This window comes from Lathyrus oleraceus, chromosome 1 (genome assembly GCF_024323335.1).
Source record: "Lathyrus oleraceus cultivar Zhongwan6 chromosome 1, CAAS_Psat_ZW6_1.0, whole genome shotgun sequence".
In the NCBI taxonomy this organism is placed as follows: domain Eukaryota; kingdom Viridiplantae; phylum Streptophyta; class Magnoliopsida; order Fabales; family Fabaceae; genus Lathyrus; species Lathyrus oleraceus.
This window is the reverse complement of record NC_066579.1, coordinates 185343545-185415633: the sequence shown is the minus strand read 5'-3', so window position 1 is coordinate 185415633 and position 72089 is coordinate 185343545. Positions and strand designations below refer to the sequence as shown.

The 72089-nt window shown below is 38.8% G+C and overlaps 2 protein-coding genes and 1 long non-coding RNA gene across 6 annotated transcripts; 2 read left to right on the top strand and 1 right to left on the bottom strand.

Moving 5' to 3' along the window:
* Positions 1–26844: 26844 nt before the first annotated feature.
* LOC127098491 (uncharacterized) lies at positions 26845–28608 on the top strand. The gene is made up of 4 exons (XM_051037101.1): positions 26845–26871; positions 27031–27157; positions 27629–27876; positions 28048–28608. The coding sequence occupies exons 1-4, from the start codon at positions 26845–26847 to the stop codon at positions 28606–28608; spliced, it is 963 nt and encodes a 320-aa protein (XP_050893058.1).
* Positions 28609–30011: 1403 nt separating this feature from the next.
* LOC127126571 (uncharacterized) lies at positions 30012–32016 on the top strand. The gene is made up of 5 exons (XR_007805024.1): positions 30012–30405; positions 30482–30591; positions 30735–30837; positions 30995–31103; positions 31222–32016. It is a non-coding gene; the product is annotated as an uncharacterized LOC127126571 (long non-coding RNA).
* Positions 32017–32060: 44 nt separating this feature from the next.
* On the bottom strand, positions 32061–42457 carry LOC127126546 (uncharacterized). 4 transcript variants are annotated; one of them, XM_051055511.1, is made up of 6 exons: positions 42261–42457; positions 41893–42175; positions 38843–39700; positions 38333–38598; positions 37459–38086; positions 32061–34994 (listed from the first exon to the last, which is right to left on the bottom strand). In XM_051055511.1, the coding sequence occupies exons 2-6, from the start codon at positions 42041–42043 to the stop codon at positions 32272–32274; spliced, it is 4626 nt and encodes a 1541-aa protein (XP_050911468.1). In that variant the 5' UTR covers positions 42044–42175; positions 42261–42457; the 3' UTR covers positions 32061–32271. The 4 variants fall into 4 exon arrangements, with proteins under 4 accessions (XP_050911468.1, XP_050911447.1, XP_050911460.1 ...); XM_051055490.1 differs by having other exon boundaries at positions 37459–38598; XM_051055503.1 differs by having other exon boundaries at positions 32061–34991; positions 37459–38598.
* Positions 42458–72089: the final 29632 nt, after the last annotated feature.

The window sequence follows — 72089 nt, the reverse complement described above, 5'->3', positions numbered from 1 at the left end:
CTTGCTAAGTGGGATTCGGCTCGCTTATCGAGGACCAAAAACCGTAAAATAGCACATTTTGTCACAACTTGATAAGCGAGCTCCTTCCTCGCTAAGCGAGGGTTCGCTAAGTGATGTCCATCCTCGCTAAGCAAAGTCGCCCATAACTGCAAAAAGTAGAAACGGTATTCCACCATTGGAGCCCTATCAAAGCTCTGATTTCAACCCCAATCGATCCCAAACGCATGAAATTAAATCATACATGTTAAGCTAGTATTAAAACACTCAGTTAAGCATAGATTAACATATATTACATCGATTTGATTCAAAACCGTCATCACCTTCACCAATTGCAACATAACTCATAAGAACACCACTTTTATGAATTAAAACACCTAATTTTCATGGTAATTCAGCACACAAAATTCAGGATAATTACATCAATCACATCATGTTATCATAATAGTTTCATCCATGTCATCAACATTCAACAATGGAAGAAAATAGGGAAAAATCTAATGGAGATCAAGGACTTCCCCCTACAAATCATGCAATTAACACACCCTTCTACCCGAACGACATATTTAAATATATTATCAGAGTACAACATGTAGAAGAGTTTACATTTCTTTCAACATAACAATTATAACATCACAACATAAAATATATTATTTAATATTTAAAACTTCGCAGCGGACAACAACACAATTATTATAATTCATCATATAACAATTCATAATAATGTTTCAACATTATCTCAACAAAACATCTCAACATTAGTCATCATAAACAACGTAAATAATAATATATTATCTATCGAATCCCATAATCCCGGTGTCACATGACCAGAGCATTTGACTCGACTCTGTAGAATAACTCTACACTTATTCCTGGAACCTCAACAATATCTACTCCGCTTTATCTGCACATTGCTCATCATAGATGAACATAAACACATGCAGAAGGGGTGAGAATTACATTATTAAATAATAATATAACGACAGAAATATAAACATAAATATATTTCACATATACCAACACAGCTCATCATAATCATCATAATCAACATACTCATGAACATCAACAAAACAACATATCAAATGCAATGCACACACCCATGCATGACTCAACACGACTCGGTATACCCATTTTGTGACCAACTACAGGATCACCACTCCCAGATTCATCACCATAGAATCCGAGTTCCCCGTAAGGAACCAAGCCTCTCAACAAGCCCGGAGTCAACAACATCATTGGAACTCAGTCCGTTCATCACTAGGCATCGGCCTTTCATGAATGCATGCACACCAAGCATGCATCATAATCAACATAGCAACAACAGCATCATATAGTCATGTTATCATCATCATTAACACATTCTATCACAAAAGCATATCACATCATGCACATAATCAAACACAGTATTATCACACTCTACTATTATCTATACCACTCAAAGCAACGGGAAATGATCCCTCGTATACTATGCATCAGCTAAGTTACCTCGCTCAGCCTAAAAACCAAAAACTGCACAACAACAGCCAGAAAAGACCACAAGTCTGCCCATACGCGTATTGCCTATGCTCATACGCGTATTGCCCACGCCTGACCAAATCCATACGCGTATCGCCCATGTCCATACGCGTATGCTACGCGTATCACATCCTCATACGCGTACCAACAGAGACCAAAACACGTTCAAAACATCATCTTCCTCGTCCATACGCGTATTGCCTAGTGCCATACGCGTACCATCAGTCTCATACGCGTATTGCCTAGTGCCATACGCGTATGACCAGAGACCAAGTTTCCAGATCTGCAATGGCTTTCTCTGCTACGAGATCTATCCAAATTCATCCTTAAACAGTCCAAATTTCACATAAACTCACTCATATCACCTAATCCAAATAGTCCCCTATTCGATTTCACAAATCCTAACATCATTGCATACAATTTCTACGAGTTCCTTCGATTAAAATCCCAATTTCGTTCACCCAATATTTCACCCATTTCAGCATATTATTGTTTAATAAGGTTCAGACCCCTTACCTCTTTGGATTGAAGGAAGCTCTGAGCAATCTTTGGCCTTTTCCTCTTCCTTCTCTTTCTCTTCAGCGGTTCTCCCCCTTTCTCCGATTCTGAGGCAAAACACGTGAAAAACAACCTGAGTTTTCACTTTGGCCTCTTTTATCCAATTTCCACTTTTACCCTTCCACTCTTCATATTCCAATTATTTTATTTATTTAATTATTATTAAAATAAATAACATCTATAGTAATAATAAAAAATAATCCAATAATTCAACTTTATTTAATTAAATTAATAAAATAATATTAACTCAATTAAATAATTCTCTTATTTTAATCGGGGTGTTACAACTCTCCCCCACTAAAAGAGTTTTCGTCCTCGAAAACATACCTCAAGCAAATAGAGCCGGATACGACTCCTTCATCTGATCTTCACGCTCCCAAGTCAAGCTCTCACCAGTTGGACCTCTCCAAACAACTTTCACTAGATCAATCTTCTTACCTCTCAGGGTCTTCTCTTCTCGGTCATCTATCCGAATTGGCAACACCTCAACGGTCAAATTATCTCTCACCTGGATATCATCCAACTGAACAACATGCGAAGGATCCGCAATATATTTTCTCAACTGAGATACATGAAACACATCATGCAGATTAGAAAGCGACGGCGGTAAAGCTATCCGATACGCCACTTCCCCAACCCTCTTCAAAATCTGATACGGACCCACAAACCTCGGAGTAAGCTTTTTAGACTTCAAAGCTCTACCCACACCCGTCGTCGGAGTAACTCTCAAGAACACATGATCTCCCTCTTGGAACTCAAGTGCCTTTCTCCTCTTATCATGATAACTCTTCTGACGACTCTGAGCAATTCTCATCTTCTCCTGAATCATCTTAACCCTTTCAGTCGTCTGCTGCACAATCTCAGGTCCGAGTACAACACTCTCACCTGATTCATACCAACACAATGGAGTTCTACACCTCCTACCATACAATGCTTCATATGGAGCCATACCGATACTAACATGAAAACTATTATTATAAGTAAACTCCACCAACGGCAAATAACTATCCCAAGAACCACTCTGCTCCAACACACAAGCCCTCAACAAATCCTCCAAGGATTGGATAGTTCTTTCGGTCTGACCATCAGTCTGAGGATGATAAGCTGAACTCAACCTCAGCTTAGTCCCCAACGCTTTCTGTAAACTTTCCCAAAATCTAGAAGTAAATCTGGGATCTCTATCAGATACAATACTGGATGGAATACCATGCAGCCTCACTATCTCCTCAATATACAACTCTGCCAACTTCTCTAAAGAGTGATTAATCTTCATCGGCAAGAAATGTGCCGACTTAGTCAATCGATCCACAATCACCCAAATAGAATCATTACCTTTCACTGTCCTCGGCAATCCCGTCACAAAATCCATGGAAATGCTATCCCACTTCCATTCAGGAATCTTCAAAGGTTGCATCATACCTGCCGGTTTCTGATGTTCAATCTTTGACTTCTGACAAGTCAAACAGGCATACACAAACTTAGCAACATCTCTTTTCATACTGTCGCATCCTGCGAAAAACCGGCGAGCTAAAAATAAAAAAACACAGAGCCGCCACTAAACGTTATTTATCCCAAGATAGGGAAAGGAAACGCTCAGAGAAACCTGGAAAGACATGGTCTCGCGACCAGAGAGAAAAGGTTCGGGAGTCGGTTACGCGAGGGGAAGGTATTAGCACCCCTTACGTCCTAGGTACTCCTAGGGATCCACGTTCTAGAATAAAGAAAAGGTTGCTAAACATCACACACACACACGGGGAACGCAGGTGGGGTTAAGAGGAACGAGCTCGATAAGGTATCGCACCTTATGCCTACATATCTTGTCTGGAACAAGAATCAGAGCCACTGTAGTTCGGCTTACGCACACCAAACAACACAAAACACACAAACAAGCAAGGGTGGCAAACATGGAGCCCGACAACCACTTGATGGAATTACGTCAGCATCCGAACCAAAACACACTCAAAAGGGCAAACGTGGAGCCCAACTGCCAATCACTGGGCTTACGTCGGCATCCGAACCAAAACACCAAACAGCACAGTCAGATAACAAGTAAACGCACGCAAAAAAGAAAAAGGTTGCCCGGAGTGGTCTCGCACGACCACCTGCCTACATACCTCGTCTGGCACGAGGATCAGGGCGATGTAGTTCCCCTGAAAGGGACTAAATTGCTAACCAGAAACCGGGGAAAGATACACAACTAGGGAGCTGAGACTCGAGCCTAATGTTGTCATGCATCGTTAACCCTAAGTTCGGTTTTCTATCCTACTTGCATAAGCAAACTAACCTAACCAGGAAAGAAGCTAGCACACAAGCATACAATCATATCATACATCAAATGAGAACAGGCATCTCAAACAAGCATGTCAATCAGATATTCACAGAGCACACGCTATAACCAAACAAGGGGCTCAATCAATCAGGTTTGACTGCCTAAGCAAGTCGTCTGTACGGGCTGTGTTTGCTCTTAACCTTGCCATTACGAGGCTAAGGTGAAGCAGATGAAAGGATGAAGTGAGGATGAGACCTCACAGCTCTTATCCCTAACCAGGGAGGGCTGACAAATGAGCATGGGTCCAGAATAGGGGAACCCTTTTATACTCGATGACTCAGACACAATGTGCACTGCACAGGATCTTGGGCTTTTGATCTCAATGCTACAACCATGTAATGGGAGCAAGGAGAAGACTCAACTGAATAGTGGGGGACAGGTTGCTTGTCCCTACCTTCCACCAATTGCCTTACTTGAAGGGCTTTTCCTGCTTGGCTTAAAAATAAACATACACAAGCATTGCCTCTTAAGGAGGACTTCAGACAATTTGCCCGGCCCGGTAACAGCCGGGTCTCCAGACTACATGAAGTAAGAAGGTATACCTCTATGCAAGTTGCTTAAGCAAAGCAAAGCAATAGTTCACAAGGAACTGAGCAACTAAAGTACCTGGAAACAATCAAACTCAATCAGTATTCAATCAGACAAATTGTACAGCAACCAATCAAACAGTTTAAACAATACAACACAAAGCAAGCTCAAGGCTTAAGCCCAAGCTCCAACACCTACAAAACAATGTTATGTTAGTGTACAAACATCAATAACATCAATCAAAATTGATTTGGACCATTATCCACAAGCATTGCTTTTTGATCCTGAAAAATCAAGCAAATATTAGTAACTAGACCACTAGGCCAAGCCTAGGGTCCAAAAGCAAGAAAAAAGTTAAAACAGCAAGGTATCCACCATCCAACATCAAATTAACATCAAACAAGATCAAACATCATTGGTCTCATGTTTATATCATCCATCAAGTTCATGTTATGCACAAAATAAGGCAAACTAGTTCAAATGAAGCATCAAACATACAAACAGAACTATTGCATTCAAAGCCATGCCAAAACACATCAAAAAAATCTCAAATTAAATACACCTAAACAGGGTCAATAAAGGTCTACCATGTCAAATTTGAGCTTAATTGGGCAAATGAAACCATGTCAATGAAAATCCACAAAAACAGACACAATTACATGCTTCAATTCACACCATCAATGCATACATCTACTTCAAAAATTAATATCTCATTGAAAACAGCAAATAAATGAGTGGGACCAAAACAGGGAGGTCCTAACATGTGTCTACTACAAGCATATCAAATTTCATGGCTATCCAATACCATATGAGCATTTCACAATGATTCTACCAACCTATGTCACATGAGCTTGCAAATCCAACCACCAGAAATTAAAAATCATGATCAATTAGAAAATGCAACATAAAATTCCACAAAAATTCACATAGCATCTTGACATGTTAATCAACCATCATGCAAAATTTCACTTTATTTCAACAAGTACAGGTCACTCAAAAAAATCCTGCAAGTTGACATAATGAGGTGTGACACAAATTGTCACACCTAAGTTCCAGAATTTGCTGCTCATTGACCAGGTATCAAAAATGCATGAAATTTACATATAAATGAACATCAATCAGTCAAGAATCATCACAAAAATTTTCTGTCATTTATTTTAAAGCATGAGGATTTCACATCAAAAATGGCAAAAGGTATCAAAAATACACCTAAGTCAAACATCTCTAAGTCAAACCTATTTTTTTACCAAGCACAACTTGCAAATTCATGTCCATAAAAATCTACAGGGAATTTGGAATCCATAGAAAAAATCCTCACATTTTTTGGATTATTTTTGAATTAGTTATGAATTTTTTAATATGGAAGAAAAATAAAAATGTGAAAAAGTAGTGCGCTACAGTACCACAAACATCAACAGCATGTCAAAAACACGAAATGAAGATCAAAAAGCCAATTCTGGAAAATTATTTCAACATTCATCAATGTTTTTCGCATATTCATCATCAAAATCCAGCATGAACAAATCATCATCAAATTCAACAATCCATACACCGTTGGAAAGATCTCTCACCACACATCATGAATATCAACCTAATTTTTCCTAATTCTAAACTACACAGCATGAACCGATCAAAACATCATTTAAACATCAAACCTCAATTCCAGATCTCTTCCTTAATACTCAACCAAAACACACGATTCAAGCTTCATTCTACCCTACACTAGGAGATCTATCAAAGCCATGTGTTAATTTCAAGAATTGGAAAATTCGAGATCTCACCTTACGAATGTGTAGAAGTTGCAATCGCGTGTTTCAAGATCCACAAGATGAAAACAGAAGTTGATTGAAGCTTAGGAAGATGATTGAAAGAGGTTTTGCAGCTCAAAACAGCTCCAGCTTGAAGAATCATGAAATCGCCATTGATGACCTTGAATGCAACAGTCCAAATTCAGCAAGCTTTGGCCACGAGTTTGTTGAAACAGTTATGCACAATCACTTGTAGAGTGTAGATCCAAGAAGAATGATCAAAAATGATGAAGAATTGGATGAGAATTGATGAAAAATGTGTGATGAAGTTTGGAGAATTTGAGAGGTTTTGGGAGGGAAATTCTGTTATGATTCTTGGAGAATGAAAAAATGTCCTTTCAATTTCTGTTACAGTTAAGGTTATATACCACATCCTGATCCACTTCTTAATCACAATTAACAAAATGAAGTGAAATTAGTGAAAAATGAGTTGTGTGAACAAAATCTGGAAAATAACTAACTCAACAACCAAAAAACAGCTTCACACAGTGAAAAACACTCAAAAAACTGCATTTTCGCGCGAGCGGTCGACTCATAGCCTGCTATGCGTCGACCATAGCCTGCTATGCGTCGACCATAGCCTGCTATGCGTCGACCATAGCCTGCTATGCGTCGACCATAGGTCGGCTCAAACATGCTATGCGCTGACCCGTGGTCTATGCGCTGACCCCTATGGTCGACTCATAGCAAAAATTTTTTTTTTTTTTTTTTTTTTTTTTTTTTTTTAAAAGAGGAGGGCAAATTTTGAGGTGTTACAGCTGCCCCTATTCAATCCACTGTGAACCTGTCGATACGAAATAGCCTCGGCTTTCGGATGATCAGGATGAAGAGTGATTGAATACCAAGAACAGACGAACAATTTGCACTCTGATGGGAAAATAATTAACAACGCCTGTCAGCATCGGCGAAGAAACAATCTCTGAACAACGTCGACCTGGATACCAAAATAAATGGTAACACAGGGATAACCATGGTCTGATCACCACACCTCCACGCGGGATTATCAACTCCTCTTTTTATGCTTTTCTTGAACCCCGAAATTTTCTCTTCTCTTTTTTCATTTTCTTGAACCCCGAAAATTTTCTCTTGTGCAAACGATCCTCGGATCTCTGCATTTGAACCCCGGAAAATGCCTCAGCACTCCTTTTTGCCAACATAATGAACCCCGATCTCCAGTTTGAACCCCAGTCGCCTGACAATAACTCTCGATCGCCAGAATGAACCCCGTTCTCCAGAAAATGTATCCACATTTCCTTTTCTCCATTTGAACCCCGTCTCCAGAAAATGTATCCACATTTCCTTTTCTCCATTTGAACCCCGTCTCCAGAAAATGTATCCACATTTCCTTTTCTCCATTTGAACCCCAGATCTCCAATCTCTCGTGATAATTCCGCTGGCAACGTCGGAAATAACACCAAACACCACTCTGAGGGCGACATGTCAGAGGGTATACCTTCACAAAAGGAAGGTAGCATGTGCATCTCTTCCTCAGAAGACACCTATAACGACCTCCACTGGCATCCGCCAAAGCCTAAGGTGACACATGAACAGAAGACGATCCTAAGGACCTCATCCCGGATGTAATCTTCAACTCCATCTTCATTTGAACCCCAGAAAATGCCGCAACACTTCCTTTTCTCCAGTTGAACCCCGAAATTGCGCTGACCGCAAAACGTCCTTTGATTTCATCTCCATCTCTGCTCGACGGAAACATTTCCTCCAATATCGCACTATTGGGAAACCCTGCTGCTCTGCCGTTCTGATGCTAGACTCCTCAGAGTAACATCTCCCACCGGGCACTGGCTGATGACCGGGAGAAAACTCGACGTTTACTGAACATCGAATCAATGATGTTTACCGACACCAAAGAAAACTCGACCAGACGCTTACTGATGACTGGGAGAAAACCCGACGTTTACTGAACATCGGATCAATGATGTTTACCGACACCAAAGAAAACTCGACCAGACGCTTACTGATGACTGGGAGAAAACCCGACGTTTACTGAACATCGGATCAATGATGTTTACTGACACCAAAGAAAACTCGACTAGACACTTACTGATGACTGGGAGAAAACCCGACGTTTACTGAACATCGGACGATGATGTTTACTGACACCAAAGAAAACTCGACCAGACACTTACTGATGACTGGGAGAAAACCCGACGTTTACTGAACATCGGACGATGATGTTTACTGACACCAAACAATGACGTTGACAAGACATCAGACAATGATGTTTACAGAACATCAAACAAGACTCGACCAGACATTAACCAATGACCGGAAGAAAACTCGATGTTTACTGGACATCGGACGATGATGTTGACAGACACCAAACAAAGCTTGACCAGACACTTACTGATGACTGGGAAATACTGCTGTCTGAAACTCACAATGCTGAACTCCTCGGAGTATCGTCTTCACTGACCGGCAAAACCAATCCTCAAGCGGTAACCACGGCTCGAATCGCGCTGATCGCGTAACGTCCTCTGACTTTATTTCCATCTCCGTCCGACGGAAACATTTCCTCCAATATCGCACTACTGGGGAACATTGCTGAACTGACGTTGTGATGCCAACCTCCTCAGAGTACCATCTTCACCATCTGATGAAACCAAACCTTCAAGCGGCAACCACGGCTTGGGTTGCGTTGAATGCACCCTCTTTCCATCTCTGTCCGACGGAGGAATTCTTCTCCAGTGTCGTGCCACTGGGACAATACCTTTGATCAAATCATGAGGCTATACTACTCGGAGTAACACCTTCACTTTCTGGCAAAACACCTCTCAAACGGTAACCACGGCTTGAATCGCGCTGATCGCGTAACGTCCTTTGATGTTATTTCCATCTCTGTCCGACGGAAACATTTCCTCCAATATCGCACTACTGGGGAACATTTTTGATCAAATCATGAGGCTATACTACTCGGAGTAACATCTTCACCTCTGGGCAAAACCACCTCTCAAACGGTAACCACGGCTTGAGACTAGCTCTATGCTTGCAACAATAATGCATGATCTTTTTCTGCGTAATGCTCCATAATTATGGAAATGCTACGCGATTTATTATTTTTTCTATGCAATATGCTATGCTTACTCTACATGATGAATGCATGAAAAATATCCCCCTCAAGGGACTCTTCTGAGAAGCACGAGACACTCTGCTGAGGCACTCGCCATTGCTCCAACTCCACCCTGCTGGGGAATACCACTGCTGCTAGGAAAAGGTAACCCTTGCTGGGGAAACACCTCCCTTGCACCCAATCCGCCTGGGAAACTGCTGGGGATAAACACCACCAACACTCTGTGGGGATACAACAGTCTTGACTTGCTGAGGATATCAATCCCGACTCGGCTTCGGGAAAACCCTCACAGATACCTGTCGACTTCACTGGGGAAATACTCACAGATACTCCGCTGGGGAATAGCAACCTCCAGACTCATCTGGGGAAACATCACTCTATCACCTGCTGGAGATAATCATCTTGACCCTGCTAGGGAACTGCATACTACTCTGCTGGGGACAACCCATGCAATCCATAGGTAGAATCAGCTCAGCTGGGGATGCAGAAGTCCGCCCGCTACGGGAACCTGTCCAATCCACAGGTAGGATGAACCCTGCTGGAGATATATTTCATTGAAAAGAACCCGCTCCACTCGGGGAACTGCAACCTTCTGGCCTGGCTGCTGAGGAAACACCATTGTAAACCTGCCGGAGATAACCACCATGACTCGGCTGGGGAAATCACAGACCTTGGATCTGCTGGGGAGCTGGTCCTATAACTCTGCTTGGGGACTTAGCTGGGAAATGAGAAAAATAGGTACAGAACACCTGTCGACTCGTCGAATCACGGTATCCACCTCCCAATCTCGTATCAGCTTTCCACCTCTGAGAACTCCCAGACTCGTCTGGACCTTTTCTGCTCCATCATCTTGTATTCCAAGCCGCTCCGCGCTCGACGAGAGACGTACTTCTGGGATTTATACAGAAATTTCAATTTTCCGACTTTGAAGAGTCTTCTTGATTAATTCCAAAGTCGTCGGACGTGTCTCGCCGTCTCTTCGTGCTCCCTTCGTGCACTCGTCCCTGATCGGACTCTGCGGGGAATCTCTACAGACTTTCAAACCCTCCGATTTTGAAGAGTCTTCTTGATTATCATCAAGGATCGTCGTACACCGCAACGTCTTCGTCATTTCTCACATATTAGTTCCCGAGCGAACTCTCTGGGGATCCATTACAAAGCTTCCACATCACAACCTGCAAGTGAGTGAAGAATATCCAACAGTTCCTGCAAAACAGATCGTTAGATAAAACCGTGCCCCAGGCGTGTCAAGATTTCAACACTTGGGTCACTCAACCTTCCGAATAAGTTTTCAAGCTTCAATCTTATATACATGCATTGGAAGGAACCTGTATGTCTTAAAATGCAAAGATTCTTTATCAAAAATATCTGGATGTTTTTGCAATCAAAACGGTAATGAAAAACAAAAACAAAACTATTTGACTGAATATGCATTTTATTGATTGGAAAAGCGTGTGGCTCAAATTGAGCAATACAAAAGGAAGCAATTCCTGAAAAGAGGTAATTGCGCTCAAAAGGAAAAATCTATCCTAATGGCAATGTGAAACCCGTGATCTCATCGAGTTCCAACTCGGTTACACCCTATATGTCCTCAGACTCTCCATGCTTTCTGCTTTCTGAACAAGACGATTCCAACTGATCCCTACCGGGTATTATCCATGATGCTTTAACCAAAGCGCAAACGATCATGCTAGACGCAGTTGTTCGTTTCAATCCCTCTTTTGCCTGGACCCCCCTTTCGGGTTTTCAGTCCACCGGGATACCCATTTTTGCCCAAGTCGCCTTCTCAGGTTTTCGACTTGCCGGGTGTACATTTTCATTTTTATCCCTAATTTTTGCCCGAACCTCTTTTCTGTTTTTGGTTCGCCGGGATGCCCATTTTTGCCTGGACTATTTTATTCTTTTCGTCCAGCGGGTCAATTATACGAAGTATTTTTTAACTGCGTCCGCATTCACAGGGGATAGAAAATCTTCGCCATCCATGGTCGTCAACAACAAGGCTCCGCCAGAGAAAACCTTCTTGACCACGAATGGACCTTCATAATTCGGTGTCCACTTGCCCCTACGATCGTCTTGAGGAGGAAGGATCCTTTTCAGCACCATATCACCCACGTGATATACCCGAGGTCGTACTTTCTTGTCAAGAGCACGCTTCATCCGCTGCTGGTACAACTGCCCATGACAGATGGCTGCTAGCCTCTTTTCCTCAATCAGGTTCTCCGAGCGAGATAGGCGTTTGCCCCAGTAGATATACGCATTGAGGTTCGGCACCCAGGATACAAGCTTCAGACTCAGTCACCATCGTTGCCTTCAAATGTTATCCGGGTAACAAAAGCTTATTCTCCTTAACCTCCCCATCAGACATCAGAATCCGTTCGGATTTGGGGTCAGGCCCCTCCTCCGGGATCGGTCACTCTCAATCTTTCGATTTGAGTACCTCGAGATGTCCTCATCAGGGAACTCAAACTTCATCGGTTGATAACCTCAACGGGTTGCAGAGAGGTGTAATCAGACAATACACCCTTTGATTGCTTTCTGAGAGCACTACAAATCAGTCAAGATTCTTTTGCATTCTCTCAACCCGTCCGGTCAATGCTGGATTCTCAAACCTATACTTGATCGGATCCGTCTCGGAAATCCACAAAGTGGTATGAATCAGCATATACTGTCTCAGTCGGCGAGCAGCCTATGCCAAAGTACAGCAAGTTTTCTCGAACAGTGAATGTACTGTTTCACAGTCGGTAAACTTTTTGCTAAGGTAAATTGCATGCTCTTTTCGACAAGACGCGTCATGCTGACCCAATACACCTCGTAGACCCCTCGAAGGCCGTCAAGTACAGAACTAACGGTCTCTCTCCACAGGGAGGTATCAGAATCAGAGGTTCCTGCAACTTTCTCTTTTATTTTTCAATGCCCCTTGGCAATCATTATTTCACCTGAACGTTTGATCTCTTTTTTTTCAACATCTTGAACATGGGTTCCTACGTGACTGTTAGATGAGATGTGAACCACGACAGATAGTTCAATCTTTCTAGGAGACCACGAACCTCTTTTTTCATTCTCGGTTCAGGCATTTTTTTTTTTGCAGGATGAACCTCGATTCCTCCCTTACGATGAACCCCAACATCTTACCGAATCGCACTCTGATATTGCACTGACTTGAATTCAACCTCAGTTTGAATTGTCTTAACTGGTTAACCGACTTGCCCCGGTCTGCCAGATGCCCCTCTCCTGTTTGGGACTTTGCTATCATGTCAATAGCATAGCATTTGATTTCATGATGAATCATATCATGAAACGAAGTCACCATGGCTCTCTGATATAGGCACTGGCGTTCTGCTTCTCTAGAGGACAGTCTTCTCTCTATGGTAGCTTGTGAGCAACGACATCGGTGTTTGACCTTGGCGTATCCTGACGTGACCAAGTAGAAACATTCATATGCTCTTTCAACAAGCCTACCATTCTGCTCTCGGCTTGCCTCTGAAGCGGCTCTAATTTCCTTCCCGACCTCGACGGTACCTGGAATAACAATCTCAACTCGCCCTCGAGCGGCTGAATCACCTTCTCCTCTTGTTTCAGCAATCTGGCTAATTCCAGCAGATCACAATCTTCTTCGCTTTCTTCTTCAGCCTGATCGCTCAGATTGTCGAAGTCATATGAGGGGTAACCAAATTGTTATCAACGAGATCCGGAGAATTATTTTTGAAGTCGGAACGAGACAAAACAAAAGATGGAAAAAAATGAAAATAAACATTGCCATTTTTATTTGTTTTTAAACTGCGAAAATAAATGAAAAACAGGGAACACCGCTTTTTGACTGAAAAACATCCATTTATTAATGATGCAGAAAATGCAAATTTAAACATGAGGTGGCCCTTACAATGAACCATTACGTGTCGGGCAACACGCAAGGCTTTCATGCAAATAAAACTGAAAGCAAGAAATTATTACTCTTCCAGATGAGTAACAATGTTGATCTTTCAAACCCTCCAGTTCAGGATTTGCTGCCCTGGTGCACACGGTTTTACCCAACCATCCAGCTTGCAGTCACTGTTGGTCTCTCCACCCACTGCACAGGTGTAATCTGCATCTTCAGCAATTGCACTCACCGTCGCTTGACCATGTACCGGCATGGGATTAGCATTAACATTCGGTGATGGCGCAAAATTGATAGCTTTGGAGTCTACCAGGTCCTGGACGACATTCTTGAATGCTCTACAGCCCTCAATGTTATGCCCCCGCGTACCAGAATGAAATTCACACTTGGCATTCTCATCGTAATCAGGAGGCCACTGATCTGTTCTTATCGGAACCATCGCCCTCGGCTGGACCAACCCCATATCTTTCAGCTTTTTGAACAGAACCGCATATGTCACGGGTGGCTTGTCGAAGTGACGATCAACTCCTTTCCCTTTCACCTGGTACCCGACTCTCGATTGCGGTGGCTGACGTTGCTGTCTGGCTGACTGATTACCAGCAGGGATGTTTACCGCAGCAGCATGCTGATAATAATGACCCCCACTATATCCTCTTTGCTCATACACAGCACTCGAGTCACCCTCATTCTTGCGCTGACCGTTCCCGAATGGTTTCTTTGATCCCGCTGACGAAGCGCTATCACCCTGGATCTTCCCCATTTTCAGCCAACTTTCAATTCTTTCCCCTGCCACCACAATATCAGCAAAGTTGGTGACGGGACAACCCACCATTCTCTCGGCAAAGACCCCTTGCAGGGTACCCATGAATAAATCGGACATCTCCCGATCCACCAAAGGAGGTTGAACTCTGGCCGCCAACTCCCTCCACCTCTGAGCATACTCTTTAAACCCCTCATTATTCTTCTGAGACATACCCTGCAGCTGGGTACGACTCGGAGCCATATCAGCATTGAACTGATACTGTTTAAAGAATGCGTCACCAAGATCCTGCCAGCTCTTGATATCGGACGACTTAAGCTTGGTGTACCACTCCAAGGATCCTCCAGACAGACTGTCTTGGAAGAAGTACATCCACAGTTTTTGATCAGTCGTATACGCAGAGATCTTGCGGACGAAAGCTTGGAGGTGAGTCTCAGGGCAAGAACTCCCATTGTACTTGTCAAATGCGGGCGCCTTGAATTTTTGTGGGATCACAATCCCCTCAACCAGCCCCATGTTGGACATGTTGACAAATCCCGGAGTGGCGTGGCTTTCCAGCACTTTAATCTTCTCAGCCAGCAACTGGATCTCCTTGTTCTGAGGCGGGACCCCGTATTGACCCCAGGGCTCATTGTGCATGGAAAACTGATCTGCTTCTCGGTCTTCCTCTCGGTCCTCATCAAAACCGAAGAATGGAGATAACAGGCCGTCTTTCAGATTTTGCCCCTGACCGGGCCCAGGTTGACCAGCAGCACCGCCAAAACCACCAGCATCATTCACAAGACCAACGGTTGTCCTCTTTCCACCATCTCGAGACCCCTGCCCCTGGTTGGAGACTCCATCCAGGTTAACCCCGCTGTTTGCTGCAGAAGCCCGCTCGAGCTTCTCAACTTTGTCGGCCAGAGCCTTCTGACCAACTGCAAAACCTTGCATGATGTTGATCAGTTCGTTCATCTTATCTTTCAGCTCGAGAATGTCAGCGTTGGACGGATCCATCAGTTTGGATTTGTGCCGGGTGAAGTATCTGTGAGGACGGGTCGAGTGCAAAGGTACAGTTCTGCGAGCACGAGCAATGATTCCTGCAAAACAGCAAACAGGTTAATATGCATGAATGCAACGTCTATCCATACGAGGAAGATTCTGTCCTTTGATTCTGGTTTCATCGAGACAGATAATATTTCACCAATAACATTCTGACATTCAGATGTCTCTCAACCAGATTCTCAATCCATAATACTCCCCATATGGCTAGACGTAAGTTTGGTGCAGATGAATGCAAAATGAGAATGATGCAGATGTATGCAATGCATTGTGCCATCCTCCAAGTCATCTGATCCTCTGTACTGAATCTGGCCTCTGGACTGATCATTACCATCTGAGGAGAAATGTAACCACAAATCCATCTCAAGGGTTCCGAAATAAACGGAAGATAGATACATCATCATCATCACCAGTCTCTGAGCAGACACCCTCAACCATCTGAATCGGCCCGGGGAATCCTGAAATAAACGGATCCCCACTGATAAATATCACGGACAGCACTCCGGCGTCTCAAAAATAAACGGCCATAAATCCGACTTATAAATATGACTCGGATCCACGGAACCATTAGTCACCATCTGAGTCACCATCAATCACCAACAGTCACCATCCGTACCTGTTAAAATGATCATTCCCTCCCCACTCACGGGTGTCATCTAGGCCAGGGTAAAGTCGAAAGAAACGCAGCATAAATAACCTTTCGCAGAATACCATCATATACACACCCGAAGTATGTAACGATAATATCCCACCAGGGTCTGAACTGCTCGTGATATCAATGTTCCGCTAAGTGGCGCCATACCACCCGCTTCCCATGAATCACTCTATTCCTAGGTTTCCTAGATTTCACTCATAGCCTGGGTATTGGGCCTTTTACCTCGAGTAACTCCCACCCCAAAACAGAGGAACCACCTGTACAGAGGACGGCAACAATATGATAGTATGATGCATGCAGACATTAAATGCAAATATATACACAATCAGAATAATAAATGCAATAAATAACACACACAAGCAACCTAAACTAATCCTAGAACGCTAGGAAGGACTCGCTTAGGGACGATGGACCAGCATAGGTCTACATCGTTATTCCCCAGCAGAGTCGCCAGCTGTCGCATCCTGCGAAAAACCGGCGAGCTAAAAATAAAAAAACACAGAGCCGCCACTAAACGTTATTTATCCCAAGATAGGGAAAGGAAACGCTCAGAGAAACCTGGAAAGACATGGTCTCGCGACCAGAGAGAAAAGGTTCGGGAGTCGGTTACGCGAGGGGAAGGTATTAGCACCCCTTACGTCCTAGGTACTCCTAGGGATCCACGTTCTAGAATAAAGAAAAGGTTGCTAAACATCACACACACACACGGGGAACGCAGGTGGGGTTAAGAGGAACGAGCTCGATAAGGTATCGCACCTTATGCCTACATATCTTGTCTGGAACAAGAATCAGAGCCACTGTAGTTCGGCTTACGCACACCAAACAACACAAAACACACAAACAAGCAAGGGTGGCAAACATGGAGCCCGACAACCACTTGATGGAATTACGTCAGCATCCGAACCAAAACACACTCAAAAGGGCAAACGTGGAGCCCAACTGCCAATCACTGGGCTTACGTCGGCATCCGAACCAAAACACCAAACAGCACAGTCAGATAACAAGTAAACGCACGCAAAAAAGAAAAAGGTTGCCCGGAGTGGTCTCGCACGACCACCTGCCTACATACCTCGTCTGGCACGAGGATCAGGGCGATGTAGTTCCCCTGAAAGGGACTAAATTGCTAACCAGAAACCGGGGAAAGATACACAACTAGGGAGCTGAGACTCGAGCCTAATGTTGTCATGCATCGTTAACCCTAAGTTCGGTTTTCTATCCTACTTGCATAAGCAAACTAACCTAACCAGGAAAGAAGCTAGCACACAAGCATACAATCATATCATACATCAAATGAGAACAGGCATCTCAAACAAGCATGTCAATCAGATATTCACAGAGCACACGCTATAACCAAACAAGGGGCTCAATCAATCAGGTTTGACTGCCTAAGCAAGTCGTCTGTACGGGCTGTGTTTGCTCTTAACCTTGCCATTACGAGGCTAAGGTGAAGCAGATGAAAGGATGAAGTGAGGATGAGACCTCACAGCTCTTATCCCTAACCAGGGAGGGCTGACAAATGAGCATGGGTCCAGAATAGGGGAACCCTTTTATACTCGATGACTCAGACACAATGTGCACTGCACAGGATCTTGGGCTTTTGATCTCAATGCTACAACCATGTAATGGGAGCAAGGAGAAGACTCAACTGAATAGTGGGGGACAGGTTGCTTGTCCCTACCTTCCACCAATTGCCTTACTTGAAGGGCTTTTCCTGCTTGGCTTAAAAATAAACATACACAAGCATTGCCTCTTAAGGAGGACTTCAGACAATTTGCCCGGCCCGGTAACAGCCGGGTCTCCAGACTACATGAAGTAAGAAGGTATACCTCTATGCAAGTTGCTTAAGCAAAGCAAAGCAATAGTTCACAAGGAACTGAGCAACTAAAGTACCTGGAAACAATCAAACTCAATCAGTATTCAATCAGACAAATTGTACAGCAACCAATCAAACAGTTTAAACAATACAACACAAAGCAAGCTCAAGGCTTAAGCCCAAGCTCCAACACCTACAAAACAATGTTATGTTAGTGTACAAACATCAATAACATCAATCAAAATTGATTTGGACCATTATCCACAAGCATTGCTTTTTGATCCTGAAAAATCAAGCAAATATTAGTAACTAGACCACTAGGCCAAGCCTAGGGTCCAAAAGCAAGAAAAAAGTTAAAACAGCAAGGTATCCACCATCCAACATCAAATTAACATCAAACAAGATCAAACATCATTGGTCTCATGTTTATATCATCCATCAAGTTCATGTTATGCACAAAATAAGGCAAACTAGTTCAAATGAAGCATCAAACATACAAACAGAACTATTGCATTCAAAGCCATGCCAAAACACATCAAAAAAATCTCAAATTAAATACACCTAAACAGGGGTCAATCAAGGTCTACCATGTCAAATTTGAGCTTAATTGGGCAAATGAAACCATGTCAATGAAAATCCACAAAAACAGACACAATTACATGCTTCAATTCACACCATCAATGCATACATCTACTTCAAAAATTAATATCTCATTGAAAACAGCAAATAAATGAGTGGGACCAAAACAGGGAGGTCCTAACATGTGTCTACTACAAGCATATCAAATTTCATGGCTATCCAATACCATATGAGCATTTCACAATGATTCTACCAACCTATGTCACATGAGCTTGCAAATCCAACCACCAGAAATTAAAAATCATGATCAATTAGAAAATGCAACATAAAATTCCACAAAAATTCACATAGCATCTTGACATGTTAATCAACCATCATGCAAAATTTCACTTTATTTCAACAAGTACAGGTCACTCAAAAAAATCCTGCAAGTTGACATAATGAGGTGTGACACAAATTGTCACACCTAAGTTCCAGAATTTGCTGCTCATTGACCAGGTATCAAAAATGCATGAAATTTACATATAAATGAACATCAATCAGTCAAGAATCATCACAAAAATTTTCTGTCATTTATTTTAAAGCATGAGGATTTCACATCAAAAATGGCAAAAGGTATCAAAAATACACCTAAGTCAAACATCTCTAAGTCAAACCTATTTTTTTACCAAGCACAACTTGCAAATTCATGTCCATAAAAATCTACAGGGAATTTGGAATCCATAGAAAAAATCCTCACATTTTTTGGATTATTTTTGAATTAGTTATGAATTTTTTAATATGGAAGAAAAATAAAAATGTGAAAAAGTAGTGCGCTACAGTACCACAAACATCAACAGCATGTCAAAAACACGAAATGAAGATCAAAAAGCCAATTCTGGAAAATTATTTCAACATTCATCAATGTTTTTCGCATATTCATCATCAAAATCCAGCATGAACAAATCATCATCAAATTCAACAATCCATACACCGTTGGAAAGATCTCTCACCACACATCATGAATATCAACCTAATTTTTCCTAATTCTAAACTACACAGCATGAACCGATCAAAACATCATTTAAACATCAAACCTCAATTCCAGATCTCTTCCTTAATACTCAACCAAAACACACGATTCAAGCTTCATTCTACCCTACACTAGGAGATCTATCAAAGCCATGTGTTAATTTCAAGAATTGGAAAATTCGAGATCTCACCTTACGAATGTGTAGAAGTTGCAATCGCGTGTTTCAAGATCCACAAGATGAAAACAGAAGTTGATTGAAGCTTAGGAAGATGATTGAAAGAGGTTTTGCAGCTCAAAACAGCTCCAGCTTGAAGAATCATGAAATCGCCATTGATGACCTTGAATGCAACAGTCCAAATTCAGCAAGCTTTGGCCACGAGTTTGTTGAAACAGTTATGCACAATCACTTGTAGAGTGTAGATCCAAGAAGAATGATCAAAAATGATGAAGAATTGGATGAGAATTGATGAAAAATGTGTGATGAAGTTTGGAGAATTTGAGAGGTTTTGGGAGGGAAATTCTGTTATGATTCTTGGAGAATGAAAAAATGTCCTTTCAATTTCTGTTACAGTTAAGGTTATATACCACATCCTGATCCACTTCTTAATCACAATTAACAAAATGAAGTGAAATTAGTGAAAAATGAGTTGTGTGAACAAAATCTGGAAAATAACTAACTCAACAACCAAAAAACAGCTTCACACAGTGAAAAACACTCAAAAAACTGCATTTTCGCGCGAGCGGTCGACTCATAGCCTGCTATGCGTCGACCATAGCCTGCTATGCGTCGACCATAGCCTGCTATGCGTCGACCATAGGTCGGCTCAAACATGCTATGCGCTGACCCGTGGTCTATGCGCTGACCCCTATGGTCGACTCATAGCAAAAATTTTTTTTTTTTTTTTTTTTTTTTTTTTTTTTTTTTAAAAGAGGAGGGCAAATTTTGAGGTGTTACACATACCAGTCCACCAAAACAACTTCTTCAAGTCTTGATACATTTTAGTTGCACCTGGATGGATGCTCAATCCACTCCTATGGCCCTCTTCAAGAATACTCTTTTTCAATTCAGACACCTCAGGAACACAAACTCTACCTTTAAATCGCAGGATGCCATTCTCATCAATCTCAAAATTACCACCATTACCCTGGTTAACCATAGTAATATGATCAACTAGAGCGACATCAACTTGCTGACCATTCCGAATATCTTCCAGAATTCCACTAGTCAACTTCAGCATACCCAACTTTACACTATCGGCGGAAACTTCACAACCCAAACTCATATCACGGAACTGTTCAATTAACTCAAGCTCCCGAACCATCATCATAGACATATGTAGAGACTTTCTACTCAGCGCGTCTGCAACTACATTAGCCTTACCGGGGTGATAACTCAATTCAAAGTCAAAATCCTTCAGTAATTCTAACCACCTTCTCTGCCTCATATTTAACTCCTTCTGATCAAACAGATACTTCAGACTCTTGTGATCACTGAACACTTCGAATCTGGAACCATACAGATAATGTCTCCACATTTTCAACACAAATACAACAGCTGCAAGTTCTAGATCATGCGTAGGATAATTCCTCTCATGAACTTTCAACTGTCTAGAAGCATAAGCTACAACTTTACCGTTCTGCATCAAAACACCACCAAGACCCATCAAAGAAGCATCACAATAAACAACGAAGGACTCACCAGGATTAGGCAAGATCAACACTGGAGCACTGGTCAACCGCCTCTTCAACTCAACAAAACTCGCTTCACAAGCTGTATCCCACACATACACTTGACCCTTCTTAGTCAACTGCGTCAACGGCAATGCCAACTTAGAGAAGCCCTCAATAAATCTGCGATAATAACCAGCTAACCCCAGAAAACTGCGTATCTCAGTAGCAGACTTCGGAGTCTCCCACTGTAATACAGCAACAACTTTAGCAGGATCAACAGAAATCCCACCACTCGAAATCACATGGCCAAGGAAACTCACTTCCTTCAACCAGAACTCACATTTAGATAACTTTGCATATAATTTCTTTTCTCTTAACACCTGCAAAACAATTCTCAGATGTCCTGCATGCTCTTCTTCCGTCTTAGAATATATCAATATATCATCTATGAACACCACAACAAAATTATCAAGGTACGGATGAAATATACGATTCATATATTCCATAAACACACCTGGAGCATTAGACACACCGAACGGCATCACAGTGTATTCATAATGACCATACCTCGTACGGAAAGCAGTCTTCGCAATATCATCTGACTTCACTCGGATCTGATGATAACCCGACCGCAAATCAATCTTACTGAAAACATGCGCTCCAACCAACTGGTCCATCAAATCATCAATCCTCGGCAATGGATACCGATTCTTGATAGTCACCTTATTCAACTGCCGATAATCGACACACAACCTCATCGTACCTTCTTTCTTCTTCACTAACAATACTGGTGCACCCCAAGGAGAAACACTTGGACGCACAAACTTCTTCTCAAGCAATTCTTCAAGTTGCTTCTTCAATTCAACTAATTCAGTTGCCGACATTCTATAAGGAGACATCGACACCGGACTCGTACCTGGTACTAAGTCAATGGCAAATTCGACTTCACGTTCTGGAGGTAATTCACTTACATCCTCCGGAAACACATCCTGAAATTCACAGACAACAGGCAAATCTACACTCACCACTTTCTTATTCGCTTGCAGAGACGCAAATAAAGCGAATATCTGAGCTTCATCCTTCACAAATTCCCCCACCTGCCTAGCAGATAGAAATCTTGCCTCATCATTCTCACCAACTTCAGAAAATCGCACCGTCTTCCTATAGCAGTTGATAAACACGCCATAGAATTCTAGCCAATTCATTCCCAGAATAATATCAATTTGGTGCAAGGGCAAGCACACCAAATCAACCACGAACTCTCTCTCAAAGATCGTCAAATGACAACCTCGACAGACCACAGAAGTCTTCACAGAACCATTAGCAGGAGTATCTATCACCATACTTCCGCCTAGGGACGACATAATCACACCAATCCTGGTCGCACACTCATACGAAATAAACGAATGAGTAGCACCAGTGTCAACAATAGCAAGCAATTCAACATTATTAATCAAGCAAGTACCTTTAATCAGATTATCTTCCTTAGGAGCTTCAGCCCCACTCAGAGCAAACACCCTACCAGTAGTATGAGCTGCAGTAGCCGCCTTCTTCGGTTTCGAGCACTGCGAACTGATATGGCCTTTCTCGCCACAATTAAAACATGTCGGACCAGCATCCTTACATTCCGTAACTCTATGACCAGCCTGACCGCATCGGAAACATCTCAGCACTTTCTTGGTACAGCTATCAGCACGGTGGCCTGGCTCGCCACACTTGAAACATTTACCAGCTATGGAAGATCCTCCCCCACTTGGCTTCTTCTCATCTGCCACTTTCTGCTTACCTTTACCATTTGGAGATGCATAAGGACTACCACGATCCTTATTCTTCTTCTCACTAAGACTCTTGTAATGAGCAGTCCTAGCCTTGCTATCTTCATCAAATATCCTGCACTTATTAACCAGTGTAGGAAACCTACGAATCTCCTGGTAACCAATGCCTTGTTTGATTTCGGGGCGCAACCCGTTCTCAAACTTGACACACTTGGATTCCTCAGCATCAGCATTATTATAATGAGGACAATACTGCACCAGCTCCTCAAACTTCGAAGCGTAATCAGCAACAGACATGTTACCCTGCTTCAGTTCTAGAAATTCCATCTCCTTCTTACATCGCACATCAGCAGGAAAATATTTCTCCAGAAAGGCCGTCTTGAACCTTTCCCAAGTCATCTCAGCACCTGGTACTGCAATTCTCTGGCGAGTGTTATCCCACCAGTTTTCAGCCTCTTCAGATAACATATGCGTACCAAACTGCACCTTCTGTGCTTCAGTACACGTCATCACCCGGAAAATCTTCTCAATTTCCTTCAGCCAAATCTGAGCACCATCTGGATCATAGCGCCCTTTGAATGTAGGAGGGTTATTCTTCAGAAACCTTCCCAAATTCCTAAACTCGTCGACCGGCGGATTCTGCTGCGCCTGCATAGCCTGTGCCATAGCAGTCAAAGCCTCAGCAATCACACGGTCGTTTTCTCCAGCCATACTCTGCACAACACAACTACAACCGTTAAATATCGACAGTGTCATTTACACTAATCGACCAACAGGGAAAACCTCACATTATGACTCGACTGGACTGACCATGCTCTGATACCACTAATGTAACACCCTTCTACCCGAACGACATATTTAAATATATTATCAGAGTACAACATGTAGAAGAGTTTACATTTCTTTCAACATAACAATTATAACATCACAACATAAAATATATTATTTAATATTTAAAACTTCGCAGCGGACAACAACACAATTATTATAATTCATCATATAACAATTCATAATAATGTTTCAACATTATCTCAACAAAACATCTCAACATTAGTCATCATAAACAACGTAAATAATAATATATTATCTATCGAATCCCATAATCCCGGTGTCACATGACCAGAGCATTTGACTCGACTCTGTAGAATAACTCTACACTTATTCCTGGAACCTCAACAATATCTACTCCGCTTTATCTGCACATTGCTCATCATAGATGAACATAAACACATGCAGAAGGGGTGAGAATTACATTATTAAATAATAATATAACGACAGAAATATAAACATAAATATATTTCACATATACCAACACAGCTCATCATAATCAACATACTCATGAACATCAACAAAACAACATATCAAATGCAATGCACACACCCATGCATGACTCAACACGACTCGGTATACCCATTTTGTGACCAACTACAGGATCACCACTCCCAGATTCATCACCATAGAATCCGAGTTCCCCGTAAGGAACCAAGCCTCTCAACAAGCCCGGAGTCAACAACATCATTGGAACTCAGTCCGTTCATCACTAGGCATCGGCCTTTCATGAATGCATGCACACCAAGCATGCATCATAATCAACATAGCAACAACAGCATCATATAGTCATGTTATCATCATCATTAACACATTCTATCACAAAAGCATATCACATCATGCACATAATCAAACACAGTATTATCACACTCTACTATTATCTATACCACTCAAAGCAACGGGAAATGATCCCTCGTATACTATGCATCAGCTAAGTTACCTCGCTCAGCCTAAAAACCAAAAACTGCACAACAACAGCCAGAAAAGACCACAAGTCTGCCCATACGCGTATTGCCTATGCTCATACGCGTATTGCCCACGCCTGACCAAATCCATACGCGTATCGCCCATGTCCATACGCGTATGCTACGCGTATCACATCCTCATACGCGTACCAACAGAGACCAAAACACGTTCAAAACATCATCTTCCTCGTCCATACGCGTATTGCCTAGTGCCATACGCGTACCATCAGTCTCATACGCGTATTGCCTAGTGCCATACGCGTATGACCAGAGACCAAGTTTCCAGATCTGCAATGGCTTTCTCTGCTACGAGATCTATCCAAATTCATCCTTAAACAGTCCAAATTTCACATAAACTCACTCATATCACCTAATCCAAATAGTCCCCTATTCGATTTCACAAATCCTAACATCATTGCATACAATTTCTACGAGTTCCTTCGATTAAAATCCCAATTTCGTTCACCCAATATTTCACCCATTTCAGCATATTATTGTTTAATAAGGTTCAGACCCCTTACCTCTTTGGATTGAAGGAAGCTCTGAGCAATCTTTGGCCTTTTCCTCTTCCTTCTCTTTCTCTTCAGCGGTTCTCCCCCTTTCTCCGATTCTGAGGCAAAACACGTGAAAAACAACCTGAGTTTTCACTTTGGCCTCTTTTATCCAATTTCCACTTTTACCCTTCCACTCTTCATATTCCAATTATTTTATTTATTTAATTATTATTAAAATAAATAACATCTATAGTAATAATAAAAAATAATCCAATAATTCAACTTTATTTAATTAAATTAATAAAATAATATTAACTCAATTAAATAATTCTCTTATTTTAATCGGGGTGTTACACTTCCCCCTACAAATCATGCAATTAACACTATATTTAGAGTAATCCCCCCTACCTTGGATTTCTAGCAGCAACTCTAAGCTTGACTATGGTGATTTTCTCCCAACCCTTGTTATCACTTTGCTCTTACTTTTCCTCTTGTCCCAAAATAATATGTACTAACTACTCTTAGGTTTTCTAATCTCTTTTTATTAAAAAACTAATTTAACCTGTTACTAATACGCTTTGGTCCAACGTCTCTTATAATTTCATCACTTTTCTTATTTCTTCTTAATTTCTATTTTCCACCCAAAATCTCTATTTTCTATTTAATTTTAATATTATTAATGATCTAATTATTTAATTAAATAAGCAAACACTTCTCTACCAATATCAACCTAGCATAAACATGCCAAAACACCAAATCATCAATCTAATGCATATAAAATTTATTTAAATAAATAATTAAAGCATAAGTTCAATTAAATAAATAATTTAAATAAAATGGGCGTTACAACTATGGCCATGTGTCTCAAGCTTTACAAGGTCGTGTGTCTCAAGCTTTGACATCCCGAAGGCACGTGTCTCCTACTGACCCTTTAGCTTATGAAGCCCCTATAGCCTAACAGGATTGTTGCTCTCGTTCTTGATAGTTTTCGAGGAGGTCCCTATGACACCTCTTTACTTCCTCTCTATATTGAACATGTTGTTAGGCATGTGTGAGAGGAGAGGTATATTTATTTATTTTTACATTATATTTGTTTCATACTAATTGAGTTGCGACTGATGTTAATATATTTATTTTACCGGAGTGTGAAATTGTAAAATCTGTAAACCATGTCAGGACGATTTTGAACCTATAACAGAATGTAGATGCGTGGTTTTAAGATGTCTTTCGTTACTCCAGGCTGGAAATTATGTGCCATTGGATACATGACCATTAATCATGGCATGTTGGAGGATTTTATGGAGAGATGGAACAAGGAGACATCATCTTTCCATACCTCTCATGGTGATATATCCATCACCCTTGATAATGTCTTATGCCTTCTTCATCTTATGATTAGGGGAAGATTACTAAACCGTTCTTGGATCAAGAAATCAGATGCACTTGAATTGATGGTAAACTATTTGGGAGCTGACCAAGGTGAGGCCCAACGGGACCTTGATGCCACGAGAGGCGTTGTCAGAACTGTACAAATACCACCTGGTTGCGGCAATGGAGGCCGAAGGTGATGGCGAGCAGGTTTTGTTCCACGGATAATGTGCATTGAGGTCATACTTTCTATTATTGGTTGACACGACAATATTTGTGGACAAAAGTGAAACATATGTCATTGTTGTCTACCTGACATACTGTTACTAATATTTTCACAATGCTAGTATCTATATGAACTATTTTCAGGCATGGATCATCTCTCACTCTCCTCGCATATCTGGATGGCAACATGTCATAGACTACATTGAGGATTGGCCATGTGCTTCTACCTTTTGCCCCGTACAGGGGGAATCAGGAGATATAGTTATTTCAGGTGTTTATTGGCATTGTAGCATATGGCATATGCTTATATCCATACAAAGGTCATCATTAGACATGTTCCTTGGACGATATAACCTTCTACTTTGAACGATTGAATTGTGGATCGTGCCTGATGTATCCATATCTACCTGAGCGGGTCCTGCATCAATTTGGGTATCTTTAGATTATTCCAAGACCTCCCTCTGTATTTTCTCCTCTGACACTCCGCTACAGAGATCTTGATGTCATACTCGGTGATTTCTATAGTCATCTGGTACCAGATAAGGCACGTAGGGTGGTGATCTGGGTATGTGTCTGGGTATTAGGATTAATGTGTTGGATGACTGTTGGGTGGTGAAAGGTTTGAAGCTTAGAAATGTGTTGTCCACTCCTGGCTCTAGTTCGGAGGTTATTTTACTCAATGAGCTAGTTGATCACCAAGGAAACTAGAATTGGAACCTTATTAATTCTAAAATTCCTGCAGAGTTTGTGGAGAAAATTTGTGCCATAACTCCTCCTCAAAGAGACAGTCCTTATCAAGATAGTTGCCTTTGGAGTGGAACTTTGACTGGCCAATTCACTATTGATAGCTCTTATGAGCTTCAAAACTCCACTTATCAGGATGCGAAGGAAAAGCAGTGGCGCAAGATTTGGAAGCTTGAAGTTTCTGAAAGAATTAGACATCTTATTTGGCTGGTTCAGAATAAAGGATTAAAAACTAAATTGTACTCCGTATGCGTATCTTTCTGTGGAGATTGCTATGGTGTTGTTGAATCCTTATTACATGTGCTCAGGGACTGTTTGGTGGCTAAGGATATCTGGCTTAGTATGGTTCATGCTTGATCTCGTACTACATTCTTTTATCTTGCACTTGATGAATGTATAGAGTTTAATCTTTTTCAGAACCTAGGTTCTCCTTGTATGGATTGGTCTGCTATTTTGGCCACTGCTTGTTATAAGATTTGGCAGTGGAGGAATCAAAAACTTCACAATTCTGGTTATGTGTTTCCTGTGATGTTGGCTAGTGACATTCATCTTTCTCATGGCCAGTACAAATGTGTTATGGCGTTGCATAAGAAGGTAGTAAGCAATTCCAAGCCTAGGGTTGTTGCGAGGTGGGCGCCTGCTAAAGAGATTTGGTTGATTGTTAACACAGATAGTGCAGCTAGTAGTAATTGTATAGCTGGGTGCGGTGGTCTTATAAGGAATGATAAAGGTGACGGGTTAGGGGGTTTTGCCAAGTACATTGGTAACTGCAATGCCCTTATTGTTGAATTTTGTGGAGTTCATGAAGGAATCAGATTGGTCAAAAACTATAGTATTAAAAATGTTGAGTTTCAGGTGGACAATGTGGAAGTTTTAAAAGTTATTACTAGTTATAAACTTCATAGAAAATTTGGGTTGAACATGGTTCATAAAATTCAAGATGACCGACCTCAAAGGCTTACAAAATTTTCGTGTTAAGTATATCCTCCGCGAAGCTAATAAATGTACGGAAGTTTAGTCTTTCTTTGAATACTAGTTATAGTATTTTTGATACTTGTCCCTCCTTCCTGCTTAGGTTTGTTCAGTATGATGCTTCTAGGATTGGGTAGTTGTGATATTGTTTGGGCTTCGGCCCTCCTTTTGTCTAAAAAAAATTATTTTATACTTTTGAATAAAAATTAGAAAATTCATATTTTGAAAAATAATATTTTTTATAAAATTTTAAATTGTTTTTAAAAAATAAAATCTTTTATTTTAATTGAATTTTTTTTAAATAAATCCTTAAAATCAATAATAATAATAATAATAATAATAATAATAATAATAATAATAATAATAATAATAATAATAATAATAATAATAAGGGTAATGCAAACTTGTGTCATAGAACACAAGATAAGAAATCCACTTATAGAATGTTTGTATTGAAAAGAATAATTTAAAAATTAATTTTATATTTTTATTTAAATCAATGTACAATTTTCAATATAACATTACTTTCTTTAATTCTTAACTTATGCCCCTAGGATACAAGTTAGTATTACCTTATTATTATTAATAATAATAATAATAATAATAATAATAATAATAATAATAATAATAATAATAATAATAATAATAGAGTGTTAGAAAAATTCTCGATTAATAAGGGAACTAAAAATAAATGGTTCAGTATAAGGCTTAATAATAGAGTTTTGTCATATATGATTTTTTTTTTCCTATACTTGTGTATATTAGAACAATTTCAAACAAATCCTAAGTGTTAAAAAGTTTTTTGAAAAATCCAAAATATTTAATTTTACTTTAATAATTTTATTTTGTTAAAAGAGTATTTTGATCATTTTATCTTATATATAGGCGTGTTATATTAAAATATAAAATATCTGATATAATTTCGTAACCTTGTTAAGGATTATTTTTATTGGATTTTATATAGTCCACTCAAATATATATTAAAAAATAATAATTAGTATTTTTATTTTTATTTTTGTTAATAACATTTACTTTACTTTACACTATTATAAATTTTATTTTTTTATATAAATAATTTTTTAATTAGACATTAAAATTTATAATTTTACAATAAATCACTGATAAAAAAATTATTATTTTTAGAAATTATATATCAGTCGAATCAAATATTATTTACCAACTCATAATTATTGATTTTTTTCTTTTGTAATCTGACTTTTACCTTATTTCACATTTGCTTAACTCATAAGATATCTCTCGCTTAATTCGTAAGATATCTCTCGCTTAACTCGTAAGATATCTCATTTGGCTACCTAATACTTTTTGTCGTCATGTCTGTCATCTCTTTATCCTTCTTACCCCTATTTAAACTAAACTAGACCATCAACTTGTAATCAGACACTCCATGTATCTTCATTCCTACCTCATACAACCCCTATTTAAACTAACTTAGATCATCAACTCGTAATTGACCACTCCATGTCTCTTCATTCTTACCCCTCTCACCCCTATTTATTTAATTTAGACATCAACTCGTAATCGACCACTCCATGTCTCTTCATTCCTACCCCTTAATCTAGACATCAACTCGTAATCGACCACTCCATGTCTCTTCATTCCTACCCCTCTCACCCCTATTTATATTAACCTAGACATCAACTCGTAATCGGTCACTCCACTTCTCTTCATTCATACCCCTCCCACCCCTATTTAAATTAACCTAGATCATCAACTCGTAATCGGCACAATCAGCACTACTCTCGATTATCTACCTCGAGATAAATTATTTAGAATTTTTTGCAGGTTATTCTTCGCCTAATTTGTATTTAATTTTTATAACACATAACGCAATGAATTAATTGTTTAGAATCTTTTACAGATTACTCTTCGCCTAATTTATATTTGATTTCTATATCAAATAACACAACGACAGTCTTCTCTGAACCATCGACTTCAATATTGCTTGTGCAAATACTATTAAGTCATAAGGTATGCACTATATTCTTTATTGATTTTATTATGCTTAAACCAATTTAATTGAATTTTCAATGGAATTTATTTGTTCTAATGAAATCCAAATTTTAAGCTTTAAAATTCATGAATCCCCAACTAATGACCTATTCAACTAACAGGAATTTTCCACCGCCCTCGACTAGCTTACTTTGAGGCTAATCACTTAGAATCATTTGCAACCTACCTTCGGTGTTGTTTCTTCTAATACTATCTAGTTATGAGGTACGCATTGCAATCTTTTTCTTTACTTAATTTGTGATGTTCACAACAATCTAATTGAAATTTTAAAGTTTGATTGTTCTTATAAAATCTCGATGATAAACTCTAAAATTTATGAATCCCAATTTATATGGCTAATCTCTTTGAGAGTCTTTTGCAGTCTGCCCTTGGCCAAATCTATGATTGATTTTTGCATCATGTAAGGAATTGATTGTCTTCAAATCCAGAACTTCAATGTTTCTTGTGCTTATACTATCAAACCATATAAGGTACTTACCACAATTTTATTTACTGATTTGTTATGTTTACACCAATTAAATTGAACTTTTAATGGAGTTTGATTGTTCTTATAGAATCTCCTATTAATGACCTATTCAATTCACACAGATTTGGCTTCACTTTTGACAAGCAAAATATTGTCATGGTAAGTTATATCAATGGGAACAAAACTCGGCCTCCTGTTTCAAAATAACCCACCATGCTAATGCTGGTGGAAAAGTACCTGTTTTGGAGGTTGATCTTAAAGACCGTTGGATCATTGAAAATGGTACCAATCATCCGAAGTTAAACACTGCCTCTTCTAGTCTGAAATTAATTGGGCATGCTGGTGCTGATGGGAAAATATCTGTTTTGGAGGTTGATCTTAATGACTGACATGTCATTGAAAATGTTTCTGTTGTAAGTTATATCAATGGAAACAAAATTCAGCCAGGTTTGTGTCACTACCTGATTCTGTCATTTTGCTTGTGAGTTCTTACAAGCGGGGAGTCAATGGAATGGTTATCAAATGTTTAAAGAAAGAGACAATCTGAGTGCACGGCCAATAATAGAAGATGACATGCAAAGAAATGGTTTTGAAGCAATCTCAAGTTTGCAATGCTAATCAGTTTGTTGGTCAACCAGAAGTGTAATGAAAGAGGATGAGTCTTTGATGGGGGAAGAAGATTTGGGTAGTTAGATGTGTTCGGCGGTAAGGGCGCACTGTCTTATATAGCTTCTATTAAGATTTGAAACCTAGTTTAGAGGGAGAAAAAGAACAAGAGTGACTCACATCACATCTTATCACTGGCTTATTAAACTCATCCTAATTAGAGAAAGAGATGTCTAGAGTAGTCCATTAGAGGGAAAATTGTGGTTCTTCAACCTAAGGAGTAAATTTTGAAGTAAAAACTATCCTTATCACGGAGTTGTAGCAACCAATAAGTAATATTTAACCTGCAAAATCATTGTCGAAATGGGCAGTGATGGGTTAAGGGACCCGCCAAAATGGCACTTGCCCATAAATATTTTCAGAAATTATTCAAGAATTCCTATAAAAATACAACAACAACATGGCTGCTGCCATATTAAAATTATTATCTTAAACACCTATTACACTGCTTAAATAAATCATGCTTAAGAGAAGCTATTATACAGTATTGCTGCAGCCGAACACATCTAGCTACACATATCTTCTTCCCCTGCCAATGACTCACCCTCTTCTATTACACTCCCGGATTGGCCAACAAACTGGTTAGCAAGGGAATGCTGAATTCTGATGGCCGCCACAGGATCTGAGACCGCACTCGTGGATCCTCCAACAAGAATCCCTGGCTTCTGAACAGCATTTGTTCCCACCATTTTTGTAACATGCTGCTGCAAACTCGATATCGCTTCAAAACCATCTCTTCTCGGCAGGTCATCTACAATGAGTGGTTGCGCGTTCAGATCTTCCCTTTCACCAGATATATGATAACCAAGCACGTCGTTGCTTCCGTTGACTTCTCTGGTTGTAAATGCAGAAGCTCTATCCAAGTGCTGGTTATCATTCTTGGCCAAAGCCTGCAGTGACTCCTGCTCTAATTTGGAAGTTATCGGGTAACTACCAAATGCAGCAGGATATTTTGCAAGCAAAATTGCAGAGTCAGGTAGTGATGATGAACCTGGCTGAATTTTGTTCCCATTGATATAACTTACAACGGGAACATTTTCAATGACGTGGCAGTCATTGAGATCAACCTCCAGAATAGGGATTTTTCCACCAGCATTAGCATGGCTGGTCAATTTCAGACTGGAAGAAGCACTGTTTAACTTCGGATGATGGGTACCATTTTCGTCATTTCCCTTTACACCTAAATTAGGCTTCTGGGTGGATGAAGGAATGGTCAGTATCTTCCCGAATATTTTCACATCATTTCTGGGTGCTTCTTCTGAATCTGACAAACACTGCACGCTTTTGTAATGCTCATGCTGTTCAATCTTTTGGGACAAAAGTGGCAACTCAGTTGCTGACCCGCTGCAGCTCATATTCACATTCATTTCCTTCTTAGAATGCACTTGCAAATTATAGCATTCATGGACAGCCTCAACACGGTCCAATGAATTACCAGGATTACAAAGCTGATAGCCAAGATTGCTACTGGACGGTGTATCTTGGCTCGTTGTTTTCTTGTGTTGTACAGCAGCAGCAGCAGTATATTGCAATGTTGAATTTGCATTTGTAAGAGGGCCCTCTGATGTTCCTGAGAATGGAGACTTTTCAAGGCGTAATTGAGGCTCATTTCCAGCATCAACAGTCAATCTTGAACAAGAAACTTCCAGAGATGATAGTGAAGTATTCACCAAAGTGCTTGTATCGTGGAGGTTGTCTTTCAACTGAACTACAACATCTGTATCAGCTTCATCTCTATCAACTAGACATATTGTTGAACCCTCCAATTCATTTCCCTGTTGGCCAGAAGAAACATCAGAAACCAGTCTATCATCACCAACAGAAATAGGGTAGCATGGTTCAATTATCTCCATACCAGACACCAGTTCTATAACTGCAACTCCCCCTTCACTTGGTTCATCTTGAGCCCGCACTGAGCCAGACCTGTCAGAATCATACAAGACACCTACATTACCATCAATGTCCAGGTTAGACTCACCCCCAACCACACATACATTAGAAATCATATTTACATCTTCATGATCTACTTTCCCATTAGTTTCCTCTGATCCATCTAAGTCAGCTGACATGTTGCTAGCTTTTACAGGATTGGATTCATCACGACACATGTTCTTATCAGCTGCAGGCTGGTCCACGCCAGTTTTAGTACCTGACGTATCAGAGCCGTTGGCTGAACCTGTCTCTACAATGCATGCAATATCTGTGCCACTCCTGCCACCATCCGCGTCATCATCCCCCAATGATCCAACATTTTCAGGTCTGTGACCCATGAGATTCAATCTGAGACGTTTCTGAGTCTTGCTAAAAAAGACTTTGCAATGATATTGTGATCTTGTTCTAACACACCGAGCAATCATTGCAAAATCCTTTCCAAAGGATGATACTGCATGAAGAAAGGCCGCCTTCTCCACATCTGTCCAATCAGTAAGATCAACTTCACCACAGCTCTCATCGGAACAAGTTTCATGATCAATAGTTTGAGTAATTTCTGGCGTTGGAGGTGGTGATGGTTTGCGTAGAGGCTTTGCTTTCACGCATTTCCTGGCCCTTTTGCCTTTCACAGGATTGACTGAACTAGTTATGCAGGAACTTGTTGCCTCGGATAAAACAGAACCACATATACTCGTTAACACATCAGCTGCAACAGTCTCTCTTTCATCTTGAAGAACTCCAAAACCTTTCACCCTAGCAGTCATGTTATATCCCCTCCAAAGAGCACGCCCAGAACGCATTCTCCGATTTCTTGCAATGTCATCTGCCATCACTGAAGCTGCACTCAAGATATCAAGTGAAGAAGTATTTGGCATCAAGTCAGTTTTGGCTTTATAAAACTTCTTGAGCTTGTCGTTATCTTTTTTTTTTATTTTTTCAAAACAATCAGACTTGTGATTTTTGTAATAGAACTCAACACAGTCTGCCGTTGTCTTATGGTCAAGGAAGGTAGCTATTTTCCGAAAATCTTTTCCAAAGGCAGCAAATTTCTTCAAGAAAATATTTCTCTCTTCTGAAGTCCAAGGGTTTATCACGGCCCTTTCTTTCTCAATAGCCAGTGGATCTTCAACCAGCCCATTACTAGATAAAAACATTGAATTCATTTTGTCCTTTTGATCCAAAATTAATGCTGGCATCTTTAAAGTGCTTCTGTGAATTTCATGTTTAGATTCCGAAAGTAGTTGGCTTGTATACTTAATCAATTCAGACGTTGGAACCAACCTTTGTTGGTTTCCTGCTGCAAATATAGACAAAATAAGATTTATATTAATCATCACAAAGCAAACCTAAATTAGAACAGAGATACTATGAACTGTAAATGTCACAATTCATCAAATGAAGTAGACGAAAATGTAAATGTCACAATTCATCAAACAAACAAGTAGTCATTTGCATAATCCAGCACAGAGCATCAACCTTCAAAAACATTTTAAACATGCAGCAGGTAACACGTTTAAAAAAGTCCCCCTGGACTGATAGGACTGACCTATCATGAAGGAAAATTCTAATGCCTTCACAGGCTTGGTGCTTGGTGGACAGTGTACTGGTACAACTGTAAACGTTTGACCAGAATTGGACAATCATTCAGGTCAGAAGTGAACAGCCAATCGACAATTCAGGTCAGAGCTAGACTTGGATGCCAGTTGAGGTCTATGTAGAACACTCATAGACTTCAGGTAAGAGTTGAACACTCAGCCGACCATTCAGGTTAGGGAGACTGACTTACTACAGCATTTGCACATGTGGAAGCAATCGTTGCATTCCTAACGGCCTTTAGATTCATTTGGGGATGAGAGGATTGGGATGTACCGCCCCAACACTCTTCCAATCGGATTCATTCTCTTGTATTGTATTTAAGTTCAATAATGATTAGAGGTCATTTTGTTTATGTATGATACTTTCTATGCTTATATGTGTGTGTGTGTATAATGACAAATTTGCCCTTCAATAGGATCTTAAGAGTCATGTTACCGTCTTTCACCTCCCTTTCAATTCTACTTAGGATCTCGTGTTTGACTACGTTGGTTGGCTTGGATGATCCAACCCGAGTACAGGCCCAAAGTGGATTAAAATTGTAATAAACCCTAAACAGAAGGTTGGTCATGTACCTAACCAGTTTTTTAATTGGCGTTTTATTCATTTCTGCTGCTCATGGATGTGTCTAAACATAAAATAAGTTTTTTTAATTTGTCTGCCATGTTTCCGCCATTGGCCATTACGCCTTCCACCATATATTTATGGCCGATTATTTACTCTTCACCATCGACAACATTGGCGGATATAAATGGTGGGAGGATCGATAGATAGGCTTTGATACCATAGTGAGGTTTTTTATTGGGTCTACTTCATCCTTACAAAATGGGCTGTAAAGGTTAGAGGTGTCTCTCAGGCCTTATCTTTGATCAATAATATGGGACTTGGGACTTGAGTCTTTTCAATTGGTACAAACGTAGAGAACTTAGCACTAGAGGAAATGGTACACTCTCACACTTGTAAACTACACCGCTTTCTTTCTCTATTTTACTGGTGTCTAACAGATTTCCTAAAATAATAAATTTTGCAGAGCAAGAAATCCTTCGTAGACAGACAATGGGGGGAAATTATACCGAGATCATCCAAATCTTGTCAAATCTATCAAGTAAACCGTCAAAAAAATCCATGTACTAACAAATGGCACATTTGAATACATTTTTTTTGCTATAGTCACTCAAGGAGATAATTACTGATTCTCCAGGATTCTAAACTAAGACTGAAATATTTCATAAGGGTTCTGGAAGATTCTGTTCTCTGACTTACAAAGTATGTACACAGAAGTTCACGTAAACAAATATCTCTATTAACACTAATAGTTATCGAGCCATTATTTTACTTGTTCTTGTCTGTACTAAATATATGTATAACTCTAAAAGTATTTCCTAATAGACATAAACCTCCGTATATCACTGCAACTATGGGGCCATTATTTCATTTGTTTTTGTCCATGTTAAATAAATAAATGTAAATGCTAAAATTACTGACTAATAGACATAAGCCTCACATGGTATTAATATAAAGACCTAATAATTTACAAGCATGTCAATTACTTAACCTGGTTAATGCCGAATACAAAACTAAGTAAAACTAAGAAATATGTTGATTATTATTATACACAAGTTCCAATTTTTGTTTTGATGCCACCAGAAGATTAACTGCATGTTTGTATTGGCAGTGGGATTGTCAGAATCACAGTGAGCTACCATGATTTTGGAAAAAACTACACTTCATATTTCAACAAAAACAGTGCCACCGTGATTTTATCAAATTCACCGCTCATCCAAGCATATACTAAGAGTACCACACAGAAGATAAAGATATGAAGCACCAAAATATCATCACCATCATACTAAAGCTAACAGCAGCCATACATATTCAATAACCATTTTTTGTATTGAGTGCTAAGTATTACTAGATGCAGTTAGCTAAATGGATGAAAGGCACCAAGCACCTAAGGCCTTATAAAACTATGGCAGAGCACAATGTCGTAGTTGGCTAAATATGTTAAACGAAAGCAACAATAACAATTGAAGTTGTTTCCACTATGTATGATTGCTTACATAAATTAAATAATGACATTAAGTTATATCCATAGCAACAAATCTATGAAACAAAAAACACATCAAAATCAATACAAATATGACAGTCATAGAGAATAATATTCATACCTGGGAAGGGAAATCGAAAGGAAATAGAAGACCGCTTCTTCTGATGACTATAACTGGCTTCAAGTTTCTTGTGAGATTTTGGGCGTTGTTTCCTAATAGACAGTAAGCGCATATCTTCTTTCCAAAAGTGATGCAGGGCTGTATACTTAAGTGTCATAACTCTCTCCCTCAATCTTGTCAAACGTCTTTTCTCAGCAAATTTTTCCATAATTAATGTGTCATTCTGAGAGCATGAACCAGTGCTAGCTCCAACTTTACCATCCTTGCGACATGTTTCAGGCAATAACTTAGCAAATACTTCATGTGCTGCTTTTGCAGATTTTTTATTGCAAGAAATAATTTTCTCATATAAATTGTCCTCAGTTCTAGAATGTAAGCTTGCACTTTTCTTAGCACCCACACCATCTTTAACCTCCAAAAATGAATTACTAGTACCGCAAACAGAGACATTGGCAGCATGCCTATTAGTACAAGGAATTAAGCATTGCATGGCTTTAGATTGAATTCCACCCAAGTCTTCAGAGCCAGAACCATATCTCCTCACATCACATGAAGAAACTGCATTAATTATGGGCAGAGGCTCTACAACTTTGGACCTTGCAGGTCCATGACTGTTAGTATCATCTTCCTGGCAATTATCATGCATATTAACAAAGTTAGTAGCAATAGGCACCTTCTCCACAATAAGGTTGTCAGAAGATACAATTGGTGATGACTCTAAACAGGAAACCTTGTCATCAGAGCAAGGTTTTCCATTGTAACATAGCAGAGAGCCTACTGCTGCTGAACATGGAAATCTACCCTCAGATTCAGATTTTAGAGATCTATGTTCATTTTCAAGTGAATCAATTTCCGTTTCAGTCACCTCTAATACCTTTGAAATTCCGGCTTTCAATATCAGCAACTCGTTCATTGTGGTGGATCTTGATAAATTATAATCTACAGAGCTCAGATCTTCAGACTGTGGTAACTTAACTAGTGAAGAGCCCAAGCTAGTCAGTGAATCAATATCCACCTTCTCTAAATTGAGAGAAAACATCTGCAGGTGATTTTGAGACCCCCGGTCAGGCGAACTACTCAAATTACCAACATCACTGTCCATATTTGCAGCTTTTCCAAACAATTTATCATCTGCACCTGCTACAAACAAAATGAATCTCACGTTTAGACAAACAATACATAGTAGGGAAAAATCAAAGTGTCTAGTACACATTCAAACACCTGAATGTCAGAGTACATACACAGACATACGCGATATAAGATGAGCCCTAAGATGGGTTAGAGATGTTACTACACTAATAGCAGTAACACTTCTATCAGTTAAGTTGCTTTGTTCTACAAGTTCGCACGAGTGAAAAGACAACAGTAACAGAATAAAACATACCTGGTGAAGAGCTGCGGGCAGCAGTTGTTGGAGCTGCAGGAGATGCAGAGCCTGAAAGTTCTGAAACTTTTGTGTTTTTACTGACTAAGCTGGGACAGAGGAAATTACTGGGTTCCATATTAAAAGGAGGTGAGACAGCTCCATCTTTGTTTGAAGTTACCTCAGGTCCTTCAACATGCTTTTTCTCAAACTTTGCAAGTCCCTCGCCCCAATTTAGCCTAGGCTTCTTCTTCGAATTTGCCTCTTCAGATGGAGCAGAAGATGTACGACATATAGCAGCTTCCCTCGAATTTGACTCAACAGCAGTTGCAATTTTTGGTTGTAACCCATACTTCCCTTCATAGTTTCCCTTTGAATTAGCCCCTCCTAAGCTTCTTGTGCCACTTGATTGGCTAAAGCTTGAGTCTCGTACAGATCCAGGTCGGGTCCATTTAAGTGGCTTCCAATCAACTGTACCCAGAGAACTATCCCTATCGTATCTAGGCCCTGTACCAAATCGATTAATACCACCCATTTTATCACGCTGGTCTTTCATGTGATGTTGCTCCCAAGTAGATAATGAGCCAGAATTTGGATGAGGGGGATATGTTAGCATATCATCACCTGACTTGCGTTCATTAAATGCATTAGTTTGTCTCCTGGACATACTAAGAGAGTTGCTAGGGCTTTCCCATGGACGCCCTTTCCATTCTCTCTGACTAAAGGCTCCTCTACTTTCCTTATAGCCCCTTCCATACTTTCCATCCCCTCGAGAGCGACAGTTATCCTCCTCCAGGTTTTTGTCACAAGGTCGAGAAAGCATATGCTCTTGACTAGATTCTTCTGGAAATGTCTGCCAATTATCCTGCCTACGATGACCTTCAGAAAATATTCAAACCAAAAATTGGAATTAGAAAAAAAGAAATCAATAAAATATATATATTTCGTAGCTCTCACATACAAAAATAAAAAATAACCGAAGCAAGGGGAAGGGAAAAGCGTATAAGAAATCAGGACTTCTATATAGTAGTACAAATCATTTTGAATGAAAACATCACGGAGCCAATCAGGGTCTTGGAAAACAGGTATGCAGGGATGGAAAACAATAGCTATCTATACAAACCTAGAAAATGCTATATCCTTCTATTGTTTGTTTATTTGGTACAAAATCATTCTTACAATTTGCCTATTTATAAAAAAACATGCTAGTACGGAGAGAAGCACCATGTTACTACGAGGCTAGGCACCAATACATCTTTGGGATAGATTTGGCCCTATTTAAATGAGTAACTCATTATAAAAAAGTAACATGAATAATATCAACAGTCTATTTTCTTATTTTACTAACTACTCACTATAGAAGAGCCAAATCCTTATGAGACTATCAACAGAGACCCAACCGATAGAAATTGCAAGCAATTCTATGCCAACCCAAAGACTACTCCACAGGCCCAAACTATAAGCATTTTTTCCTATCGTAATCCTAAAGTCAAAGATTATCCACAGATAGGGTTAACACAATGTGGGGATTTTAGTAGCTTCAGGAGAATTAATCCCACGTCTATGGAAAGATGAGAGTTCATTTGCAGATCATTAACTACGTGTACCAACCCACATTGGCCACCGTTTACTTTTATTTGAAATGGAAGTTTGCATGTTAGTCTACTTAACATCATATTAATAACAACTACATAGTCAGATCTTCAAAAATCTAAAAAGTAATAAATCAAATAAATGTTCGCAGTTCAATTGCAAACCCTAAACGAGGTTGGTGGTTGTCTCACCCTTGCATGGTGATCATTAACAACGTGTACCAACCCACGTTGGCCACCATTTACCTCTATTGATATGAAAGCAAATATCATTTTAATAACAACTACAAAGTCCAATCTTCAAAAAATCTAAAAATCAAATAAAAGCTCTCAATTCAATTGTAAATCCTAAACGAGGTTGGTTGGTGGTTGTCTCAGCCTTGCATAGCGATCATTGACTACGTGTACCAACCCACATTGGCCAGCATTTACCTTTATTGATATGAAAGATTGCATGTTTGTATACTTAAAATATCATATTAATAACAACTACAAAGTTAGATCTTCAAAAATCTAAAACACAATATATCAAATAAAAGTTCGCAATTTAATTGTAAACCCTAATCAAGGTATGTTGGTGGTTGTCTCAGCCTTGCATAGCAATCATTGACTACGTGTACCAACCCACATTGGCCACCATTTAACTTTATTGATATCAAAGTTTGCATATTTGTCTACTTAAAATATCGTATTAATAACTACTGCAGAATCAGATATTCTAAAATCTAAAACTCAAAAAATCAAATAAAAGCTCGCAATTCAATTGTAAACCCTAAACGAGGTTGGTTTGTGGCTGTCTCAGCCTTGCATAGCAATCATTGACTACGTGTACCAACCCACATTGGCCACCATTTACTTTTATTGATATGAAAGATTACATGTTTGTCTACTTAAATTATCGTATTAATAACAACTACAAAGTTAGATCTTCAAAAATCTAAAAATCAATAAATCAAAGAAAAGTTTGCAATTCAATTGTAAAACCCTAAATGAGGTTGGTGGTTGTCTCACCCTTGCATGGCGATCATCGACTATGTGTACCAACCCACACTGGCCACCAGTTACCTTTATTGATTGGAAAGTTTGCATGTTTGTCTACTTAAAATGTCATATTAATAACAAATGCAAAATCAGATCTTCAAAAATCTGAAAATCAATCAATCAAATAAAAGCTCGCAACTCAATTGTAAACCCTAAATGAGGTTAGTTGTTGTCCCAACCTTGCATGGTGTATGGTGTGCTGTACCTCCCCATAATAAAAGCTCACAAACATCGATAAGATTACAGGTAGCAATACATTTATTTGTTCCAAAATAATTAACAGCAGAAAGTATAATAAACCAAATCATTAACACCAAAAGGGCAAGCAATACAGCAATACACTAATTTGTTCCAAAATCAAAGAAATTAAGAAGTTTAACAAAAAATAATCATAAATTACAAAACCTAAAAACATAGGACATGACAAAAAACACCAACCTGCCATTCTCCGAAAATTGCCAGGTCGATTGAACGGGTGAGGACGGTGGTGTTGATGATGAGAAGAAGAGCCTCTCCATCTAACCACTGACCCCCCTAGAGACTCAGAGCTCTCGTACTTCCTCTTTCGATCCAACGGTTCCAGCGACATGAAAAATCAACCTAAACAGTCTCTATCCACTGGCAGCACAACAAATTCAGACCAAGGCCACACCAAATCTAGGATTTCTCAACTCAGAAACAAGCAGCCTAGAGTTTCGTTTTCCGAAACAACCACGAAAACCTAGAAAATTGAAAACAAACTCTTCGGATTTAACAAAAGCCACATAAAAAATAGCTTAAAAACACCAAGAGTGGGGAAAGTTCACCTGAATACGATGCGGAATATGGATTTGTATTCCGGGTTTCAGGTGGTAGAAAACCTTCCCGGAGAGTGTGGGTGTTTATCGGAAGAAAAGAAAATCGCCGGAGAAAGTGAGGGGAGAATGGGGAGGGTAAGGACAAGGAGAACGAGAGAGGGAATGAATGAAACTAGAAGCGGATCTCAGCGATAGTAAACTCTTTTCAAACCCAATTTGGAATCCGGTAATTTTTCTATTTGTTTTTTTTTTATGTACTCGTGATTTTATTTCTTTTGACTGTATTTTTTAATATTAAATATATGTTTATGGTAAGTATTTAGGTAAATGATAATAAAATAATAACATGTTTTTAGTATTTATTTGTTAAAAAATAAACTTTTATTAATTATAAAATAATGCATTCTTTGACCAATTTTTTAAAGAAAAACTTTAGATAAAAAGAAATATCCACTCGGTGTCAAATAATTTTTCAGTGAGTTTTACACTGAAAATCAATGAGACTCATGTATCCTCCTACATCACACTTTTATTTTTAATATACTGTTATGATTTGACAATATAAATATTTTGATTGGATGTCAATGTAATATTTATTTACACCGGCAGTGCACTACCTTTAACCTCAAAACTTTAACGTTAAATTTCTACAAAATTTTAAAAAAATTTAATATATGTGTTTCTTAAAATTAGATTCATATAAAATTAGAGATTAAAATATTATGTATTGATTGACCTTTTATAAAACCTCCCCAAATAATTTTACTATAAGATAAGGACGAAAAAATATTCTTTTTTATAAATAGTAAATATTAAAATCAGTTACACAAATTAGAGATTAAAATATTAAAAATAAGATAATTGTAAAAAAAATATATTTAATTAACTTTTTAGATTTTTTAATTAATAGTGTTTTATATTTTTACCAATTTATTTTTTAAATTATTATAATAAAGTAGTTCAAAAATAAATAAAAAATTATTGTCGGTCAGTAATTAATTCTTTTTGTATTTTTTATTAATTTCCTTGACATTTTAAATATATATTAATTATTAAAATTGTGTGTTTTGCATCCTTTGTTTAAAAGATATGGACTAAAAAAATTAAAATAAATAAAAACTAAAAATTATAATAATTAAAAACATATTTATTTTTATATTTTTGTGAAGACGTAATTTTGTAGGTTATTTAATTATTTATTCTTTCGTTTAATATAATAAAATGGTCAATAATAGAAACACGCGCTACTTAAGATAATGGTGAAATATCACCGGATGCATCATTGAATTTTTTGGAAAAGGATAAAAAATTCAATGAGTTATGAGTAGCTTGTTCTATATTTGTTGAATTTTAGAAGACTTGTTTCGTTTTATCATGTTTAAGATCTTTTTTATATTTGATGAACTTTGAGGTAGGCTAAGGAAAATAGAAGATTTTTGTAACAATAAAAAGGTTTAATTTTATATTTTCTAGATAATTGATAAGGTTTAGGCTTAGTGGGAGAATCTGTGAATTCATCTAGGATATTTAATATGGCATCTAAGATTGGCGAGGGAGGCAAGTGATTATCGGTATATAAGAAATAGATGATAAGGGGTTTCTTATAGCTTTTAGGGGAAAGGAACACATGAATGAAAGTGATTTTGATGTTGTGCATGTATAGGAACGCACGGTTGAAGCATAGATGATAAGAATTGATTGAGACTACATATAGCAACAAAAAGCATCATATTGTCACCCGCATATACCATAAAAACTACATAATTAATCATGCTTAACTTTGACGAATTTTAGGATATGTAACTTTCTATGAAGTTTCACATAAAGCATATTTGAGTAAGAAAAAACATGTTGAAAGAACATGTTGGTTTGTGGGGTTATTCCATAATACATAAAATCTCTTAGGATGTTATAAATGTATCTAAGAAGACATGTAAGACAATGTGGTTAGGGGACTAACCAAGTGAAAGTTGATGGGCATGTGACGACTAGGGTTGATAATGGCATGGAATGATTGTTAATGCACAAGGCATGGGCAACGAGCGACTCCTAGTAGCTTCTAGGAAGAAATGATATATGAATAAATCAAATTTACATCAAAATGAAAATGATGTTGAGATCATTGATAAGTGTTAGATTTACATTAAATATGTTTGTGTTTATTGACTTATTTTACAAAAAAAATCGATACAAAAACCTCCAATTTATCTATGAAAAGTAAGAAATTACATGTTTGGACTTTTCTTATATACATTAATCATAAATAGGTGAAATAGAAAACCATGATTCAACACGCAAAAACCAAACCAAAAGTAAAACCTTGAAGAAATCAGGCTCGCTAGGCCCAACATTGGCGTATTAGGAATAGGATGGCATGGTCATATGGCATAGCCAGCTGCAACTACTTCATGGTGAAATAAGGGTAAGCTCGCTAGTTGAATGGGTGGTGCACATAGTGGCAAAGGCGGTCAAGGTCACGTGGCAGACATGCAAGCGTTGCTTGTTAAGGAAGAAAAATTGGCAGGTCAGAGCATGGTAAACGCGTTAGGCGATAGGGTAGTATGCCTACCGAGAAGTCCAATTTTTTGCCTATAAATATAAGTTTCCATTTCATTACAAAGGAGGTTTCGGTGGATTGAGGTAGTACGAAATTGGAGTAGGTTCACCTTGGTCTACGATATCGACTTCTCTGAGTTACCACAATTACATTAACCATGAGTAATTGTAGCTAAAATCTCTTTCTTGGGGTTAGATGTAGTGATTATATTCATGTACTAAATAGGTCATTGTTGAAATGTATATTTCGTGTCGGGTTTTTGTTATCGTATCCACAGAGATTGTAAGATATCACTGCCGTTCAATGGTTGAATTAATCTTAACTTAATGTAACAATAGGGTTTTGGTTTTAATCAAGTTATCTTGCATACAAAGTAATTAATTGCGGTAAAAGTTATGTTTTGATTAAATGAGAAATATTGTCAAAGTTAGGTTTCAATGATCACTTTGCATGTATTAGCTCGGTCAACAATCTTATAAACTCCTTTAGATGATAAATAATTTCACAAGGTCCTCTCAATGCGTTTCTCTCGAACACCCATTGTGAGTTTTGCCATTTTGATCCATTGTTTCTCTCGAACACAATCTATCAAAATGACAACCTTTTGGTTCAACCTTATGGTGAACAAAATCATTCGTTACTATCTCTAGCTAACAAACAAGTTTGGATGAAAACCTAGGTCAAGAATCGGTAAACATCTCTCGATCATAAACCAACACAAAGAGTTTTAAATAGAAACAAAGTTTTCATCATATATTTACCGTTAAAGAGTTTACATATGAGGATCCTTACATTTACACACAAAGCTAGAAATCACCTACATCTAACCTTGACAAATGGATGACTTAGCTACTCATTTTCATGGTAGCTTGGTCGGCAAGTAAGGAAAGAAGGTTGATCAACATCCAAGTCGGATAATCGAAGTTGGATGGGAATCCACCTTCTTTTTGTGGAAGATGGTTGCTAGATGAAGAGAAATGAAAAACTAGGGCATAAAAGCTCCCAAAACAATGCTGCAAAAATATCTAGAAAAAGTACAGAAATGGAAAAGTTGGTAAAAATGAGGTATGGTGCTCAAAAGTGGCACCTGCTACTTATAGACCTCAGCTGGTCTGTCATGTTCGCTAGGCGAGCAGAATGGCTCGCCTAGCGAGGGTCTAAAATGGGCACAAAAGGCCCCTGCGCTCAGAGAAAACAGGGTCTTGGTGAACTGTCATGTTCGCCTAGCGAACATACCTTCGCCTAGCGAAGGACACGCTTCAACCTCGCCCCAGCGAGGTTGAGAGGTTTTGCTACTGGAATGCTCGCTGGGGACTCGCTAGAGCTTCGCCTAGCGAGTGAGTGCTGGCTGCGTTTTTCACCAAAACAGAATGAACTCGCTACCACATTCGCCTTGAGCTCGCCTAGCGAATTAATTTGCTAATTTACTGGAGCTTTTCGCCAGGAGCTCGCCTAGCGAACCAAAAGCTTCGCCACAGCCTCGCCTAGCGAGCAGGCAGATGAAATGCTTGTATTCTTTGGTTCCTTTGCCAATTCTCTTGTGTCTTTATTATCAATTAATTCATGCCTTTCCTGCACAATAACACACACATCAAAGGCACCAAGCTTGTTTATCAATGTAATGCATTCCATGTAAAACAAATGTGGTTTTGACAATTTTAGCAAGGAAAAAGAGTGAAAGATGCCCACATATGATAGCTCAAATAAGCACTTTTGGGCATCTAACAACTCTCCCCAACTAGATTCTTGCTTGTCCTCAAGCAAAGTATGCCTCTTGAAGGACAAGAGGATTTGCTTTAAGAAACGGTTTCTCCGAAGTTGGATAAACGGCTCAAACACAAGCGAAATCAACAAATACAAGTTCCCAACGGTTCGAATAAAATAATACCTAGGAACTAAAACTTAAATAGCAATGCAAAATATTTATCTATCTACAACAATACTATTCTGAATGAATCATCCTATCTCTCCTCTTCGAATAAGGAATGAAGATTTTGCGCGTTCGCAACCGCGGGACTAATCTCACTCTCTAACAAATAATGAAGAAATCAAACAGATTCATACAATGTCTAATAATTAAAAAAAATGGTACTGTGGAAGCATAAAGATCACTAAGGGCTTTTCGGTTGAAGCTTGGTTAGGTTAACAAACAAGGGTCATTTCTAAGGCCATTGAAACGAAAGTGCCGATGCAAAAGAGACATTCACAGTATTATTCACACTACTCGACTTTGTTTCATTTGTTTCTTATTTGTAACCTTCACAACACATATTCCACAACTCAATTTTTATTTTTCACTATTTTTCTTCCGAGCAAGCATTTTTTCATTCTTTCTATTTTTGTTCTTTTCTTTCACATCAAATATACAAAACAGATGTTTCTTTTCTATATTTTTTATACATATATTTTTCTATGCTTGCTCGGTTTTTCTTATCTTTTTCAAGAGTTGTGGTACTTACCAATTCTTTTTCGTTCTCCCCAACTTATTTCTTCCACACCCTAAGTGAATGCTCTTAACTTTTTACGGCAAAAGAACAATAATCAAGATTTTCCGGGTTGTAAAAAAAAGATTTTTGAGATCTCGCTTTATTTCAAGCCGAGATTCAACTGTTTAGGCTCAAAGGGGTTAACGAATACTCTCTCTGCTCACAGGTAAGTTGTTTTTGGATGTAGTTGTGCTCAAAAGAAAACAAGTGCCTTGATCATTTCTAATTGCTTCCACAATTTCACAATAATAAAAGACAAAGAATGAATCACATGAATCAACAAAACTTATTAGAATCCAACATTTAAGTGTACAATGGAGGTTTCCTCACAATTTGTGGTTTTAAGTTCTAGATGAAACATTCATTCAATTATGTTGCACAAAGACAATATTCAATTTACCAAAAAGAGTAAAGTTCCTAATGCATTCTAAAATTCTAGCCGACGGTAACCATGTACCTTAGCTTCATTCACTTGTTTATTCTTATCATTGCCATCCAAGCTCGGATGCACCTTCATTGGGTACTTCTTGAGGAGCAACCAATCTAGAAGGGTTTGCCACTCAATCAACCAAAAATTTATTAAACACACAAAATTAAAAACATAATTAAATAACATTAACTGAAAATAAAAATTTGTTCATGGGGGACAAAACACCCCAATAGTACACACCATGGTCAAAATACAAAATTCGAAAATACAAATGGAAATGACATAAAAACTGAAAAAAATACAAATACTCAACCCACTAAGGGCTCAGGACTCCTCCTCACTACCGGCATCAGAACCGGTAGCCTCATCATCAACATCATCATCATTATCAGCTTCAGCTCCCTCCCCCTCACCATAGACTGGCCTGTCCACAGGCCAATTAGCGTTAAGCATAAACTGCTCACGCGCCAACAATGCTCGAGCACCGGAGGGGTCATTACCTTGCAGTTCCAACCTCTGCATACTGTTGTGCATATCAATCATAGCTCGCTGGGATGCTGCCATCCACTCAAAACTGTAGTCACACACAGCCCGCAGGTACGGATCAAGTCCGGGAGAAGAAGCACTAGGACCATCAGCAGCCCGAGTACTTCCTGAGGCTGCACTGCCACCGGTAGTCTTAGCTCTACAGTATTTAGCCACATACCTATCATCGATAGGTGCCGGGATTCGAACCTGCCCACGAGACGGAAGCCTCACCCTAGCCTGAACACATAAGCTCATAATCAAACACGGGAAGGCCAGGGGACAATTAACACGAGCCCCCGACTTAAGCCCGCTCTCGACGACGGTCTTCAGCTCATTGGCGATTATCCTCGCCACATCTATCTCGACATTTGTGAGGATGGAATGGACTAAATGTGCCACTGGGATCGGCACAGTAGAGGTGTGTGATTTGGGCTGGATGTTGGTCAAAACCAAGAGTAGTATCAGCTGAGCCATGGGAGTCATGTCCTCCCGGTGATATCTCACAGGAACCCCAGATGGGTTCGGCTCAACCGATTTCCCAGGTAAAAGCAGGTCGGCGGTAATGGCAGGGACATCTCTGTGAAGTCTGAGGTCGGTGTGGCACTGGTCTCTCTGGTCAGCTCCCAGCTGGAGCGGTTCCCCTAGGATTCGGTTGATAGCATCCCGGTCAAATGGAATTGCACGCCCGGCAACTCTAGAAACCCAAGTGAAGGGCTCGTCGTCGTCGGGCAGTGCGTTAGCATAAAACTCCCGCACTGTAGCAATATCGTAATGCTCTAAGGGACTTATCAACCTATCCCACTTCTTGGCGTCTATCAACCCGGCGAAAGTTCTGTAAGTGCCCTGTGGGTTGATCAGAAAACGCTTCTCAGGAAGTATTTTTCGCTTCTCCAGAGCGATGTATCTGGCGGCCTGTTTAGGGCCGACGAACTTGTCTTGGTCGAATTGAATAGGAACCGTTCGAGATGTAGACGATGCTCCCTTTCTTTTCTTACCAGCTCCAGATCTAGACTCCATCTGCAAAAGATACAAAGAAACAACACACACCAAACAACAGGTTAGCCATCAAAGCATAATTTTAAAATACTGCCATGTTCGCTGCTGCTTCGCCTAGCGAAGCTGCAGCGAACGCTCGCCCCAGGTTCGCCTAGCGAGTGCTAGCGAACCTTACGGGTTTTGGGATTTTCTGCATATTCAAAGAATTTCCCCCCAATTTCCATACACAAATGGTTCCCACATCAGAACCTAATGATTTCTTAAACAAATAATCGTTCTATGCTATTGGGGATTGGCTAATTTCATGCAAAACCTAAAATAAATGAAATCCCCAATTTGAAAACCTAAGTATCCAAACATTGCAAACTCCACAACATCACATGCAACCTCAATTTCCCATACTACACTTATCCTATTTGCAATTCATATTTGGAATTTAAGAGTACACAAAAAGAAAATGAAGTAGGGCAAACCTTAATTACACGGATTCGGAAATGTAAAATGAAGAGAGTTTGCAATCGATAGGAAGGAGCGAGGGTTGGTGATAGCGATGCGAATGCGAGAGTTTGAGAAGCTTCGCAAAATTTTCTCAGCAGAGCCGTTCAGAATGTTTTTAAGGGTTTGGGGCAAAATGCCCTGCTGAGAAATTTATAGAAAACAGTACTGATGCGCTCGCTACTGCCTCGCCTAGCGAGCAGCCAGCGAGCGCGCTCGCTGCAGCCTCGCCTAGCGAGCTGCAAGCGAGCATGACAGCAAGTGCATTTGCAAATGCAGCACTTGCAAGTCATCCAGCCTGATTTAGCACACTGTAACAAAATTCAACATGATACATAAAACAATAAATACTTACAATGTTGGGGTGCCTCCCAACTAGCGCTTGTTTAACGTCGGCTAAGCTCGACCATGCGATGCTCACAGAGGAGCATCGAGCGGCTGAGCACAACTCTCGCGATCCATATGACCGCCGAGATACACTTTCAATCGTTGGCCATTCACGGTCCAACTATCTTTCTTGTCCATGTCTTCAATGACAATGGCCCCGTACTCTTTTACTTCTTTCACCCGAAATGGCCCGGACCATTTTGATTTCAACTTCCCGGGAAACAACTTCAACCGGGAGTTGAACAATAGGACCAATTGTCCGGGCACAAATTCTTTGTTACGGATCTTCTTGTCGTGATACTTCTTTGCTTTTTCCTTGTACAACCAACTTGAGTGGTATGCGGCATTGCGCATCTCCTCCAACTCAAGTAGTTATACTTTCCTTTTGTTACCGGCCAACTCATGTTCAAAATTTAAAAACTTTAGGGCCCACAAGGCCTTGTGCTCCAATTCAACCGGCAAATGGCAAGTTTTACCAAATACCAATTGAAACGGAGTTAGGCCAATTGGAGCTTTAAAGGCCGTACGGTAGGCCCATAATGCTTCGTCCAATTTTTGGGACCACTCTTTTTTAGAATTAGACACGGTTTTTTCTAGGATTCTCTTAATCTCTCGATTAGAGACCTCCGCTTGCCCGTTAGCCTGAGGGTGGTACGGAGTTGTCACCCTATGCGACACACCATAATGTTTTAGAATTGTTTCCAACGGTGCATTGCAAAAGTGTGACCCTCCGTCACTTATCAACACTCGGGGGGTTCCAAAACGGGAAAAGATGTTTTTCTTTAAAAAATTTATCACCATTTTGGCATCCGCCCGAGGTGAGGCAATCGCCTCAACCCACTTAGAGACATAATCAACAGCAACAAGCATGTACTCATTCCCATAAGAGGGTGGGAAAGGTCCTACAAAATCTATGCCCCAACAATCGAACACTTCCACTTCTTGGATATTTTGGAGAGGCATCTCATCTCTCTTACCTATCCCACCACTTCTTTGGCAACTGTCACAACTTTGCGCATGGGTATGTGCGTCTTTGAAAATAGTTGGCCAATAAAATCCCGATTGAAGAATTTTAATGGCCGTTCTAACCCCATTATAATGTCCGCCATAAGGCGAGTTGTGACAATGCCAAAGGATGCTCTGGGCTTCATCACCAGTTACGCATCTCCTTAACAGGTTATCGCTACCCAACTTAAACAAGTATGGGTCATCCCAAACATAATACTTCGCATCCGAAAGGAACTTCCTCTTTTGGTTCGAAGTTAGGTCGGCAGGCACGAAACCACTAGCCTTGTGGTTTGCAAAGTCTGCAAACCACGGCCTAACTTGAACCTTAAACAATTTTTCATCAGGAAATTCTTCCCGGATTTCCTTTTCAGATGCGGTAACCTCGACATTCACTAAGCGGGATAAATGATCCGCTACCAAGTTTTCCGACCCCTTCTTGTCTTTGATTTCGACATCGAATTCTTGTAACAAGAGGATCCAACGGATGAGCCTTTGCTTCGAATCCGGCTTGGTTAGTAGATATTTAATCGCCGCGTGGTCGGTATACACAACGACTTTAGACCCTATAAGATAGGACCTAAACTTTTCTAGCGCATACACTATTGCGAGTAGTTCTTTTTCCGTTGTGGCATAATTTATTTGAGCCTCGTTAAGAACCTTACTCGCATAATGTATAGCATGAAAAGTTTTGTCTTTTCTTTGGCCAAGTACTGCTCCAACAGCATAGTCACTCGCGTCACACATTAGTTCAAAATTTTCATTCCAATCGGGAGCGACTATTATTGGAGCGGTAACCAATTTTTCTTTTAAAACCTCAAAAGCTTGCAAACAATCTTCGGTGAAGAGAAATACCTGATCTTTGGCGAGCAAATTGCTCAAAGGCTTAGCCACCTTTGAGAAGTCCTTGATGAAGCGCCGGTAAAACCCCGCGTGCCCCAAAAAGCTACGGATGCCTTTCACATTCACCGGAGGGGGTAATTTTTCAATTACTTCAACCTTAGCTCTATCCACTTCAAGCCCCCTTTTAGAGACTTTGTGGCCTAGCACGATCCCCTCGGCCACCATGAAGTGACACTTTTCCCAATTTAGCACCAAATTGGTCTTCACACACCTTTCCAACACCGTCTTCAAATTTGCCAAGCATAGACTAAACGTCCCACCAAATACCGAGAAGTCATCCATGAAGACTTCCATTGTTTTCTCTATCAGATCGGCAAAAATGGCTTGGACGCATCGTTGGAAGGTCGCCGGTGCATTGCACAGCCCAAAGGGCATTTTTCTGTATGCGAACACTCCAAACGGACACGTGAAAGCCGTCTTCTCATGATCAACCGGGTCAACCGCAATTTGGTTGTACCCGGAGTAGCCGTCCAAAAAACAATAGTATTGTTGGCCCGATAGTCTTTCAAGCATTTGATCCATAAATGGGAGTGGAAAATGGTCCTTTCGAGTCGCGGTATTCAACCGTCTATAATCTATACACATTCTCCACCCCGTTGCAACTTTAGTCGGGATCAATTCGTCTTTGTCATTATGGATTACGGTCATTCCACCCTTCTTTGGAACCACGTGCACGGGACTAACCCACGGACTATCCGAGATCGGGTAAATCATTCCCTCATCCAATAGCTTCACCACTTCCTTCCTTACAACCTCTTTCATGGTGGGATTTAAGCGGCGTTGTGGTTGAGCTACCGGCTTGAAATCCTCCTCCATCAAAATCTTGTGCATACAATAGGATGGACTAATTCCTTTTAGATCGGAAAGAGTCCAACCCATAGCTTCTTGATTGGTTTTTAGCACAATGATTAGACGGGCTTCTTCTTCTTTGGTCAAAAGGTTGCTTATGATGACCGGCTTTGCCTCGGTCTCATCTAAAAACACATATTTCAAAGTCGAAGGTAACTCTTTTAATTCAATTGGCGCTTTCTCGTCAATGACCTCCTTCTTCAAGTTTTCTTCCTCTACTTCCCACGGTTGTAGGTCTTCCAAACTATCAAGTTCCTTTAAGCATTCCTCAAGAGCTAGCTCCTCTTCAACAGTGAAAACCTCCAATGAGTCGTCGAGAGCTAACTCCATAGGAGATATCTCATGAATATGCTTTGAAACTTCCATAATAGCGTCTTCAATCACATCGATGCGAAAGCTATCATTTCTATCCTTGGAATGCTTCATCGCCTCGAATAGATCAAATGTGACCTCCTCATTTTGAACCCGCACCTTCATTAAACCGTCATCAACATCTATCATCATTCTTGCGGTCTTCATGAATGGTCGGCCCAATATGAGCGGAGCATCATCATCTTCCTCCATATCAATTACAATAAAATCCACCGGGAAAAAGAATTTGTCGACCTTCACCAACACATCTTGGGCTACGCCATGAGGATGGGTCGTCGACTTATCCGCCAATTGCAATGTCATTCGGATGGACTTAATCTCGATGTTGCCAAGCCTCTTGATAATTGACAAAGGTATAAGATTTATACTCGACCCCAAGTCAATAAGTCCCTTTCCGACATACACGTCACCAATTTTAACCGGCAATGTAACTCTTCCCGGATCAACCTCTTTCTTAGGAAGCGTCCTTTGAATAATGGCACTACAGCTCGCATCAAGGACGATGGTCTCCGGTTCCGTATACCTCCGCTTTTTGGTTAGTATGTCCTTCATGAATTTGGCATACTTTGGCATTTGTTCCAAGGCTTCAGCAAACGGGATGTTGATTTGCAACTGTTTAAAAATATCCATGAACCGGGCGTAATGCCGTTCATTCTCCCTTTTGGAAGGAGCATGAGGGTAAGGAAGGTTTTGGATAGGAGTAGCGCTCACTACCTCCTTTCCCTTTGCAACTCTAGCACTTTTCCATCTAGGCTTCTTCACTACCTCCCTTATTACCTCATCACTTTTATTTTCCTCAATCTCCACACCTTTTTCTTTTCCAACTTCACCATTATTTTTATTCTTTTCAACTACTTCCTCATCACTCCACACTCCTACTTCACCATCAACATTTTCCTCCACTATTTCCTCCTCAATTTCTTTCTCTTTCTCTCTTTGTTCACTCTCAACTCTTTTTTCATTTTCACTACCCAACTCCCTCCCACTTCTCGTCATAATCGCCTTACAATGCTCCTTAGGATTTGTTTGCGTATTAGCCGAAAAAGAAGGACCGGTTTGTTGTTCAGCGAGTTGCTTGGCAAGTTGCCCAACTTGAGTTTCAAGATTTTTTATGGCCGCGTCATTACTCTTTTGATTGGCCATTGACATTTGCATGAATTGCGTCAATGTCTCTTCCAATTTAGAATTGACGACCGGCGGTTGTTGAGGTTGATACGGATTTTGGGGAGGGTTTTGACGGCTAGAAGAACCACCTCCATAACCTTGGTTATGATAATAGTTGCTTCTAGGTTGGAACCCTTGGTTCCCTTGGAATTGTTGTTGTTGTTGTTGTTGTTGTGGTTGATAAGGTTGTTGTTGTCTCGGTTGATAGTCCCGTTGATTGGCCATGTAGTTTACTTCGTCAAAACCGGGAGGTGGACAAAATCCGGTGTCATGTTCACCTTTACAAAGTTCACAACAAGCTATTTGTTTAGCTTTTGACGGTTCTCTTAACTCTTTGATTTGTTGCGTTAAGAGTTCCACTTGTTGTGAGATGAGCTTGTTTTGGGCAAGGATGGCATCATTCGTCCCTAACTCAAGCACTCCCGCCTTCTTCAAAGAATTTCCACGACTTTGACTCTGAAGATCATTTAGAGCCATGCGATTTATAATGTTTGTGGCTTCTTCGGCACTTTTTGACATCAACGAGCCACCCGAGGTGGCATCCAACAACGTTTTGCAGTTTGGTTGAAGTCCATTTCTGAAGATATGGATTTGAGTTAATTCATCAAATCCATGCCCTTTACATTTCCTAAGCATGGACTTGAATCTCTCCCACGCTTCATTCAAAGATTCACTAGTTCCTTGAGAAAACACCGAGATGGCCGTCTTTGATTCCATGAATCGGTTATGGGAGAAAAATCTTTCAATGAATTTCTCTTCTAACACGTTCCAGTCTGTCATTACGGCTGGTGTTTGATCGAGATACCAATCCTTTGCTTTACCGAGCAAAGCGTGGGGAAATAATCGTCTGAACAACGGAAGCTCCTGAGCCTGATCCACTCCGGCAGCCAATGCTATCTCATAAAATTTTGTGAGAAAAGCAAATGGGTCTTCATGGTCCATTCCGGTGAATGGACTCCCATATAATAAATTCAGAGTTCCCGTCTTCATCTCAGCTTGCCTTCCTGTTTGGTTGGCAAACTGAGCGGTGTTCCTTGGACTATTGATACATGGAGTAGAAATAGGTGGTGGTGGTTGTGGCTCCATGTTTGGTATGAATGGGTGTGGATTTGTGGTCGAAGAACTTTCTCCTTGCTCTTGGCGTTGTCTAGCCTGTTGCCTCCTACGTCTCGTTTTGCTATTGAGCCTCCTTGCGGTTCTCTCGATCTCAGGATCAAAAAGAAGTTCGTCCACAGGGATTTGCCCTCGCATAAAACGTAAGCTGCACACTAAACCAAACAAATTACAAGCACAAGTCAAAAATTCACAAGCTAAAACTTAAACAACCATTGCGATGCTCGCAATATCAATTTACAATCCCCGGCAACGGCGCCATTTTGTTGAAATGTATATTTCGTGTCGGGTTTTTGTTATCGTATCCACAGAGATTGTAAGATATCACTGCCGTTCAATGGTTGAATTAATCTTAACTTAATGTAACAATAGGGTTTTGGTTTTAATCAAGTTATCTTGCATACAAAGTAATTAATTGCGGTAAAAGTTATGTTTTGATTAAATGAGAAATATTGTCAAAGTTAGGTTTCAATGATCACTTTGCATGTATTAGCTCGGTCAACAATCTTATAAACTCCTTTAGATGATAAATAATTTCACAAGGTCCTCTCAATGCGTTTCTCTCGAACACCCATTGTGAGTTTTGCCATTTTGATCCATTGTTTCTCTCGAACACAATCTATCAAAATGACAACCTTTTGGTTCAACCTTATGGTGAACAAAATCATTCGTTACTATCTCTAGCTAACAAACAAGTTTGGATGAAAACCTAGGTCAAGAATCGGTAAACATCTCTCGATCATAAACCAACACAAAGAGTTTTAAATAGAAACAAAGTTTTCATCATATATTTACCGTTAAAGAGTTTACATATGAGGATCCTTACATTTACACACAAAGCTAGAAATCACCTACATCTAACCTTGACAAATGGATGACTTAGCTACTCATTTTCATGGTAGCTTGGTCGGCAAGTAAGGAAAGAAGGTTGATCAACATCCAAGTCGGATAATCGAAGTTGGATGGGAATCCACCTTCTTTTTGTGGAAGATGGTTGCTAGATGAAGAGAAATGAAAAACTAGGGCATAAAAGCTCCCAAAACAATGCTGCAAAAATATCTAGAAAAAGTACAGAAATGGAAAAGTTGGTAAAAATGAGGTATGGTGCTCAAAAGTGGCACCTGCTACTTATAGACCTCAACTGGTCTGTCATGTTCGCTAGGCGAGCAGAATGGCTCGCCTAGCGAGGGTCTAAAATGGGCACAAAAGGCCCCTGCGCTCAGAGAAAATAGGGTCTTGGTGAACTGTCATGTTCGCCTAGCGAACATACCTTCGCCTAGCGAAGGACACGCTTCAACCTCGCCCCAGCGAGGTTGAGAGGTTTTGCTACTGGAATGCTCGCTGGGGACTCGCTAGAGCTTCGCCTAGCGAGTGAGTGTTGGCTGCGTTTTTCACCAAAACAGAATGAACTCGCTACCACATTCGCCTTGAGCTCGCCTAGCGAATTAATTTGCTAATTTACTGGAGCTTTTCGCCAGGAGCTCGCCTAGCGAACCAAAAGCTTCGCCACAGCCTCGCCTAGCGAGCAGGCAGATGAAATGCTTGTATTCTTTGGTTCCTTTGCCAATTCTCTTGTGTCTTTATTATCAATTAATTCATGCCTTTCCTGCACAATAACACACACATCAAAGGCACCAAGCTTGTTTATCAATGTAATGCATTCCATGTAAAACAAATGTGGTTTTGACAATTTTAGCAAGGAAAAAGAGTGAAAGATGCCCACATATGATAGCTCAAATAAGCACTTTTGGGCATCTAACAGTCATGGCATTCTATGTAATTATACTCATGCTTTAATATTGATGACTATATAATCTTAATGTTTATTTTAGCTTTGCTATCTAAAATATGTTTTTATGGTGTGACATGACATCGAAAGGTGTTTGCCATTACCAGATCCAAGATAATCATCTATTATATACTACCGTCTAAAGATAGGTTATATTCAATATTTGCATGTATTGTAGTATGGGTCAGCGAGGAATCATACTGATTTATAACTATTAGAACTTAATGTATTTCGTTGGTTAATAGTCAAATATATTGATTGTTGGGTAGTGCACTAATCTCATGGTGTTAAGACTGTAAGGAGTTACGGACGAGAACAACAAGTGATAATATTAATAGCTGAGTAGAGGAGCATATTACTGACATATGGATGTGCATGACAGATATTTAATAGTAAAATTTACCCTTAGCAAGTTTTCTCAATGTTAACACTGAAATCTCTGTTTTACTTTCTATTATTTATTTTTATGTCATTTACTTTTCACGCATCACAATCAATACACAATCCTTTCTCTATTTAAAATATTTTTAAAAAATTGTTTAACGATATTTAATAACGTCAGTCTTTATGAATACGACAATTATAAAACTTACTTTTGCTGCAAATGTAACCAAAGGACGTCGTTGCAGAGGATTGGTGCTAAGTTGTAAAGATATAACACTGTTTTTTATTTTAAGTATTGTTATATATATGTATATATAGTAATAGTTATATATTTGTTTATAAATTCTAACCCATTAACATTTATAATCAATTTGTTTTTACTAGTTTACGTGAGGTGAGGTTATTGTTAAACCATTGTTATTTGATCTGAAAATCGAAAGAACCGCATGCAAAAACCTCAATAAAAACAGGAAAAAGAAACAAATATTTGAAGGTCTAAATCTATAAGAGTCTTTTGTCTCAAAACAAAGAACCATGGATGAAGTTGACAACAACAAAAACAACAACGGTAACACGTCGTCTCAACATAATTCCATATGTCTAACTCATCTCGCTAGATCGTAAATAAATGTCCAACAAAGTGAAATGAAAACGAGATTATTGAAAACTTTGTATGTTAACCTTTTTGTGTGTTTAAATTATGAAGACCAGTACATGCGCCTAACGAAGTTCTACGAAATTATTGGTATGTTAGGAGCTTCAAAAACAAGGAAGAGGCGTTATTCCTACTGATGTTTCCACACTCTCTAATTGGCAAAGAAAATGAGTGGTATCTAGACCAACCCATATCAACGACGAAAACTGAAAGAAAAAGTCAGTATTCCTACGATTGTTTCCATACTCCTTGATTGGCAAAGAAAATTAGTGATAGCTAAATCAACCCATATCGACGATGAAAAATTGGAACTTGTAGGAGGAAAAGTTCTTAAATAGATTATTTCCTCACAGTATATTCATGGAAGCCAAAACAACAATTGTTGTGTTTTTCCAAGGCGTAACAGAAAATTTCGGTGAGACATGGGACAAAAACAACCCTTAAAAGAAAATGATAATGGTCATCCCAACCAAATTCAGGTTCGAGAGTCGATTACGTAATGGAAAGATATTAGCATCTATCACGTCTATTTTACTCAACGAGAACCTTTTAGTCAAACTTGCGATTGTATGTTAGCTTATGTTAATTGTTTTCTTCGAGCGAATAATAATGTAAAAAGAAAATAAAAAGGGTTGCAAAAAGGTTTTTATTAGGGTGTTTGACGAGACTGCAGGTCTCGCTCCTACGTATCCTCGAGTATAAATGAGGAACTCAAAGCTTCGTAGTTCGGAGCAAGACAAAAGATACTTTTGTGTTTTTTGTAATACTGCTTGACGAGACTTTGAATTTCACTCCTACGTATCTCCCGATGCAATGGAGAACTCAAATCTATGTATTTCTTGGTAGCAAATGAGTGTTGGTTGATTGATTTTAATGAACGGATATTTAGGTGGCATTCTAACGGTTAAACATTGGCTTGTTTACTCGCGGATGAGAAATTTAGCGTTTGTTTATTTTGTCGTAGAAAGGATCTTGTTTGATTGCGTTCTAGCAGTTTAAACATTTAGTTGGTTTTTAATGAACGAATATTTAGGTGGCATTCTAACGGTTAAATATTGACTTGTTTACTCGCGGATGAGAAATTTAGTGTTTGTTTATTTTGTAGTAGAAAGGATCTTGTTTGATCTCGTTCTAGCAGTTTAAACATTTAGTTGTATGCTCGCGCATGAGAGGCTTAAGTGCTAGTTTTTGTGCGTGTTAGAATGGACTAAACAATGTTCTTTTGTGAAAAGGATTTCGATCGCACGGGGGCGAGAAAATGAGGTTTGATTTGTTGGTTTGTTTTAATGAATAAGTGCTTAGATCTCAGTATAATGGTTAAACATGGGCTTGTATGCTCGTGGTAGAGACTTAAGCACTAGTTTGTATACGCATTAGAAATGATTAAACAATGTTCTTTTGAAAAAAGAGTGTTTTATTGCACAGAGGCGAGACATTAAGAGTTTGATGTGTTGAATGATTTTTAGGAGAATGACGAATTCTCGGTGAGAATGAGATGTGAGCCTCGGGACCAATTATTCGGGGTATTACTAGAATGCTAGACTTCAATGATCCTTTTTTAATTCAATGTGTTTATGAAATTTGTTTGATGGACAACAAACATTTAACAAAAATGATACGTGTGCCTTAGAGTTGATTGTCCAAAGGTTATACCGGAGTGCTAGACTTTGACGGTCCCTCTTTTAACCAAGTTTATATTATGTATTTTAGGAGCAAAAGGATGAAAGACGGTTCTCCCAAAATGTGTGCCTTGGGACAAATCATTCAAGGAGTTGGGGAATGCGAGACTCCAAGGATCCTCCTCTTTCATGTTTTTTAAGAAAAGGTATTTAATATTGTGTTTAAATTTGGAAAAGATTTGAATCACATTGATGTGAATTAATAGGGTTTGAGAATGTTATTTGGCGTTGGACCATGGTTTTTGAAAAGACCACTTGGCATTGGACCAAGGATTTTGTTTATTGAAAATGTTCATTTTAAGTTATCTTATCACTTAACAATTTAATTATCAAGATGATCAAAATGCATGGTTAAAGTACATGATTCGTAATTAGTATGAAAATGATGCATGATTGTTAAATCCACAAGCAAACAAATTAACTAAAATAAAGTGATTTTATATGACAATGATTTATTAAATTTTGAAATGAAAATAGAAATAGATTCGAAATAAAATAGAAATATGCTCAAAGTCGGTTAGTGTGTAATGACAACAAGAGTGGAATGTCGTAGGCAAGGGTCATAACACGGTGAAAATATCCTATCAATGTATCCAAATTTTAGCGCCATAACAACATAAAATTGTTGAATCCGCGGATTAAAAATCCAATTAAAAATACAACGAAGATCAAACAGCCACCACATTATATTATTTACATTGTTATAATCTGAAACAGAATATTACACTGTCCGAATGAAAATATCTTAAAGTTACAACAACAATGTTACATTAATGTATCGAAAGAAAATCAACGGAATAACGACATATAATTGTGTCAATAATGCTGATTCAATTTGACTTACAAAATAAATTGAAAACAAAATTAACCGCAACAACATATTATATCCTTATTCCACTCACAACATTAAATACAAGAGAAATCCAAAACATAAAATTTGCACACATTCAAAAATATTAAAAAAGAATTACCATAGAATAAAAGCGAACAAACTCAAAACCGATAGATATTGATTCGAAAGAAAAGGCTACGTGATTTAAGCAGCAAACATAACATAATAAGTTTTGAAATGATTACCGATGTCGTGTTGCTGATGCAGTTAATACCATAATTAAATTGCAAAGGAGGCGGATCAAGCATATCTTAAATCGCTTCCTCTGCTTCAATAGAGGAAAATGTGCCCCATGCCCCCTTTTCCCATCTTGCAGTAACAATTGTCTTACTATTGTGTGCAGAATAATAAGAGCATACAAATCGAGAGTACCACAAGAATGATTGATAATTTTGCAATTGTTCTTTTGAATTTGGATCCTTTGTCAATCCTTTCGTGCTGCTTGTGAAGTCAAGTTGGCTTTGAGTTTATCTTTGGAAAGGGATTAGGAAACTAAGTTTGTTTTAAGTTTGGGAAAAAATAGGTTGTTATGGTCACAGAGGTCTGTTTGGTGTTTTAAGAATGTTGTATTTGTGTTGTAATGATGGAAGGAAAAGTTGTCATGGTTCAGTTGTGGGTTTCAATGGGTTTCTGATGGTGGATTTAGAACTAACATGAGGTTGTGTTTCTTGGAAAATTGATGGTGTTATGGTGGATTTTGAGAAGGGATGAACAACAGAGATGAGTTTGTAGATTCTGTTGGGAAAGGAAGGATAATTAATGTGTTATTGAATGGAGATTGTTAGATGTTTAAGGTTGTTGTTGATGAAATTGTGAGTTGAAGTATCGTGGATCCGTTAGAAAGAAGAAGATTCAAAAATTGTTAGTTTGTGGTTGCTTGAAGGTTTGGATGAGTGGAGATATGGTCGAAGGTTGCGAGAAGATCATGGAACTCGTTTGGAGGTGAGGTGTGTGGTGATTTCGACGCGACGACTTAAGGGTGTGTTTGGAATGTTGAAACTACGACGGGGAAGAAGGTTATGAGGGTAACAATTTGGTGTGTTTATTAAAAAAGAGTGTGAGAGATTTGAGTTAAGAATGGAACAATAGGTAGCATAGAGAGAAGATGTTGTTGCTGGTGCATGTGGAGAAGAGGAAGGAGATATGGGTGGGTTGGTGGAATAAAGAGAGAAAAGGAAAAATTTCGGAATATTATCAGTGTGGTGTCTCTCTTTTTCGTGAGATTGAGTATATTAAGATTACTAATGGAAATTAAAGAGGAGCCTTTTTTCTTATTTGGAGAAAAATCTCCCCTCTCTATTGATGGATCTGTCTGGCATTTTTGTGATAGTTGTCACATGAGGGAGCCCCAATTGGCCAACTAGCTTTCCCCATTTTTCAGTGTGTAATGTGTGAGGTTCTTTATAGTTTTCAGCCAAGTTCTCCCACTAAATGTTGTGTGGCCTACTGTGATATTGGAAGGGAGATATTTTTCACAAACACAATTATTTTCTTCTCTTCACATGGTGAACTGGTGTGTGACAAGGTGATTGGAGGGAGTACACTTATTTTTCTCCAATTAGTTTGCTTAATTTTTGATTGGACGAGAGAAGTAGACAAAGATAGTTAATGAGGATCATTAATTGATCAATCTCGACTTAACAGTCAGGATGAGAATAAAGAAGCACACATAATTTAAAATGTCTTTAAAGCCCTTTTCAGAAGCTTTAAAAGATTAAAATCCAATTAAACCAATTTAAACAAATAAAAATCATAACTTTTTAAATAATCATGATAAAGTTAAAATGAAAAATGGATAATTCTACTTAATTTTCCTGAACCATTTGATAAAAAAATAAAAAACAAGGGATTGAAATGAGTAAAAATTGAGCACAAAAGTGCCCGGAAAAATAAAATAAGTGCACCAAAATGATCAATACAAAATAAACTTTTCGAAAATAGACAAGTTTTGATCAAATTTTGAAGTAAAAAATGTTCAGTTGAAAAGGCTCGGGCTGAACAAAATGTGACCAAAAAAGTTATTGGAAAAAATAAATTGAGCACGTCAGATTAAACTACGTGAAACGTAGATTAATAAAGTTGATGTTTGCAGACCCAATTTTAAGTTTTTTGTCTGTTAATTTTATGTATATTTGAGAAACGATTCAACTAGTGTGTCTGTATATCCAAAAATTGATTATGGTCGACATTTTAGGCATTATGCATGGTGAAAAGCATGTTATGATATGCAGGTGATGCACAATACAATAAAGTCTGATGCATGAAAGTTTTTTAAAATGCCCGTACAAAATTGGGGTATGATATTTGCCCCTATTTAATTACCTTGAAGCAGAAGGTATGAATGACGACGGTCTTTGTACATTTTTGGTGGAAGATAATTAAATACGAAAAAAGACCCCGAATTTTGTCCTTCGAGATGCATAGATGAAATGTAAAGAGAAAATGCAATGAAATTGAGAAAAAAAACAAGTTTTATTGGCAAAGCTCTATAGGGAAAAATCCCATAAGAGACTTTTCAGGGTAACCTCTGTTTGGGGGAAAAATAGCAAAGACGTTGGGAAATATCATCATCAACACAAAGTTGAAGAATGACTTGTTGGGAAATAATTCCACAAGCACGCGTGGGGCAATGACTCACTTAGAGAAATATCGTCGACCTGGCTATGGACTGTCCTGGGTATTCATTGTTGACCCTGGATCCTGATTTATGTTTGTTATGATGTTTTGTATGGTATTCCACTTTGGATGGAAGTGTCATGCATGGAATAATGCATGAGATGCACGCATGGATTCAATTGTTAGGGATTTTCTAGGTGCATGCATGAATGAGAATGATTGACACGATTTTGTATAATAATGAAGCTTCTCGTTTCGGTGGAAATGTTATTTATAGGTATACGGATGATTGATAGGATTGTGTTTTTGAAACTTCCAGTTTTATGGGGGAAAGTCATGCATGTTTGGATGGAAAACTTCTCGTTTCAGCGAGAGAGTTCTTTTATGAACCTTTATATTTTTGCAAGAAAGTTGTGGATGAAATTTTCTATTTCGGCAGAAAATTTATGCATGCAATGATGCATGTCTGACAAAAACTTCTTGTTTTAGCAAGAGAGTTCTTTGATGAAACTTCTTATTTCAGCAGGAAAGTTGTGTATGAAATAATGTATGTGATTTGATGAAAATTTTCTCGTTTCAGCGAGAGAGAGCTTCTATGATGAAACTTCATGTTTCGGCAGGAAAGTTATGCATGAAATTTTCTATTTCGGCAGAAAATCTATGCATGCAATGGTGGGTGTTTGGTTGAAAACTTCTCGTTTTGACCAGAGAGATTTTTTATATGAAATTTCCTATTTCGGTAGGAAAGTTATGGATGTATGTTGTATGTAATGCATGTGGGAATGCAAGTAAGTAATTGGATTTTTGTATGGGTTTATTTTTGGTTTCCAATGAGATATTTGACTTTGATTTTGAACTTCCAGACAAGAACTAGAGTTGAATGATAGATTACCAGACGATAACTGGTGAAAAGATTAAACTGTCAGACGAGAACTGACTTTGGAGGATAAGTTACCATACGAGAACTGGTGTTTAAATTGGCTACCAAATATGAACTGGTGTTTTATTTTTGTTTGTCAAATAGGAATTGACTTTTAAAATAGGCTACCATACGTGAACTGGTTATGAGAGACGGTCAGATATGAAATGCCTTTTAAAATAGGCTACCAGACGAGAACTGGTTATGAAAGACTGACTACCAAATGAGAATTGGTATCAAAATAGGTGACCATACAGGAGTTGGTTTAAAAAGTTGTCTACCATACGTGAATTGGACTTTGAAATGATTTTCCAAACGATAACTGGGCCTTGAAATGATTTTCGAGATGGGAACTGGGCCTTGAAATGATTCGTCAGACAGGATATGGGCCTTGAATTTCCAAGAGATGTTGGGTTTTGATGTCAAATTTATGTTGTAGGGTTATGCCCGATGAATGAGATGATATACATAAGTTCATGCTAGAGCTAGGAGACATGACTAATGCATGAGGATGATCTATGCAATAATTTAAAGGTTTCCAAAGATACCCATGTGGTGGGTAATGGATGGAAAGGTTTCTTTTACAACAAATATTTGTGTGTCAAAAGGTTATTTGATGGGGGATAGCATAATTCTCGGTACTCGTCTTGATCTCGAGTCGCTAATGTACGACTGGGTTTTCTTGAGCAACTTGAAGACATGGAGAGGACTTTCCCCTATGTGGCTCATCCTGCCTCAGTCTGACGGGTCTTTGAAGAAATATACCTTGAAAGGAATTTGGAAACAACTTTCCATAATATGTCTTAAAGATAGCTCGGCCCAGAATTTTGAGTCATGAAAGGATTTTTCCTTGATTAACCGACTCTTAAAGTGGTTGGATTTGATATGCCATTGAGGTAGTTTGCCCCAATATGAGCGTTGAAGCGACTTAACTCATATTAACTGAGTTTTGGAGGGACTTTCCCTTGGTCAACATAACCTATATGTGATATGCCCCTGGTTGATAGAGTCCTGAGATGGTTCGCCCTTGATTAACCAAATCTTGAAATGATTTTCCCCTAACCAACTGATGCTTGGAGGTTGTTTTAGACTAACCAATTTTAGGTCACCACAACCATTGGATGACATGCTTCTGATCCACGGGGTTATGAGGTGGTCTTGATTCTGGTCATCATTGACGAATGACGTAGTTCTTCTCTGATTGTTCCTTGTTAGAATTTCCCTAATGTCAAGTATTGACTTGCAATTAAAATTGTTCATTCATAAATGGTAATTTTAATGCGATGCTCATGCATATTTTGAAAAAAATCATTATTGAAATGATGTGATAGTGTGTGACGAGTGGACCATTAGTCCAAACACAATGCTACTTTAGCTACTGTGTGAAAGATACCGTGAGAATATGACATCGATGCTGAAGATTAGGAAATCTCTAGGAGTCAGTTTACGCAACCTTGTTGCAGTATGCTTTCAGAATAAACCTTGCTTTAATCAGGTCCTTTGAGGGTTGTAACATGGCTTGGGTAACAGTTATTTGAAATAAAGGATATAAGGCTTAAATTTGTTTTAACCCACCCCTTCTTCATGATGATTTTCCGGTCCTACATCCAGTTAATTCAACACATGCATTCGACTTCCAAGAGAGTTCATCAATGTAAGAGTGAAGATGAAGATTCAAGATTTTCTGAATTGGCAGTCACCTTATTTTGTTTTTTTATGGACGTCGGTGACCCTTTGGTTTTTTATATGGTAGTCACTGAGTCTTGCTTTGTTTTTATTGAGGATTTAAATGACCTCTTTTGCTTGATCTTTATTTTGCTTTTTGATCCCTAATTTTTGCCTAGAGCGCTTTCCGAAGTTTTTATTCAACCAAGATTGCCCTAAATATTGCCTAAGTCGCCTTTTTGGGTGTTCAACTTAAAGTGTTTTTTTTGTTTGAAAAGGCCGGTGACTGCCATGTTATTGGTAATTGAAGAACAACTGACATAAATTTTGGATTTTGCATGGTTATTTTAACACTTAAGGATGTGTGTGAAGAATATCATGAGGTTGATCCCCAAATGGGATGTTTGCTCCTGCAATCTGAATGCGTAGTCAGGTTAACTAAACAACTACCTTGCCTCAGGTAAAGCGTAAGGGTTTGTATATCTGAAAGAAACGCCTATTTCTAGACTCGAAGTGGTTAACTAAGGACTAACTCATTATCTCTCTAGTATTTGGGTATTTAAAAGAATGCATGTACATCATCAGTGAGATTTTATCTGAAAGCATATTGTTAACAATCATGAGTATTTTATTTTCACCATTCTTCCTCCAATCTTTTCTAAAAATAATAATTTGGTAAAGATAAAGTGAATGGGAGAAATATGGATGTATTTTTTTTTGATATAAGAGAAGAAAAATAAGTGAATACAAAATGATTGATTCTAAAAATGCATGATCATTTTATTAATATTACCATTAAAAAATATATTTTTTAAAAATAAGTAGCATTTAATAGGAAAGAAATAAAAAATGAAAGTGATAACAATACCTAATGATTTCCAGCGTTAAGGATATCTTCTTGTTTGAACCACGGACTTTAGGAGGAGCTCCCTGAAGTCTTTGAACTCATTAGGGCGAGGGGTTTACGTTCACCACCAGGTTTCCTTTTGAAAAGGCTATGTAATTGTTGTCAATCAACTGTTGTACTTTAGCTTTGAAGCATTTCAGTCTTCAGTTGAGTGTCTTATTGAGTCAACACGATATCCATATTATGCATCAGGATCATACCCAGGTGGGTATAGTTGTGGCAACTGCTTAAGATATTTAGGCTCCACCAACGAGCTTTGAATCAGGTCTGACAGAAGTTGACTATACGTCATAGGAATTGGATCGAGGGGAACATTCCTTCTTTCTAGATTGTTTCGAGGCCTAGGCTAGTTTTGATGTTGATTTTGATATCCTTGACCATTAGCTCGTTGATTTGAATGAGAAGTGGTCCAGGGTTATTGGTATGACGCCCTGGGAATTGTTGGTTGCCCATAAGGATAATGTGGCACTGAAAATGAAGACTGTTGAAAAGATGGGGCATCACAAGATCTTGTTGGTGCACCATGAGAATACCTAACATCTGCCATGATTTCATGAATTTCACCCTCCTCTTCCTTTTGAGAACCGCTGAGGGATTCGGTATCGCTAGCTTGACTACTATATGCACTTTGTATTCTTCCATTTTGAAACCACTCTCAATGTGTTCTCCAATTGTCACTAGGTGGACGAAGTCTGATGATGCATTGCCTACCATCCTTTCAAAGTATGGGCTTTGCATGATATCTATAAACAAGTCAACCAATTCTCTGTCTAAGAATGGTGGTTTCACTTGGGCTGCCAATTCTCTCCATCGATGTGTATATCCTTTGAAGGATTCGTTGCTCTTTTGAGATATGCTTTGCAACTGCCTTCGGTTTGGAACCATGTCTAAATTGTACTTGTACTGCTTCAAAAAGGTGTTGTCTAGGTCTAACCATGACTTAATATGGATTCTTTCTAACTTCATATACCAGCTCAATGATGCGCCATCAAACTATCTTCAAAATAGTGAATCATCAGCTTATCATCGTGAGTATGATATGCCATATTTTGGAAGAACATCACTAAATGGTGTCTTGGACAACTATCCCCTTTGTACTTTTTGAAGTTGGGTACTCTATATTTTAGCGGGATCACTAGCCCTAACACTAAGCATATATCAATTCCATCGAGGCCGGGAGTGTCATGCGTCTCCATAGCTCAAAATTTATCCTCAAGAGCGCGAAGCCTTTCATTTGCAAAATCGGTTATGGGCATCATCTACGATTGAGTAGGAATGTTCACTTGTGGAGGATCATAGTCAGGCAGAAGACCGTACATTGGGTTGGTCATCATAGTATAGCCTGGTGTGGAACAAACATTCTCTGTGACAACATGTTGAAGGTTGTTCTTTGACTTAGCTAACATGATTTTCAACATTTGGTCTACCTTTCATGTCATTCACGTCCTTTCTCAACTTAACTTGATTATGTTCTAAGCAATCCATGGTCCTTCAGAAACTATCAAAGATTTGGTACAGGTGTCGAGAAGTCAGCCTGCTAGTCATGGACAAAAGGCGAGATGAGTTTATTTGTTTTAGAAAATGATATGCATGCATGCTGATGAAATGTGAATGCATGAAATTTTTGTATTTTGGTATGCAAAGAAAATTCAATGCAGGTCTAGTTAGGATTCGGGATAACATGAGTATTGTCAGAACAATCTATTTTTGAGGTTTCTTTATGATGGATAATTATAGGATTTCTACCCATAAACCACTCACGGGGTTGGCTTTGAGGTTTTGGATAAGGTTCCTATAGTCATGAATGCTAATCATATTAATGTCCTACAACAGGCTAGTTGTTTTATGACGAGAGTGACAAGAAGGTCTATTCCGAGTGAGGTATTTATATTAGGCACACAAGGAGTGGTCCTTGGAGACTAACACTATGCAACCACCAAAATATAAACTGGTTCTAAGAGGGGTTCCTAGAGTCATGGACCCTTCATCAATCAACATCAGGCGACATGCTAGTAGTCTTATAACGAGATCTATGAAAAGGTCTACTCTAGGGGAAGTCTTCATGCTAGACACACAAAAAGTGGTCCTTGGAGACTAACATTACACAACTTCCAATTCTAAACTATGTGCTCTCTCTTCTTTTTCTAAAGCTTGAGTGTAGAGCTTCACTCATGATATCATCCCATGATCCATAGATAAATATGATAATGAGCATATATAATGAAAAAGATAAAGCATAAAAGAAAGAAAATAAGTAAACAAGTATAAAGAAAACAACTAAGAAAAGCCAACATTTATCGCAAGGTTAACTAAATTAGGCTTGACTTTTTCTTGCAGGAGCATAAGTCCCTAGTAGTGTCATCAACTATTGCATCTCGAAAAATGCGACCCTTTGTGAAGTCGCGGAAAAAAGTGATTCGAACAGAGTCGCCACCGAACTTTATTTATTCCAAAGAAGGAAAGGGAAAATATCGATAAAACCCTTAAAAGAAAATGAAAATGGTCATCGCAACCAAATTTGGGTTTGGGAGTCGATTATGCAAGGGGAAGGTATTAGCACTCTCATGTCTATTGTACTTAACATGAACCTTTTAGTTAAACTTGTGATTGAATGTTAGTTTATGTTAATTGTTTTCTTCGAGCGAATAAGAATGTAAAAGGAAAATAAAAGGGGTCGCAAAAAGGTTTTTATTAGGGTGCTTGATGAGATTGCAGATCTTGTTCCTAGGTATCCTCGAGTATAATGAGGAACTCAAAGCTTCGTAGTTTGGGGCAAGACAAAAGATACTTTTGGTGTTTTTTTTATAGTGCTTGACGAGACGTTGAATCTCGCTCATATGTATCTCCAGGTGCGATGGAGAACTCAAAGCTACGTAGTTCTTGGTAGCAAATAAGTGTTGGTTGATTGATTTCAATGAACGAATATTTAGGTCACATTCTAACGGTTAAACATTGGCTTGTTTACTTGCGGATGAGAGGCTTAGCAATTGTTTGTTTTGCGGTAGAAAGGATCTTGTTTGATCGCCTTTTAGCAGTTTAAACATTTAGTTGTATGCTCATGCATGATAGGCTTAAGCGCTAGTGTGTATACATGTTAGAGTGGACTAAACAATGTTCTTTTATGAAAAGGGTTTTGATCACACAGGGACGAAAAAAGGAGGTTTGATTTGTTGTTTTATTTTAATGAACAAGTGCTTAGATCGCATTCTAATGGTAAAACATGGGCTTGCATGCTCACGGTGGAAACTTAAGCGCTAGTTTGTATACGTGTTAGAAATTATTAAATAATATGCTTTTAAAAAAAGAGTTTGTTGATCTCACGTAGGAGAGAAATTAAGAGTTTGATGTGTTGAATGATTTTTAGGAGAATGACGAATGCTCGGTGAGAACGAGACGTGAGCCTCGAGACCAATTATCCGGGGTATTACTGGAATTCTAGACTCCAACGATCCTTTTTTCATTCAATGTATTTATGAAATTCGTCTGATGGACAATGAACATTCAACAAGCAAGATACATGTGCCTCATAGTTGATTGTTCAAAGGTCCTACTGGAGTGCTAGACTCCAACGGTCCCTCTTTTGTCCAAGTTTATGTTAGGTATTATAGGAACGAAAGGATGAACAAATAACTCTCCCAAAACGTGTGCCCCGGAACCGATCATTTTAGGAGTCAGGGAATGCGAGACTCCAAGGCTCCTCATCTTTCGTGTTTATTAAGAAAATAGATTTGATGTTGTATTTTAATCGAGAAAAGATTTGAATTGCATCGATATGAGTTAATAGGATTTGAGAAAGTTACTTGGTGTTGGACCAAGGTTTTTGAAAAGACCACTTGGCGTTGGACCAATGGTTTTGTTTATTGAAAATGTTCATTTTAAGTCATCTTATTACTTAACGATTTAATTATCAAGATGATCAAAAGGCATGGTCACAGTACATGATTTGCAATTAGTATGAAAAAGTAGCGTGATTGTTAAATCCACAAACAAACAAATTAACTAAAATAAAGTGATTTTATATGACAATGATTTATTGAATTTTGAAATGAAAGTAGAAATAGATTCAAAATAAAATAGAAATATGCTTAAAGTCGGTTAGTGTGTAATGACAACATGAGTGGAATGTCGTACCCAAGGGTCATAATGCCGCAAAAATATCTTATCAATGTATCAAAATTTTAGCGACATAACGACATAAAATTGTTAAATCCGCGGATTAAAAATCCGATTAAAAATGCAATGAAGATTAGATAGCCACCATATTATATTATTTACATTGTTATAATTCGAAATAGAATATTACATTGTCCAAATGAAAATATTTTAAATGTGCAACAACAATGTTACACTAATGTATCGAAAGAAAATTGACGGTATAACTACATGTAATCATGTCAATCTCGCGTATTCAATTTGACTGAAAAAATGAATTAAAAACAAAATCAACAGCAATAACACATTATATACTTATGTCATTCACAACATCAAATACAAGATAATCCAAAATATAAATTCAGCACACATTCAAAAACATTAAAAAATAATTACCATAAAATAAAACCGAAGAAACTCAAGACTGGTAGATATTGAATTGAAAGCAAAGGCTACATGATTGAAATAGCAAATGCAACACAATAAGTATTGAAATGATTATCGACGTCATTTGTTGACGCGGTTGATATCGAAATTAAATTGCAAAGGAGACAGATCTAATATATCTTGAATCAATTCCTCTATTTCAATAGAGGAAAATATGCCCAATGCTCCTTTTTCCCATCTTACAACAAAAATTGTCTTACTATTGTATGCAGGACAATGAGAGCATACAGATCGAGAGTACCACAACAACGAATCATAACTTTGTAATTGTTCTTTTGAATCTGGATCCTACGTCAATCCTTCTTCTTGTGAAGTTGAGTTGGCTATGAGTTTATCCTTGGAGAGGGATTAGGAAAAATAAGTTGTTTTAAGTTTTGGAAAAAATATGTTGTTGTGGTCACGGCGGTCTGTTTGGTGTTGTGAGAAGGTTATGTTTGTGTTGTAATGC

Bases quoted from the DNA above. Each gene is read 5' to 3' on its own strand.
- LOC127126546 (XM_051055490.1), bottom strand. From the start codon at position 42,043: ATGTCGCTGGAACCGTTGGATCGAAAGAGGAAGTACGAGAGCTCTGAG. The intron at 39,701-41,892 runs GTTGGTGTTTTT...TATTTTCTGAAG, and splicing joins CAATTTTCGGAGAATGGCAG to GTCATCGTAGGCAGGATAAT. The intron at 38,599-38,842 runs GTATGTTTTATT...TTTTGTTTGTAG, and splicing joins TGCCCGCAGCTCTTCACCAG to CAGGTGCAGATGATAAATTG.
- LOC127098491 (XM_051037101.1), top strand. From the start codon at position 26,845: ATGGAGGCCGAAGGTGATGGCGAGCAG. The intron at 26,872-27,030 runs GTTTTGTTCCAC...AACTATTTTCAG, and splicing joins CCGAAGGTGATGGCGAGCAG to GCATGGATCATCTCTCACTC. The intron at 27,877-28,047 runs GTATGCGTATCT...AATCTTTTTCAG, and splicing joins TAAAAACTAAATTGTACTCC to AACCTAGGTTCTCCTTGTAT.